This window comes from Durio zibethinus, chromosome 22 (assembly GCF_047325235.1).
Source record: "Durio zibethinus cultivar Kanyao isolate XHJ-2024 chromosome 22, ASM4732523v1, whole genome shotgun sequence".
Lineage (NCBI taxonomy): Eukaryota > Viridiplantae > Streptophyta > Magnoliopsida > Malvales > Malvaceae > Durio > Durio zibethinus.
The window spans coordinates 20,377,027-20,449,115 of NC_143183.1; the positions used below are offsets into that span (position 1 = coordinate 20,377,027).

Genomic DNA, 72,089 nt, shown 5'->3' on the forward strand with positions numbered 1-72,089 from the left:
AATAATTTTTTTATATAATATCGAGTCGGATCAGGTTTACCTAAAATTCGAACTCGACCCGACCTTGATTGTTTTATAACCTTACCTGACCTGAAACTCGAATTTCAAAAAAACAAAAATCGATCGCATAGGGTCCGGTCGGATTGGAACTTATCAGAGACGGGTTAGATTGTTGACCCTATTTATTTCTTTATCCGTTGGGCTAAATTTAATCTATGAATATTCCTTTCTAAACAAAAATAAAAAACATATGAGTTTCATGACTTTTAAATTAAACAATTAAATAAAACTAATCAAGTATAAATTGTAGTTGTAGGGAAAGAGTATTTTTAAATTCAATCTTATAAAATAAAATTAATTAACATATTCAAAAGTACATATTATAAATTTGAAATTTAAATATTAAATACATTAAAATTAATTTTTTTTTTAACTATATGAGAGTCAAAAACACTCAAATGATTTAATTTGAAAAAAATAGCTGTTAATGACACCTTACCTCAATAATAAAGAAGTTTTGAAGCTTTAAATAATAAAAATAAATAGGCTTAATGGCAAACACGTCACCATGATTGATTTGCGCCGCAATGCATTTCATAGAACAAATTTATATATATGAATTGCGGTTGATACATCACCATGTCACACCAAACCAAACCAAACCAAACCGAACATAATAAGTTTCAATTTCTTATGTATATCTAGCTAGTATTTATTTTTAGAGGAACACGTTGACAATTAGAATTTTATCTTGAAAATCATAAATTCGAATTCTAAAATAAAACAAAACGTTGATTTATGAGAAGAGATAAGATTATTTCTTGTTATGTAATCTAATATCAAACATATAAAAAAGGTAAAATCTAATTAGGCCCAGTTTAATAGTAGAGAAAACAATAAGAAATGAAAACAAAATGCTTGAATTTTATCCCTCTATGTTTAATGGCGGATTAAATAAAATTTTTTGAAAATATTTACTTATAATATATATAAACAAATTTATAAATTTTATTGACAAAATTTATCAATTTTGTTAACGGAAAGAAAATTAATGAGAAAAATTTAGTATGTTTAATGAATTTTTTCGTAAATTTCTTTATTTTTCAAATTTTGGGGTGTTCATAAAAAAAATGGAAATATTTAATTGAAATGTCCTTTCGAAATTTCATTCATAGTAACATTAAAAGTGCATCCACCTCTGTCTACTTTTTATTAAGAGGCAAATATGAAGGAAAATTTAAATAATGAAAAAACAAGGTAAAATATATTTTATAATTAATTTTCCCTCATTATCCGTAATAAAATGTGAGGAAAATTGATCGCGGCTAGAATATTAATCGAAGAAAAAAAATTAAATACCATATTTCAATTTGGTAGTGGGTTTCCGTTAAGGAATTTTGACCAATTTTCAAAACCTCTATATCTCAACTCAAATAATTTATAATATTTATTTGATTTTTGTTTCTGACAGATTTTGACTTTTAGTGGTATTTTTTTTTACGTTTAGTGACATTTATTATAAACACTACTAAAAAATTTACGACGTTTACGAAAAACATCAATCAAAATATTGGCTATACACGCATCATGAAAAATAACGACGTTTTCTATAAAACGTCGTTATATTAGTGGTATTTATATCTGAAAAATGTTGCTATATTAGCGGTATTCATATCTAAAAAACGTCATTATATTAGCGATATTTTTATCTAAAAAATATCGTTATATTAGTGATTTTTTTATCTAAAAAATACTGTTACATTAGTGGTGTTTGTATCTTTAATACGTTCCTAATTTAGTAGCATTTTTATCAAAAAAACGCTGTTACTTTGATAGTGTTTGTATCACAAAAATGTCGCTAATTTAACTCGTTTACTAGTAAGAGTGCTGCTACTTTTAGTGGTATTTTATGGTACAAATGCCACTAAATTATTCATTTAGCGACATTCTCGAACACAAATATTGAGAAATGTATTTTTTTTAAATAAAAATTTTTTGTTAATATTTATTATTTTCATAAATGATTTTTGACACTCCATTGTAAGCTTTTTTTATATTAAAAAAATATAAATATTTACTAAATATAATACCTGAGTTGGAGGACCACTGAGATTAGTTCTTGAAAATTATTGTTGCATAAAATTCATAAAATGATTGAATCGATCATGCAACTACTGAAATTTTGCACGCTCTTGCTCCATTCTAGCACGTTCTTCTTCAATTTTGACATGCTCATATTCTCTTTCTACTTCAATTTGCTGGAAACGTTATTGCATAGTTTGCAACTCTTTTCTTAATATCAAAATGTCTTGCGAAGACTAATTTTGCTGAAAATATAAATTGCTGAGAGCTACATCCATAATAGGTAGATGGTTTTTGACACAATCCAAGGTCTCGGACCCGTCCATGCCTTTCTTTTCCAGCAACTTCTATGAATATCCGATTTTTCAATTCTTGCATGTTTAAAGAACTATCAGATGTTACTTCAAACTCAGCAGCCATTTTTTCTTTCGCTTTCTCCTGTAATTAGTCATATACAACTATCAAGTTTAATGATTAATTGATAATATGTTAAAAAGAGTAAATATTTATTTTTTGTTAAAATAGATATTACAAATTACCATAATTTCTTATGTTTTGACATTCATGTAAGATTCATCTTTTTTTGTGTGTGTTAAGCGAAAAAATTTCACATCTCCAATTTGACCACTCATCTCAATCTCCTATACAAAAACATATGTTATTTGATAAGATACATATCAACTGTAACTTATTCATGCATATCATGCCTATCAATCAAGTTTAAAAATTTTGAATAATTTTAATATCATGTATTTATATTTTGGCCCTTTACAACACAATAATCTTAAACAGACACAAACAATAAAAGCATTTTGGCCTTTCACACATATCGATCATGGCAACCAAATTCAATTATTTAGACAAGTTTAATATCATGGATTGAAGCCATTCAAATTGTTGAAATTCATCCAAAAGTTTTATTTGTATTTTTACCTTTTAAAGGCAAAAATAGTCCCAAATAGACATAAACGATAACTTTTTCACCCATATCAACCGTAGAAACTAAGTTCAATAAATCAGATAAGTTTAATATCAAGTATTGAAGCTATCCAAATTGTTTCAATTGAACAATAACAAAAAATTTGTAATTTTACCTAAATAGACGTAAACAATAACTTTTTCATACATATCATCCGTCTTAACTAAGTTCAAAACTTTTGATAAGTTTAATATCATGTATTGATACTATCAAAACTATTAAAATAGTACAATAACTGTTAATTTGCATATTTACCTTTTAACAGCACAAAAAATTCATTCATTGGAATAAGTTTAAAATCATAAATTTATTATTTCTTTTTGCTTTCTTGCAAAACTTTTTGATCCACTTGTGTGGTTATATTTATGTTGCTTTTTGCTATCAATCCCAACTGTTCTCTTTCTTGTCATAAAAAATAATTGGGTATATCGTAGAAATACAAATATTACCAACTTAAAACATAAAACACTTTCATTATTTCATTCTACTATACAAAGTTATAAATTATACCTCTCATTTTCTTGAGAACCAAAATCTAACTAATTGTTCATATTGCCACCTAATCATATTATGGGGTAGATTTTTCATCGTCGCCTCTACAGTTGTATTTCTATCAAAATACTTATTCTTCAAATTATGCTTATAATCTTTTTATTTCTCTTCCAATGACTTAAGCACAAATGAAGTTGATATTTCAAGTACAAATCTTAACTGTAAGAATACAAAAAAGAAAAGTTTTAATCAATAAATCAAATTTAAAATAATTAATTTTTTTATATGTAATTAATTATACTAATACCTCAATAAAGTTTAAAGCATCGGCCTTTACTTTTGCTAGAACTTTATGCCATGTTTTATAATAAATAAGCAATTTCATTCCATTATGAGCAAGCATGCCTAGAAATCCAGCCAACAGTTGAGCTTCTTCACCAATTGGTTACCTATCAGAGTTTGTAGACACTACAATACGCTCGTTAAGAGGTAGTGCAAATAATTCCTTCAAAGTTATTCGGCCTCTGGTCTTCTATTGACCATTGTTATCAACTGTAAAAATTAAAAAAATAAATTTATAAAATGGCAATACTTTTATCATTATAATTGATTTGTAAATATGAAGTATATGATACCTGCATTCAAATTTAAAGCATAATCAATTGACGAGATACTATATAAACCCAGACCTCTTATATTGTCAGATCTAATATCAGTTGAAGGGTTAGAAGTGACTGAGTTAGATCCGATAGTACGTTCATTCTTAGCCAAAAAAGTCCATCGCCAATATCAATAAGTGCCGCAGACGGTTCTGAACTAATATCTCTGATATGCATTTCTTTCAATCTACTCCTCTATATTGTACCTTATCTTCATAATAAAAGTGAATATATAAAAGATATTAGTTTAGAACAAATATAAAGACATTGAGAAGTTAAGAAATCATAACCTATGATACAACAAAAACATATCAATTTAATTAAATCAAAAAATAATGTATGATTTATAATACAATAAATATACAATAGCGAATGCGACATTAATTACATACAATCATTTACTATATTATGTGTTAAACACTTGAATTACAAAATATAGATGATTTATTATGGTTCATAAATGTCTTCATTAACATCTTCGTGAACCCATTAAGTGTAAGTACTGGAGATATTTTCATCTAAGTTTTGTTCAACAAAAGGATAACATTCAGTTCCATGTTTAACATCATATCTTGTATCTAATCCCATATTAAATAAGTCTCTAGGTGTGTTTTGAAGAACAACAAACCAACCCAATTCTTTGGGATCTTCAGAATAAAAAACTTATTTGACTTGAGATGAAAAAATATAACGTTCATCGATGAGTTGTTGTCCAGTGTGAATTAATCGAGAAAAATTCACAAGTGTAAATCTATATTGATTTTTCTTAATACCCTTTGTACTAGTCACATAAGTCCAATCACACCGAAATAAGATAACTTTCTACATGCCATAATAATCCAATTCAATGATGTCAGTAATCATATGATAATAGTCAACATTTCTCTCTAAAAGATTTGTGTCCCTAGCACTAGCATAGCTAGTAGTTGATAAAGTAACAATAACTTTTGAATTTTGTATACTGTTAAATCTCTCATGAGATTTAGTGTGAAATTTAAATCAATTGATGATGAAACTTTTATATCATTTCACAATCCTATTTGGACATTGTGAAAGACACTTCACCTTTTCACTAACAAGCATTCCACTCTAAACCTATAAAAGTGGAATAAATAAATATATATAATTAATGTTAATTATACCATAAGCATTCTATGTAGATTTCTCATAAAGAAAAGTATGGCATTACTTACAATTGCTCTTAACCATTTGTGAAAGTTTTCGACGAACAACTTATCAAGCTCTCGAGGTTTGATCTCGATAATGTACAGGAGTTTTTAAATTATTTTTATACTCACTACAAAGCATCATGAACAGTATTAACAATAAAAAAATACAATAAATTATGGTTAATGTAATGAATAATTTCATTGCTAAAAAACTTACGTGCGAAATGATTCAATAGAGTCATAATTAAAAAGAACATATCGATGTGCTTGTGCCCAAGATTTAGCATCTAACTCCACCATTTCAACTTTGCCTATTAGTTTTCCAAAACTTTGAAAAAGATAACTGTAAGATCATGTTGCTGTATACCAACATTTCTTGATGGTCTATTAAATCTCGTTTCAACATCTTTCAAATAACAAAAATAAAATGGCATACACTCTTCTGCTAAATATCCTTTAGCAATAGAATATTTTGGATAGCGTTTGTTGCGACAATAAGACTTTAACCTTCCCAAAAACCTATATTATAAAACATTAGTCATATATCTTTTTAAATAGAGTGGCATGATCATCAATAAAACCTTAATCAATCTATTAAACAATAATACCTTTTGATACGATACATCCATCGATAATAAACTGACCCACTGACTTTTACTTTATATGAAAGGTGGATAACTAAATGCATTATAATAGTGAAAAAGTTTAGAGGAAAAATCTTTTTTAAATGGCATAAAGTAATCACGGCTCGATCTTGAAGTTTGTCAAGCTCTTCTACATTCACACATTTCTCACATAGAGATTTAAATATGTTACTTAATTCAATTATCACAGAAGTGACTTGTTTTGACATTGATGAACGTAAAGCAATTGAAAGTAAGTCTTGATTAAAATGTGATAATCATGTGACTTTAATGAAGAAAGTTTTCACTCTTTCAGATTCGCACATCTTAATATATTTGATGCATAGCCATTCGAAACTTTGACATTTTTTAAAACTTTGCAGAACACATATTTTTCAGATTTAGAAATCTCAAAACAAGTAACAGGCAATTGATATTTTTCATTATGAAGTAACTTCGGATGAAGGTCAGGGTAAACCTCATATCAACTAGGTCAAGCCGACTTTTTAAGTCATCATTTGATCTTTTATTCATATTGAGAATTATCCCGATAAAATTTTTACAAACATTCTTCTCTATGTGCATCAAATCAAGATTATGGCATAATAAATTATATTTTTAATAAGATAACTTAAAAAATATACTTCTTTTTTTTTCACAACTCAAACTCATTAGGGTCATCTTCTTCATCATCTTCTTCATCACTTTGAATATCAAGATTATTAACATCAGTATCAGTATCACCGACTTGCGTAATATGAAATCATACACCTTCAAAGATGTCCCTCACTCTTTTCTTTGATTGAGTAATTTTTCATAAGTGAAATTAATATCTTTTAACTTTGACAAGATATTAGACCCATTAATGGGTAAATGTGATCTTCTTAACTCTTCAGTTTCATCAAAGAGATATTTTTAAAATCTAAATCAATGATTATCATTTAACCATCAATGATATCCCATAAAACAGAACTTCTTATCATTAGGTAACCATTTCAATCATGTCTGTGTAGCACAACATGGACAACCATAACGACTTTTTGTATTCCAATAAGATAAATTCGCATAAGCAAAAAAATCGTTAATAGTCCATAATAAAGCAACACACATATTGAAGTTATCTTTTTTTGATGCATCATAAGTCTCAACTCCTTCCCATAATTGCTTTAACTCTTTAATAAAATGTTGTAAGTAGATCTCTATATCATTACCTGAATCTTTTTTCTCGAGAATTATCATAGATAATATAAATGACTGTTGCTTCATAGTAATTCATGGTGGCAGATTGTAAGAAATTAATACAACTGACCAAGTACTATAAGAAGTACTTATCATTTTAAACAGGTTGAATCCATTAGATGCTAGTCCAAGCATAACATTTCAAGGATCAAATACAAAGTCTGAAAACCTAAAATAAAATGATTTTCATGCCAAAAAATTTGTAGGATGCCTCCATGATCCATCATCTATCCATTTTTCATGATGCCACATTATTAAATCTGTAGTTTTGAAAGATATGAAGAGTCATTAAAGTCTTAGTATTAATGAAAAATAGCATAAAACCTTACCTTATCACCACCCTCATTCAACATTTCATCGAAGCTTTTATCCACCTAACCAGAAATACCACACACATGACAAGATTCTTGATTTTTTCTATCACTCCAATACAACATGCAATCATTGGGACAACTATAAATTTTTTCATATCTGATACCTAAATCCTTGATCATCTTTTTTAATTCTTTACAAGATTAAGAGATTTTACCAAAAGGAAATATTTCTTTCATAAACTCTAATAATAAAGTCAAAAAAATTTTCGTCTATCCACATAAGCATTTCAAGTGAAAAAGATGAACACAGAAAGATAATCTTGAATGCTTTGAGCCCTCATAAAGTTCTTCATTCATATCCTTAAGTAACCTATAAAACTTTAATGCTTTTCTTCTAGGTTATTGGTCACCTATACCTATCCCAGGTTCATCAAATTCATTTATTTTAATATTAGACTGATTAAATCCATCATTTTGGGGAGAAAGATTATGAAAATGTTAGTTATAAATGTTAAAAGCATATCATAATTCAATGTTATCTACTTTAAAATGATTATGTTGGTATTGAGGAGCCTTTGAAGTTGAAAGAACTCTAATGTAAGACTTTGACGATACAAACTCTCCATGAAAATATAAATTGATATATCTCGAGAGAAATTCAATACAAATTAAATGTTCAAAAATAACTTGACGCATTTACCAATCTATATTAGCACATTCACACATGGACATAATATCATATTATCTTCACTTGTATTCTCAAATATAAAATTAAAAAATTTTTTCACTCCATCTCTGTACTCTTGACTTAATCTTGATTTGTACATCCAACTCTTATCCATTTAATACTTGATACATTATCAGACCAAATGTATATAAATAATTTATATGAAAATGAACATGTCAAATACAAAAGTTTACTATGTTTTAAACAAAAGATAATAACAAGACCAGTACTTACAGAAAATGAGAACTCCTTGTTGTGAAGTATTTTATCGGGTACATAATATAATGAATGTTAAAATCTGCTGCTAACATAGATAGTACCCAAGAGGTTTTGTAGTTGGGGTTGAAATAAGATAAAATAGGTACAGAGAAAACCCAAAAAAAATAAAATAAAAGAGAAAAGAGAAGTGGATGATGGGTTACAAATAGGTATTGAGGAATGTGGGTTTTTAAAAAAATTGTTTAAACCAAAAAAAAAATTGCCAATTACAAAAGCTGAAGGAATAGTTAAATTAAGTAAAAATATCAATAAATAACTAATGAATAGTCAAAATAGGGTTCTAAAAGATAATGCTCGAATACTAAAAGCTAAAGGAAAGGGAAAGTAAATTGTAGTTGGTCTGAAAAGAGAAATAGTAAAATAATGAAGATGAAGCTTCAAGTTGGTGATTGGATGTGCTAAGTTTGGGGATAATTTTATTGGGTTGGATTATTGAAGGAGTTTACTAAGAAAAATGCCTTAAATAATTTCTTTCTATATATTTTTTGAATATATTATAGGCGCCATCAACAGAATTGTAGTAGAACTGTTTTGGACTATTAAAGGCATTTACACCTTAAAAATGCCTTCAGAAATTTCATCTAATTTTTATGATGTATTTATTGAAGGCATTTTTTGCATAATACGTCTTCAATTTCTTTTTTTTTTTGTGAATATCAGTGAAAGTGACTTTCTACTAAAAATGCCTTCAATATTTTTCTTTTAATTTGGGATTATTAAAGGTGTCTTATGTACAAAATGCATTTAATATTACACTTTTAAAATTTTAAGGGGTCATTGAAGGCGTTTATTCCAGAAAAACGCCTTAACTAATTTTTTTTATTGAAAGAATTTATTGAAGGTATCTTTTAGTAAAAAAACACATTCAATGTTCCATTACTCAAACTTTACGATGGTTAGTGAAGGCATTTTTTTAGAACAAACATGTTCAATAATTTTCTCTTAAAATTTTTGAGATTATTAAAAGAATCTTTCAGTAAAAAAAGCCTTTAATTTTTCACAACTCAATTTTTAAGACGGTTAGTAAAGGCGTTTATGCTAGAAAAATGCCTTCACTAATTTCTTCTAATTTATGTACATATTTATTGAAGGTATTTTTTTAGAACAAACGCCTTCAATAATTTTCTCTTAAAATTTTTAGGATTATTAAAGACGTCTTTCAGTGAAAAACATCTTCAATTTTTCACAACTCAAATTTTAAGACGTTTAGTGAAGGTATTTATTCTAGGAAAATGCCTTCGCTAATTCCTTCTAATTTATATACATAATTATTGAAGGTATTTTTTAGAAAAAAAATACCTTCAATAATTTTCTCTTAAAATTTTTGAGATTATTAAAGATGTCTTCTAATGAAAAATACCTTTAATTTTTCACAACGCAAATTTTAAGAAATTTAGTGAAGGCGTTTATTCTAGAAAAACGCCTTCACTAATTCTTTTTAATTTAAGTACATAATTATTGAAGGTATATTTTTGAAAAAAAATGCTTTCAATAATTTTTTCTTAAAATTTTTAAGATTATTAAAGGCATATTCCAGTGAAAAATGCCTTTAACTTTTCACAACTCAAATTTTAAGACATTCAGTGAAGGCGTTTATTCTAAAAAAATGCCTTCACTAATTCTTTCTAATTTACGTACATAATTATTGAAGGCATTTCAATAATTCTCTCTTAAAATTTTTGAGATTATTAAAGGCGTTTTCTAGAAAAAAAAACGCCTTTAATTTTTCACAACTCAAATTTTAAGACAGTTAATGAAGGTGTTTATTCTAGAAAAACACTTTCACTAATTCCTTCTAATTTACATACATAATTATTGAATGCATTTTTTGAGAAAAAATACCTTTAATTTTTCACAACTCAAATTTTAAGATAGTTAGTTAAGGCATTTATTTTAAAAAAATACCTTCACTAATTCCTTCTAATTGATGTACATATTTATTAAAGGCATTTTTTAAGAATAAACGCCTTCACTAATTTCTTTTAATTTTTGTACATAATTATTGAAAGCAATTTTTCTACTGAAAATACCTTCAATATATATTTTTTCAGAATTATCAAAGGCATTTTTTAAGAAAAAATGCCTTTAATAATAAATTTTATATTCATTCCCTATATTGGACATTGGAATCACAACTTGTTAGTACACAGAACGATTAAAAGCTGCGTTAATCAACCAAACCAAACCAAAGCCACCAACACAGTTGTATCAGACTTTTGATTTTTTTTCCCTATCGTCGCTATCGACCTTCAATAAATCAATGGTGCGCACCTCTCTATTTATCGATATGTCTTTATAATTTTAGTTTACTGTATTATTTCTATTATTTGATAGAGTTATTTTTTTTAATTTCTTACTATTTACATATAGATATATATTTTTATTAATTTCACCGTAAGCATAGTCGTCCAAGCACCTATCATTGCATGTATGTTATTTTTGTGTAGTTTTCTGTTAATAATGTTTTTGCTGAACCTTGTTGTGTGATATTATTTTGCTAAATGGTATTGTATGATATTGGTATACTGAATCGTATACTGAATGATTTGTTGAATGGTGTTTCTGAATGGTTTACTGAATGATGTTTCTGTACGTAGTATGGTGTTGGTTGTATTTAATTACATACAATGTTAAATTTAAACGGTCATTTTGTGTAATTCGTATAATTATAATCAAAATCACAGCTATTATGGACTTCGAACAACATGATTCTCTTTCTATTGAATATGCAAAAGACACATTTATAGGCCAAAAAAGAAAGAAAAGGGGCTCAAATAAACAAATTAAAGTGAGTGACACAAAAATTTATATTGACTTCAATCAAAATGTACAGCCTGTGTTTGAAGAAGCTGTTAAGATGGTTACTCATATTGGAGCCATCGTCCATTGTAAGATTTTAATTACATACATCGATTGACGATGAGTTCCTGATGATCTAAAAGATGATATATGACAGTCGATTGTGATATGTTTATTCAGCTATTTCATAAAATTTGTTAAATGATCATTTAATTGAAATTCAATGTGTTCTTACTAATTGTGTTAATAATTTAGGAACGGTTCGATATCCCAATTGACTGTAAAAAGATTATATTACAATCTACTAGAAAAGCATTCAGAGACTTTAAAAGTAAATTGACAACCCAATATATTTTATCGCTAGTTGATCAAGGTGTTGTATTGGCTATTCTACTTGTGGCATATGCAGAGGTGATAAATGTTAAAGATTGGATAAATTTTGTTCAATATCGATTTTTAGAAGATTTTTCAATACGTAAACCCATTACCAAAAATATTGTTTATAAGTCTTTATGCAATATAGCCTTTGATTTTCATATGTGATTGACGTAATTTTCTTTTATAGAAAATAAAAAAAAAACCAATGAAACATTCGAGCCAAACAACAATATCACCATTAGACAGCAAGAAAGGGATATGCAAAAGTGAAGTATGAGCTTGTATGTATTTGCACACTTGTTTTATACTCATTAATGAATATTTATGAATATTCATTTCATACATTTTGATTCTTTTATTGTGGTAATTTAATAGGAATTAGCGAGCTCTAGCATCGAATATTAAAGGCGTTTTGGGCAAAAAACGCCTTTAAGAATCCGTTTCAACTTTTTTGTATGGATTATTGAAGGTGTTTTAAAAAAATCACCTTTAATAATACTAACTAAAAATTAATTGAATTGATTATTAAGGGTGTTTTCCTATTGGTAACACTTTGAATAATCCCCAACAAAATGTTATTGAAGGCGTTTTTGGAAAAAACCACCTTTAACAATCAACCATTTAAATTTATCGTTTGGAATATTAAAGACGTTTTGAGCCAAAAAAGCCTTCAAGAATTTGTTTCAACTTTTATCTATGGATTATTGAAGGCGTTTTTAACAAAATCGCCTTTAATAATTCTAACTAAAAATTTATTGATTGGATTATAAAAGGCAAGTTTGGCCAAAAACACCTTCAAGAATTAGTTTTATATTTTTCCTATGGATTATTAAGGGCGTTTCTCTACAAAAAAACGCCTTTAATATTCTCCCAAAATTTTTTTAAAGCAATTGGTGAAGGCATTTTTCTCAAGAAAACGTCTAGAATAATCAATTACAAATAATCTTTGCAAAAACCCAAAAAAGTCTAGAGGGAGGGATTGAATCTACCACCTTATGATTAACATCCGTACGACCTTAAAATTTTGATATGATATTTGTCAAAAACGCATTCAATAATCCCATACATTTTTTATGAGGAGATTATTGAAGGCGTTGTCTGCCAAAAATGTCTTTAGTAATTTCCTATCAATTTTTTTAATAGGATTATTCAAGGCACTTTTTGCCAAAAACGCTTTTAGTATTTACTTAAAATTTTAAGACAGGATTATTCAAAGCATTTTAGTCAAGAAACGTCGCTAATATCAAGCTTGGGTGGCGTTTATAAGTAACAATGTTGTTATTTGAATATTTAGTGGCGTTTTGATAATAAATGCATTAAGTTTTATAAAAACACGGAAGCTAGCGACGTTTGTAAGTGAAACGCTGCTACAAAACTGTCACTAATTTTTTATTTTCTTGTAGTGTCTGACCTGCTGACATATTATAAGAGCACTGCTTAATCACCTTTTGCTGAAAATAAGTTTCATTACCTTTGAGAAAATTGAAAATATTGGACCAATATATAGTGTATATTTATAATTTGGAGCTTAAAAAAGGAAAGTAGATGAAGGGAATAGATGGAAGAAATTATTGTAGATTAGAAGGGATTGAAAAAATAAAAGAAAAATTAAAAGATAGGCTTGGTAACTTTAAATTGTAAGTTACTTTAGTATATGAAACAAAAAAAAGAAAAAATTTGTGCAGGTTGGATGATCAATGAGACTTTTCATTCCTTCATTTAAATTTTTTAATTCAATTGATATAGAGAAAAATTCTCTTGTGCCAATATTTTGAAAATAAAATTCTGAATATATCGTAAGTATGCTTTTAAAATTATCCATTCTAATGATTAGATTTAAATAAAGCTTAGCGATATTAGATTACTCTAAACTCGTTATAAAATGGTGTAGAAAGTGATTAGTCGGATAATTTTTAGGTTTTACCCATAATTAATCTTTTGGATTAATTAGAAAAAAAGATTTAGTTAACATAGAGAAAGAGTATGTATTTTGTTCCATTTGGTTTGAGAAAATATTTTTTTATTTTTTATTTTTATTTTCTAGAAAGTAATTTTTATTTTTTAAAAATTGTATTTGGTAAATGAAAATAATTTTTTTTCTAAAATATAAAAATAAATAAATAAATAAATAAAATATTTAATAATATTACTATTAATGTCATTTAATTATAAATATAATATATATTTATTAATTAATGATATCAAAAAGGATTTAAATATGATAACTTACAAAACTTAAAAAAAAAAATAACATACATATTTTGTTTTCACAATTAAAAAAATCTCTTTTTTATTTTCATAGTTCAACCCATTTTTATTTTTATTTTTTAAAATTTATTTTCATTTTCAATTGTCAAACATATTTTTAATCATATTTTTTTCTTAAAAAATAAAAATAAAAAATAACTTTGTACTCTGAAACCAAACGCTAACCTTCTATTTTTATTGCGAGTTGCAATAATTAAGTTGATTCCTTAATCAAGTATGGCGGCTAGAATATTAATTGCAAGTAGAAGGGTCCTTTGGGGTTGATAACAATGGAATTCATAGATAAAAAAAAAAAAAAAAGGACTGGGATATCTAGAGCTACACCATTGCTTTGTAGGGTCCCCTATATCATCTTTATGCCTCCTTTTTCACGATCTTGCCACGTAATATTTATCATTTTTAAGTTTTGGATTAATGGATTGGTTCAATTGTGTTGGGATTTTAACAAATCTCATTAAGTTAAAACCAATTAATTCCAATTTTGTTAATCGATTTTATTTTATTTTTCTGTTCTTTATGTTTGCTCCTCATTTTGAGTTTGCCCTAATAAAAGCTCCTCAATTTTTTAGGGTTTCTTAAACAAAACTTCATTAAAAGATGAGTAAAATTGATTATTCAAAACCTTCTCCCTCGACTATAAACCTAGCTTGAAGTGAATTTGTACCCCAACCCCCCCCAAAAAAAAAAAATCTTCGGGGAAAATAAGAGTTTAGGTAATATTTAATGATTCCTAACTGTATTTTCCGGCTTTTAATGCTCTAAAAATCAAAGTTTAGGGGAATTAGTAACATTAATACTTATTTTAATTACAAGATTTTTTATTGTTGATTATTTCTTTGATATAAAGATTATATATATATAAATAAAAATGAATTATTATTTGATGAAAATTTGTAGATTTTGCAAACTGAATTGAGTTGGAGTATATTTCACAACTCTCTATTTTGTTGAAGTGGTTGAAAAACTTATATTAGACAATTTTTGAAAAAAAATATATTTAATAAACATTAAATTAAATCACATATTGAATTTTATACTTAAAAGATTCCAAGATTTTCTCATCATCATTGGTAACAAGCCTTATTGACTTTGATCATGTAATTAAATTTAGAAAGTTAAGACACATATTTTCACAATGTTATATCTATGAGAAATTTATGAGAATTTATTAAATTTAATCTACTCTTAACTTTCGATTTTTATTTATTTAATTTATATGAAAAATATATTACGTATTTAAATTTTTTTTAAATCCGACGATCTTTAGAGTCGATCTTCAATTGTTTAAACAACAACTATAAATGAGATTCCAAGCAATCAAAATGATAAAAAAAAAATATGATTGAGTTCATGATCACCAAATATTATTTATGTTTAGGTTAAATTTTAAATCATTCAATAAATTAAAGGACAACAAGTAGGAATAATAAATCAATCAAGATTTGCTTAAGAAAAGTTTTCACAGTTTGGCAAAGCAGTTGTTGCCACCATGGAATTAAATGATGCCAGCTATCTCAAAGAGTGCTTTTTTTTTTTTTTAATTTTCAGAATTTTCTTTTCTGAGTTTGACTCAGAATAACGTGGACGAAACTTTCCTGTGATTTTGGATTGTGGATTTTGAAACCCTAAAATATTTAATGCAAAGATCATACCATCACGTTCATACCTTTTCGAAGAAAAATTAAGAATGACCCAAGCCATGTGTGAATCCAGAAGAGCCAGCACGCATATCCTTTTTGGTGTTGATGGAAATCTTTGAGGCAATAATTAATGAATGTGTTCTAAATAATAGTTGTGCAATATGTTGACAATTGGACATGACCACATTCTTTTACTACTTTAAATACCAAATAAAAAAATATTAATAATTTTAATTTTTAATAATTAATTTTAACTGTCTCGAATATATATTCAAGTCGATCCACTATCCACAAACTCAATTGTGAGGATTATCATAAAAACTTTGAGGTGATTTGATAGTATGAAATTGGAATTGAAATTAAATTTATTAATAAAAGATCAAAATTTTCAAATTGAAATATTTAAAATCATTTTTATTTATTTAAAAAGAGTTAAGCTTTTGCTTCTCTAATTAAATCGAGTCAAGAATTTATGATAACTTTTACTCGTAAATGGTACGGAGTTTTTGGATCAAAACTCATTGATTACAAGAGTTTTTTTTTTTTTTCTTTTTTATGGTTATTTTTATTAGATATTGATAAGCGTATGTATAGCATGACAAAAGAGGTCGATGAAATGTTTTAAGCAAAATTCATAAAATTTCATATAAAAAGATTAAATAAAAATTGATAAATTAAAAAATAATTGTTATATAAATTAAGAGTGTAAATTTTAAAAAATTTTGATATATTTTTATATAAAAAATTTTATTATTGAATACATATCAATCAATTTTAAATTATAAATAATATTTTCAATAATTTTTTTTTATATATTATTGATATTCACATTAAATTTCATTAATCTATCGATTTTGATTTTTTATTAAATTTTTATTAAATTATTAAAAAAAACTTTATAAATTTCATCTAAAAATTTTCATTTAAATTTTATCCATATATGATGAATCTGACCAAGAGGTAATAGATTTTGAGATATTTTAATATTTGGGGAAATTTTGATAAACTTGAAGATTGTAAACTTTGATTGTCTTCATAATTATTGGATTTAATGGAACCTCATATTGGTAAAGCCACAATTTTAGGTTTCCTTGACGCTCCTATTAATTGGGAAACCCATATCTTTCGTCAAAGGGTAGTTAAATAAGATTAATAAATTAAAATATTCGTATCTAAAATTTACAACTAATTAACCGAATTAACTTTAAGATTAAAAACATGATCATGCTTTTTATTATTGTCTTTTATATAAAAATAAATAAGAAAACAAATATAAAAATAATATATCAATGCCTAGCTTCAGGATAATAACTTTCAAAGATAAGGTCTGACCTAACAGGGAAACTGCTTCCACACGTCCACCAGCTTGCAGAAAATGCCACAAATTGCAGAGCTTTCCGATTACATTTAGGACTCTACGTTCTACACTACTGTCCGAAGAAAGAAATGGTTGGCTCTAGTGTTTCCACCCACTTTTTTTCTCTCTATTTAAATCATTTGTCTGATCTTACTATCCTCGCAATTCATCATCTATATTGGTCTCTCCATCCATAGCTCTCTTTTCTAATTTCCACAGGAATATATTATATATATAATAGCTGTAGAAATGGAGAGCCAAGACAATAACAAGGTGAGTGGTAGTGTTGATGGAATAGGTGGGAGCAAAGGGGGAGTGGGGATGTCAACAAAAGTGAGCATCTGTGACTTGATTCTGAGGGTTTTGGCACTGCTGCTAACACTTGCAGCTGCCATAGTTCTTGGGGTGGATAAGCAGACTAAGGTTGTTCCATTTCAGTTCACACCAACCTTACCTCTTGTCAATGTTGAAGCACATGCTAAGTGGCATTACTTGTCTGCCTTTGTGTAAGTTTCAAGTTTCTTCTATCATTTGATTTTATTTTTTTGTCATCTGCTTGAGTTGCTTCCACTACACTTTCACTTTCAAAATCTTACTCACATAATCAAAGCTCCTGTATATGTTCTTTTAATGATTTTTTTTATAGAATAAATCAGAAACAGTGAAACAGAACTTGAGAATATTAACTTTGTTTCTTTGCTCATTTTGTTGCTCTTTTTTTCCTCTTGCTAGGTACTCCATGGTGGCAAATATAATAGCATGCTCATATGGTGCAATTTCTTCGCTCATTTTGCTGGGAACCCTATATAGAAAGACAGGATTGGTCCAAATTATAACTGTCTTCGATCTGGTGATGGTTGGATTGCTGTTTTCTGCCAACGGAGCTGCCTTGGCCATTGGTCTTATGGGCTACAAAGGGAACTCCCACGTTCAATGGAACAAAGTTTGCAATGTTTTCGACAAATTCTGTGACCAAGTTGCAATTTCTATTGTTCTGTCTTTAGTTGGTTCATTGGTCTTCATGGCTTTGGTAGCCGTCGCTGTTCTCACCTTCCATAAGAGATTTGCAAGTAGAAATTAAATGAGTTCATGTTTTATATTTGTTAGGAAAAATAAAATTATGTGAAAAAAAACTTATTATTTATATTGATTATTACTATATGGGTTTATATTAATTATTATGGATTTGCTCTGCTAGCTCTTCTTTGTCTGGATTTTATTTTCGTTTTTATTTTAGATAATAGTGTGAACAACACAAAATAATTGCAATAAACAGAGGGCAAACTCAATCCAAAACTTGAGACTCTGATTTTTAGGTTGTGGACTGCGAGGGCGATGTCAGTGAGCAGAAACTGTCCTGCAAATGGGACCCCTCACTTCTTACCAGGTTCTTAACTGTAGTACAATATATAGTATTCATGACAATTTTAACCATCAGTATCACTTTAATAATTTATGGATATGATTACATCTGTTAATTTATATATTTATATAATATAAAATATTAAAATTTAATATTTTACGTTAAAATTACTTATTATAATTTATGTTAATATAAAAATATATTTTATTATGTTAAAATTAATTCATATATAATTATTGTTAAAATTTTAAATTATATTATATTAATATTATATTATCATATCGTAATTTAAATTATCATTTCTAATATTATTATCGATGATTATAAATATATGGGATAATAATAAAACATATAAGTAATGGACAAGAGCACAACCGAATAAAAATAGATTTAAATCTTTCACTTTTTTATTAATTTTTTAGGAAAGAAATCATGCATCAATCAAAATGAATCAAATGTTTAAATAAGAAAAATAATGTTCATCTTTAATTAAAACAATGCTTCCTAATTAATTTGATTTAAAAAAAAAAAAAGAGAGCATAATTTGAAAATAAAAAAAAAAATTGATAAACGTTGCAAATTTGAAATTTAAATTTAAGGTATATCATCTTCTAAAATAATTATATGAATTAATAAAATTAAAATTCGGTTTGATTTTTATCATAGTACTACCACTATCAAATTTCTTTAAAAAAAAAAAACAATTAAGGAGCATCTGATCTTCATATTGGCTTGCCAATCCAACGGCAGGGTTTCAATACCCTGAGCAGGAAGCAAAGATTAAAAAAAAAAAAACCAACAAAAAAACGTAACAAACAATTCCAAATAGAATCAAATCAATTATACAAGTAGCTTGAACGTACACTGTCACATTCAACAACAATCGTCTTTGGCAGGCAAAATCTGTTCCCCTGAAATCTTCAGAGCAAATATTCTGAAAACAGTTTCCTTAACAAATCAGATATCGACTTTTCTTCATCATCATCACATGCAAAACCAAATAAAGAAAGAAAAACATGGAACATCAACAAAAGAGGACAAAGAAAGAAGAGGAAGAGGGGGAAATAAATGAGCTGCTTTATAGTATTATGGATGGTTATAGTGACAAAGTGATAGCTCCATTATCACAATTTTCAGCATTAATGAAAGAGGCTGCTGGTGTTGTCGAGGCAAAGGGTTCGAGCTCGAAGAAACGTTGCAGGCCAAAGGAAGCCAATGAAGAGGTGACTGAGAGCTTGAAGAAGGAAAGAGAGAAGAGGGATAAAATGGCTGAGAATTATGATCTTCTTCTGTCTATGGTCCCTAATCTCTTCCCTAAGGTCATATTCGATCGATGCCATTTGGTTCATAGTAGTTAAAATTGATGCTCTTCATTTCATTCAGGAACCTGTTTGTTTCATGTTTCTAATGACAAACATGTCTTCGTTTCAAAACCAGTTCTTGATTTTTGAAAGCCATTTTCCTAGTTGTTACCTTTCAAATGTTGAATATCTGTTTGCCAAGAGTGATGGGTTTTTCTTCAACTCTTTATCTGATCAAATGTTTTTTTCATTCTTTTAGGCTACAAGAGAGAATATTGTAGGTGAAACAATTGCATATATTCAATCCCTAGAAAAAGAGATAAAAAGGTTGGAAGAGCTGAAGAATTCATCAGAATCAAAAGTAGCAGAAGGTTATTCAATTTCAAACAGGAATTCCTCAATCAATGTCACTGTCTCAAGCAATCTCGCCTTCTTTGGGATTCAATCACTCGTTCGACCAAGACTAGTGACAGACATTTTTATGGTATTCCATAAGCACAAGGCTGAGGTTTTGGCGGCAAATGTTGCAGTTAATGATCAAAGGCAAATAACAGTAACTGTGACAGCAGCAGTTGCCAATGGCAATGGAGATAGTACAATTGAAAAAATTAAACGAGACATACTAATTTTATAGGGCTTGAAACTTCTTAGAAGTTTTATTTCTTCATTCATATACTGCTATATATTAGCATTTATCCAAAAAGTTGTTGAAGAACATACATTTGTAGTTTTATAAATTCATTGAAACTACCTTTAGCATATGGTTTAAAGGGAAAAAAATGAACAAAAGGATCCATTGTATTTAACTACTATAGTGTTTGGAAAATGAAGAAATTTTGCTTTGTTGATGCTATTGCAATCAGCTTTAGTATTGAATGTTTCTAGTTCGAACCCTAATCGTAATTCAAAAAAAAAAAAAAAAACAAAATTAATTGATGACAACTGAAAATTTTGATGAGCTGACAATTGATATTTAAGTACTAACTAGTTCTTAACAAAATTGGGAATCTCAAAAGAGTGGATTAACCCAAATGAATGGAATCTCAAAAGAGTAACTGATAAAATAGGGTTACAACTAGATGCTTGCTTGCAATCCCTCTAGCAGTGGAGTGTGAAGTTTGTGATCATGAATGGAGTCCTCAGTTTGCGGCAATTCTTGAAATGTCTAAAATAGTTGCAGCTCTGTTGATACAAGGTGCCAACATAGCTTTGGTTCGTCATGTCCAATCTTCCTTGGCTTACGACAGAATTTCTCTTTTCGCTAAATCTTCCAAATTTACATTCCTTGCTAAGCCTATGTTTAGAAGACTCGTAACCATGGCAGGAATATCTGATTTCAAAGATGCAGCCAATGCCTAACCAAATTGATTCAATGAAGGACAACAATTAGCTTAAGATTCTTGGATACAAACTGTCAAAAGAAATGACAAGGATTTTCTTCTTTTTTTTGAGAAAAATAAAGAATTAAATAGTATACCTTCCTATCTTCCTCTTTTTGATGCTTGATAACTTCCATAGGCCACTCATTTACCAGTTTCTCAACTTCATCCGCAATACCAGGCTTCTTTGCATCAGATAGAGTCTGGCATGAAATAGTGTAATAGTTTAATCTCAGACATTATAGAATCCAAAAGCATTCAAGGGCACATAAAAGATATGTTTGATACCTCAAATACTAGTAATTTTCTTATTTACTCCACATAGCAGATTAAATATCAGTTAAGCAATCAAAAGCTGAATGTCAAGATGATGATGACACCCATCCGAATGGCAAGTTCAAAACAAATTAACTCACAGCTCAATGAGACAAGGTAAGAAAACTTCCCCAGTATTACTTGATATGATCAGCAGCAACCCATAAATAATAGTAAAAATTATCCAGAATCTAGATGTCTCATATCCATTTCCATGGGTAGAAATAGGAGTAAGTTAAAGCATAATTACTTCAGTATTTGGGAGGCATAACAATTTGATACTTTCCTTAACAAACTCACTCACTATTAATCATTTTGTACATTTATCTTCTTTTTATATTAATTCCATTTTATTCTATTCCCCTACTCCGGCATGGTCAAGAAGGTTGGAGACTAAAAAGGCCAAGGGTAATCTAAATTTGAAAACATTAAATGGCACAAATTGATATGAAACCTCATTTACCTGATTAAGGACTTGAATAAGAGCTGCAGCTTCCTCTGGCTTATGTTCAAGTAGTAAACCCTGAAAATAAAAAAATAATTAAAAATAAATAAAATGTTGATCACATGAAGAGAAACTAAACAGGTATGTATTGTTATAAAATGATAATATTATTCTTTTGTTTATTGGAATCAATTGTCTTATTCAGGCATAGAATGAAAATTACCTTTGCACATGCAAAACCAGTGGTGAGAGTGTGCTGCTTCATTGTGTCAGATCTCAATTTCTCAATATTCCATAGTGACTCAGTGTCTCCTATAAACAAGAAATGATAAATTAGCCCCAAGTTCCAAGTATGAGGAAAGAGATATTCTAGTAGTAACTCATTCATTGAGAGCGAGCTTTATCTCTGTCTCCCTCTTATCAACCACCACCACTAAGAGAGCAAGAGAGAGAGAGAGAGTTAAAAAATGTAAATCACAGAGAAAATTGGATTAGATACAGATGATAAGAACCCAGAGATTAGAGACCTCTTCGGACAGCAAATTCCATCCATGTGTCAAATGTAGTCTGTCGCAGTTTTACTCCAGCCTTGATAAACCTCTTTGAGTACTTAGAGATCAACTCCCAATTATTTGTATTGTAACAAATGCTGCAAATGTTTAATCCAAATAAAATATTAAATCAACTTAAAAGGAATCATGAAGACAAGACAAGAATCCTTGCAACGCCAGATAGGAGAACAAGTATGCTAATAAGTACCTACTTTCTACCCCACCCCCCCCACCCCCCCCCCCCCCCCCCCGCCCAAAAAAAAAAGGGAAACTCAATAAACCAATTCTAAAGATCATAACACAGAAGTTTGGGGCAGTTAATAGAATCAAAGTTCAATATTTTAGAAAGTTAGTGATATATAGCTTGTTCACTTAAAGAACAAATTTATCCAATAATGCAAAATCACATCACATTTAAACATCTCAGATTTGAATGTCCATGTGTGTTCTAGCCAGGAAATTGGACAAGGATCAAACTTGAATTGAGTTATATACATTTAAAAGAGAATAAGCCTTTCACATCCAGTCAATTTTTTTACATTTACTGCAAATTTTATTGGGAAAAGCAAAAATAATTGTTATTGAGACAGGAATTCTTAGGGCATTTAGCAAAGCAAAAGAGAAACATCCATCACAACTAAACACTTATTCACCTGAAAACGATATCTGCAGTGCCAGCTTGTAGTGGTAAGTTATTCTTTTTCAAAAGTTTCATTACCTCCACCATGAGTTTAACATCATTACAAGCCTTAGCATACGACTGCATTCCAACATTTAATTAAATGTACAAAAATACCAAACCCAAAATGAAAATTGAAAAATTTGATAGATGGGCCAATTATACCAGTAAATGATGTGCAGATGCGATACTAGGAGTCAATCCATACACATTGTGTTGCCACAAAGCCTTCTTTCCTGTGTCAGCATTCAAGCTAAATTATATTCATACAGTTACATTAAATACACCATATGGTACTTAAAAATATTTTAACTAAGCTACAAATTTCTACAAACCAAGTATTCAAGAATAGCTGTCAAACTACAGAAAATTGTTCAGGGTCTGCAAAAATAAATAGCCAAAAAAAAAAAAACCAAGTACTTAAAATATAAAAAAACAACAAGGCATACCAAAATCAATGGCACCCACACGAGCACATGCCCTGGTAACTTCTTGGCAGAGATTGCAATTAAAATTGGAATGAATCCGAAGATTTGATAATCGCTGCAACCAAAAACCAGAGATCACATCCATAAACAAACCACATTTGAATAAAACTATCAAAAAAATGCAACAAAGATAAGGAACTCACAAATCTTCGGAGATTATGCAGAACATCAAACAGAAGCTTAATATCCTCACGATTTTTGCAGTTTTCAATCATTGACCATAGAGAAGCATTCGGAGGCATAGTCCTTTTAACATTTACGGATTGAAGCATGTTATCATAGAGTTCCTTAACATCCTCTGCATTCAACAACACCAAACCAAACATTTGAAAAAAAAAAAAGCTTAAAAACAATCTGAAACTAAACTAATATAGAGCAAATCAAGTACCAGTTGGATTACTGTTTGGGGTTCCTGCTTCTGTAGAAAAAGATGTCCGTGACATCATCGAATAAATCGGATGCCGTGGCATTGGAAAATAACTGCTTCCATATATCCCTGTGAAATTTAAAAAATTATAAATTCATAAAAAAATCATACGAAATCAATAACTTTTTCTTCTTTCTCAATGAGAAGTGAACTAAAAATTATAAATTTCATTTCTCCTTCTTAGCTAATAATCCAAATAATTCGTATTAAATTGAACAGAAAAATAAAAATTAAAAGAAAACATTTTTAAAAAGTTCAAAAAATGTGGAATTTCGACGGTACCTGAGGAAGCGTCGGTGTGGAGTTGGCATTGAAGAGAAGAGAGAGGAGATGAGTTGATTTGAGTCAAAGAGGAGAGGAATCGGTGATTTGAATTGAAATGAATTGTTCGGGTTCCTAAAACCCTAGCGAGATTACGAGCGTTCGAAAGGACTCGCATTTTCTTTTCTTTTTTTTTTTTTGGGGGGGGGGGATTGAGTGGGAACTCGGAGCGAGTTTTAGAGACGAAAACTCGTTGGGTTTTAGGGGAAGGAGATTCGACCAGGATAAAAACGGCGGAGAGGGTCAGGGGAAAGAAAGGACGAAGGATGGACTTCTGTACAGTGGCGGCCCAAGGTTCTTCTATGGACCTGATGAGCTGACTTCAATTTTTTTTTTTAATTTTTTTAATGCAAAATGAAACAAATCCCAACCATTTCCAATTTAATTTTTATTTACCCACAAGAGTTTATCTAATTTTGAAATTTTGCTGCAAAAAAAACCTGTGATTTTGGAATTTTAATTGTTTGATATTATTGTGAAAAATTAAAATATCTGACATAATATTTAAAAACATAGAATAAATCATTTTATTTTATCACTAATATATTTTATTTAAAAATATAAATTAATTTATTTATAAAAAAATTACATAAATATGTAAAATAAAAATTATAAAAAAATAAAGAAATAAATTTGATTTTTATTCTTAAAAAAAATTATAGGTAAGTGAATTACTCATTTCATATTTACGGATATAAAAATAAAAATAAATTTAAAATATCTGTTAAATATTCTTTTCATCAATAGCTAGCGTTTACAACAATCAAAACAATCATTCACAGCTTCATTTTAACTCCGCCATGGGAGAAGGAATAACCTGAGAAAAGTTTATGCGAAAGACATAAAAATGCTAATGTCATTCGGATCATTATACAGTAGTACATAATCGATCCAGTAATACAAACTAAAATGTTTGAACATGCAATCAAGAATTCTCTTTTTTGCTTTATGCTTAGATGCCTTGGATCATGATCTTGTCATTGAGGGAGAACTGGAGGGGCAATTGTGCGGGTATTATATGATTTACATTGATTACATTTATGTCCTATTATGTGGAAGTAAACTTCTGTAGTGTCATTGCAGTCATTGCATAGGATCCAAACCTGCATTCAACAGTTAAATCAATTCAGATAGGCAATGGGTAGGGTATCCGCTATTTTTTAGGTATCCATTCCCGAGCCCTCTTAAATTTTATACTACTTGAACCCTGTTAAACACTCTATTGTTCCAAAATTCTCAAGCTCAGAGCTATGACTCGAACTCAACAGGGTATTAGACATGAAGAAGAATCAAAGAAAGCACCTTCCTATACCGGTAATCCTCAGGCATTACAGTTTCTTCAATCTGAGAACAAACAAGATGAGTTTTGTGTTATGAATCATGTTGAACAAATGAAGACTTGAATAGAAGACAAGGCTGTCAATCACAACCATTTACAGTTTGATGGCCTTAAAATTGAAGAAGTGTACCTCTTCATCTATCCTCTTCCAGGTTCTAGACATATCAATTACTGACTTTGAGCATATGGGACAACAATATCTGAGCAACAACATCAATTGAAATTAAGAATAAAACATAGATTTTAACTTGTGATCAACTAAAACAAGAACTCATAGTCACTCACTTGTCACGGTTTATCATCTCATGGTAACACTCATAGTGCATTGTGTGACCACATTTCATCACGGTGGTATCTTTCAACGAATCGAAAAGGTACTAGAGAAACAGAATGATGCACCATTAGCAGATGAGAATAGTTCTAGATAGAATTGAAGAGAGAAGAAGACCAACCTCATAGCATATGGGGCAGTGATGCCGCATTGAGTTCTCCACACACAAATGATTATCCTGCAGTGCAATGGAATAGCAAGACCCTGTCCAATATAGTGTTATTGTAAAAGAACAAAGAGATGCAGCATGGCATGGAAGAGATGCTTTAATAAATTGTTAGCATGGGATGGAATTCAAATGTTTAGAGGCCTTCTCAAAACTCACTTCATTCATTTTCAGGTTCACATCAAAACATAGAACATAGTTTTAAAGCAAAGTAGTGGACTCCAAACATGAAACATAGTTGATAAAGACAACATATTGGACAAGGACAGAACCTGGTTTAAAAATAACAATGATAATGAAAATGGATAACTGGGAAAGTCAGAATAGAAGGGTTGAGATAGACAAAGTACTGACCAAGACAGAATTTGAATTGGACAGTAGGCAATGCCCTACTGGCACACAGCACACCACAAATACCACCATGAAGTAAGAGAGCATTCTTACGAAGCATAACATCATTACATTCAAAAGAATAAGGTTAGCTCAGTTGATTCATACAATCATCCTTAAGAGGCCATTCATAAAATCCTACCATCTGCAATCTCTTCCCATATCACCAGACTACGATATCTTTTGTAAGAAGAGAATAGTGACAAATTTGTAATTAAAGGTGTTAACTACATACCGCACTTCTTGCAGTGAAAAAAGTTCTCTTGACCACCAACTCTGTTGCCAAAGTCATTCTATTAGGTCCCATCACTTTCGTTTTAATAATCATTAGGAAAATAATAGCCATACATAAACTTTGCAACTAACCTGCAGATCCCACAATCATGACAATGAAATTGCCCTTTCTCAGTCTGCATCGCATGTGTTTGAAAGGTAAACATCAAGGAAAAACAAGAAACAGTAGACAAAAGCAAACAAGGATCAAACACCTATTCATTCTCTCCATTTTAAGCCAACGATTAATGAATCAACAGCGGCAATAAACCAAACTTTATCACCACTATTTCACAGTTTTATTTATTTGGCTAGCTAAATCTTCAAAAAGCATATGCTTACATCATCATCAAAGAACTTGCAAATTTCACAGAAATACTCTCCCATATTGACGCCACAATTTGAACAAAGTTTAGCAACCTAGAAAAACAGAACACAACAATCAGCATCAAAACTGAACAAGAACAAAAACAAAGGTCTAGTTGTATCAAATCTGAAACACACATACCGGCTGCTCCATGTCACAAACCGAGCAAATAACCTTAAAAGAACCAAATTAGAGAAAAGACATCATTGAAATTCTTAATACAGAAAAAAAATAACATTAAATTGAAAAGCCATGATTTTCAATATCATACTTGTTTAACATCTTGTCGAACAAGCTCGTGCCTATCAAAGGGGTTGCTTAACATGCTCTGGAGAACAAATTAGTAAAGCCAAAACAATAAAAACCCAGATCAAGAAATCGCATAAAGAGTTAGAAAAATGGAAACTTTTTTTAAAACAGGGGAATCCAAACGAAATATTAAAAAAAATACCGCAGCCTCGTTATGGCAATGGCGACAAGAGAAAACCTCGTTGCAACATGGAGCTCGAATCTTACATCTCCTCCTATAATGTTGGCATCTAAAAAAATCCAAAAAAAAAAAAGTCATTGATGGAAAAGAAGCCAAAATAAAATAAGAAAAGGAAGAAGAAGAAGAATAAAGAAAGATACCCATATCCCATCTTCCCAAAATAAAGGCGTTCATTATCTGAAGAGACTTCCATGAAGAAAAAAAGGTTTTTTTTTTTGGCTTTTCTAGAGAAATCCCAGAAAGAGAATGGAGTTTCCTGATTTGGGAAGATGGGTTAGTTTTGGTGTCGCAATCCTCAAAAGAGGAAAAACCGAAGAAGATAAATGAAGCCCCCACGCCTTCAAGAAAAAGCTGTTAAAGTTATGCTAATCTAATAAATTTTTAATATCATATAATTTTATATTCATTTATATCCTTTTATTTATGGTCAATTTATTATAAATTAAATATTTAATAAAACATCAAAATCATTTTTTTTATCTTTTTAAACTTTATCATATGAAAAATTTTTCATTTTTATTTACATGTGATAAAATTTATTAAAACAAATTATTTTATATATAATAAATTTTTTATATTTTATAATCTTAAATCATTTCACTTGATCGGAAGTTGAATGCTTAAAAAAGGCCACTCATTTATATGTTTTTCATTATTACAATATAATATGTTATATTAAGAGGCAATATCTTAATAATAAAAATAACAAAGATATTGTAGTTGGACGAGGGAGGATAAGGCAGGTGGTAGAGACTACAGAGTGCTGACTTTGAGAAAATGGGTCAGTCGCCGCAACGTCAGCGAATCATGTTTCATTCTGCTAAGTTTTGTCGGTATTATACATGTGCAACGCACCATGATTTCATTACTCCCTCCCACCCTGAACCTGGAAGGTGAGACGTGTAGCCAAGATAGAAGGATAAAGACAGACATTGGTTTGCTTTGGAGGGGTTGTTTTTCTAACCCTTAAATCAACAGAAATTTGTTAATGGCTTCAACTTAGAGTTCATTAATGTTCGAGATATATATATATATATATATATTTCAATAAAAATATTAAAAATTCTTTATCCTGATGGATAATTTGGGTGATGTCACTACATCAGATCTGTAGGAGACCTTATGAAGAGTTCCTTTCTTGTACATTTTTCCAACTTTAGGTGAATTTACTTTTTTTTTTGCTTAAAACTCTTTTAAAAAAAGAAAAAGAAAAAAGCAAGTTCTAGAGCTCTGTGCATAGTTTGCAGTCCCAACTGAACTGGATCCTGAAAAAGAGGTGAGGTGCTTGCAAAGCTCAACTTGCACTTCTCTTGATATTCTTTTCTATATTTTTATGACCAGGATCTGCTAGGAGTCCAATGAGAAAGCAAGTTTATCACGAGTTACAGCAAATTATACAATTTGATAATAATTAACCAGAGTTTTAATTGATTAGTTCATATAATTACTCTTAAAAAATAATATTTAATAAATTTAAAGTTTAAATTTTAATATTGCAATCTATATCTTTGCCCCTATTCTTATCCAGATTACAACTTTCTTTATACCAAATAAAATCTTACAATTTGATAAGAGCAACAATTATTTTCAGTCATTGATTGTATGTGTGAGACTTTTAATGATTGTACAGTTTCTGAATGTAGTAATTGCGGTCTAAGGATCCAATCCCAAGAGTTAAATTCATGTTGCTTTTACCAGTCGAGCAAAATTGACCAGTATTTGCTCTAGAATCAGACTATGGATGTTATTATATGTTGCATTTGAAGTATATTTAAGCGAAATGCAAACATGTTTTCAAGCAAAGTTTCATTCATTCAATGCCTGTGTGATCATCAGCCAATGGATAAAAGGATCTGCAATTTGCGTTTGGACCTTTCGCCCTTTTGGTCAAGAAAAGCAACCAAAATTTAGGTTCAAACCAAAGGACATTTCGGACTAGCTAGATGGGTTCACTGGTGAGTGACATATCAGATGTTTTTCGTATTTCATCTTTTTCCATTTACAACATTGAGGAAGTTGAATCATGAGGATAAGATCATAACCCTGTTTATTGAATGTCCTAGTGCTTTGAAATTACTGTTTTATAAAATATTTTAATGTGCTTATATTATTACTCTCAATGAAAAAGATCCTACCTTTAGCCGAAACACAGTGGATGAAAAATAGATTACAGGATCCCAACCAATACTTAAAAAACATAATTGTCTTTTTTAAGTAATTCCAACCATGTCACACATTGTTCTATGATAATTCTAACAATTTGAAATTTAAACGTAAAACAAGTAATATAATCTAACAATCTTTTTAAAAACGTGTTGAATTTAATCAATTAGTTAATAACTATAAATATAAATGTTTCATATGTCAACAGTCACATGATCTATTGGTATAGTATTACATTCTTAATTTCTGTAATCAAGATGTAAATTCTAACAACCTCAAATAAGAAAATAAATAAATAAATAAATCCAGCTAATATCCCCATTGCATGCCAGCATAAAACCTTGCTGCACTACTATTTTGTAATTCTAAAAATAAAACTTTGTTTCTATTGATAATTCGCCAAATTGGCTAAGCTCAGCCTCAGAAAATCAACAGAAAAAAACGGTTTGTTATTAGAGCAAAAAACTGCAGGCATCAAATTACGCCCATGCAAGCTATGTCTCCAACAGAAACCAGAACAAGATTTTTCTCATTTCTAAGTCTCTCTCCAGATTAAAAAGGGGGGCAGTGCGATCCTCCTCTTTGCACTCAGAATCTACAGAGATGGGCTGTGGTGAATCCAAACATGTCGCAACAGGAAACACCATCAGCCGCAAAAATTCAAGAGCAGGATCGAAGAGCGGCAAAATCTCAGAAACCATTCAGGAAACAAGCAAACATGATAGCAAGACAAGCCTTATATTGGTGAAAGAGGAAGGCCAAAATGTCAATCAGGACTCTTATGCAGACAATTCCAGGGACGTGGCTGATGTGAAGGGCATGGCTGAAAACAAAGAATTGAAGAAAGAAGGAAATGTAGAGAATGATAAGGAGAAGAAAACTGGTGTTGTAAAAGAGAATGAGGAACCTGTTGAGGGAATTGCTTTTGAGAGGTTGTCCATTGAGAATGTGAAAGTGGCTGATGCTTTGGAGGTTAAAAAGCTGTCTGAAGAGACAAAAGAAGAAACTCTGGAGGGAAAAGAATTGGCTCAAGAGACAAAAATAGAAACTAAACAAGAAACTGTGGTGGATAAAAATTTGGCTGAAGAGACAAAAGAAGAAACTGATGAAGATATCACGGAGGATAAGAAATTGGCAAAGGTTGCAAAAGAAGAAACTCTGAAGGATCAAAAACTGCCAGAAGAGAAAAAAGGAGAAACTGCAAATGGTTTGTGACATTAACTAAGGATGCTTCAATGCCAGTAATTCTTGTTCGTTCACTAATTAATTTGATTCCATCATGTATGTTCAGGAGAAGCTGAAACTGTGAAGAAAGAGAAGTTGGTGAAAGAAACAGAAGCAGCAGAAACTACTGAAGCTAAAGTTTCAACCCCAGGTGTGAAAGAGGTATTACTTATTAAATCCAGTTTTGGTTCCTGTTTCAAGCCATTACATTTGCAAGTTTGATTTTGCTGCAGAAAAGAAAATTGCAAGTACTCACATGGGTTTTTTTGTGGTGCAGGAAGAAAAACCAGCAGTTTCACCAGCCGATGATTTGAAGACAGAGTGAAACTTTCTAAGCAGTTTTATCTGTGTTTATCAGACTGCTTTTACACTTCAGTTTCATGTATTAAGATCATATTCCTTCTCAAATCCCTCTTCAAAGAAACATGCGTAATGCTTTAAGCTATGAAAAATTATAATGATAATTGATCTTCCATGCTGAATTTTCTTGGAATGTGGACATTGCTAGCTATGACATAAATTTTATCAACTTCCCAATAGTACTAGGAATGCTTTAGGCTATGAAAATTATAATGATCTTGAAATCAAAAAGTTAAATTTTGGTCATATTGAGTAAGTTTATTGCCAGAAAATTTTATTCATTTTGATGGGCCCCTTTTGGCTCAAAAGGAGATAAATCATCCTTCAATTTGTTTATTGACACGATAAAGAGTCTGATATTCACCCATATTTATGAATCATCGACCCAAAATTTAAATTTAGTTGATTCATGCGATTATATTTAAATTTATTATATTTAGGAGTTAAGCCCGAGTACCTACAATTTTTTTTATCCCAAGATACAATCTCCTTTGTAAAAACAAAACTGATATTCAACCACAAGGGAGAGAGCTTCTTGCTTGTGATTGGTATTGTTCTAAAGGTCATGGTCATTTATGATGCGGATTTTTCGGCATTAGGACGTATTTTGGTAACAAAATTATGATTCATGTATAGCATCCATGCAAGAAATTAGCTATATTCAAGGCCATAAAGAGACTAACAGATAAACTAATCATCATTGCAACAATCTCTATCGTCAGAAAACTAGATTCAAAGTGACCCGATCTCAAGAACTGGCCCTTGGCCTAATGGATTTTGAGTTTGATCCATGCTAACAACAAAGAAGCTGTGCCCATCTCATTGTGCTCTTCCATTTGATCAGAAACCAGTTTGAACAAGAGTTTTTTTTTTTTTTTCTCCCATGTTGAGTTTATAGGGAGTTTAGTGCAGTATCTGGGGTTTAACTCTAGATCTGCAACCTTTAATGTTGAACCAAGTATGGTGTGAAGGCTTGTACACAAATTCTTTCTTTATGTCTGGCCTCGCATCTTCCAGTTCACTCTGTTATTTTGATGAAATACTTCTAAAGGCAAGATCAATTTTAAGAATGACAAAGTTGAAGCTTACAACTATGTAAAGAAACAAATTTTTAAGCTGGCATTGAAATTCAATATTCAAAAATGTAAAAAAAAAAAATGTACACTTTGGTTATTTACACAAACTCCTTTGTACCCCGAATCCGAACCCGAATCCAACCCACATCGACAACATTCATTTTCAATGGCTTTTTACATGGCTTCAATGGAAGAATGAAAAGCCAGTTATCTGAAGCGGAAAACATAGTTACCATGAGAAATTCAAATCACGTAACCGATAAATGATGTAGTAGATGTAACTTCCCCTTCATTTGACTGAGTATTCATTTTCAGAACAACTGTGGCTGGATCTCTGGACAAAATGAAATTTCCTTTGTGATCTGTTTCGCCATACTCTGAAACATGAGGATCCATCACAATACTGCATGATCTCCATTGTTGGCACATTAAATCGACACCATAATAATTCAAGTGGTCAGCGATGCTGTTCCCTGTCACTGACCTGCAATAGAATGTGAAAGAAGAAGAGTTTGTGACAGATTTCCAAAGTAATAATTCACACCCACTTCTCATTTAGAAAGAGCATTTATCCATGGCATCATTTTCCTTTTTTTACCAAGAAGATGAGGGAAATCAACACATATATAAGAGATGCCGTCATCTAACATTTTTAAAGAATTGCAGCACTGAATCAATTAATTTAATACTTCAGCAAATTAATAACTTGGAAAAGTTAAAGTTGCATAAGTAATAGATAAAGCTTGAACTGCTGATAAATTTCCATCACGATCAAAATCTACATACAGAAATAGGCTTATCTGCTACAGGTTGGATCTTCACCAGAGCCATCACAGACCCTCTCAGCTCTATAAACCAGACTTCCCAGTCCAAGGTTATACAGCAACACCAACAAACAAGAGATATAATTAACAAACTTTTCCATACAAACCTCTGTTTAATTAGGCTGCAGTCTTACAAGCATCAAACATCAGTCCAATATCAACCACACTCCTGATTCAAAAACTTTAGGCATTTAAAATGGTCAAACAACAGAGTATGTTAAATTGTTTACAGACTTAAAAACAAAGACCTTGTTTATATCTACATTCATGTAACGCCATAACCATAAGCACCGGGAGACCGTAAAAGGTAAACTAGCACCTTCAAGACCCTGTTTGGTAATGGAAAATTTAAATAATGAACAAATGAGTAAAAAAGCAACCCTGTTTGGTAATGGGATGGAGAAACAAAGAATAAGTCTCTTACAAGAACTGTTAGGAACATGCAACAACATTTCTTGGATACTGGCATTCACTGTTTTTTAAACTAAATAAATAAAATCAATAAATAATGCCTAAATAATTAAATCATTTTTTTTTTTACCTTTAATTGTCAAAATACATTAAAATAGTGATTATTGTGCTAAACCAATCTTTCTCTTTCACTCCAACATCCATAAATTGTAAAAAAATTTCTATAAGATCCATTTATATACTCTGGAACAAACCAAATATTCAAAATTTTTATAAAAATTTCGAAAACAAAAAAAATTGATTTTAACGTTTTAACATATGGATGCATAAATTATTGAAAATATAATAAAAATTATGTATCTCATATATCAAAAAATTATTAAAATATAATAAAAAATGTGTACATCCCACATGTTAAAAACCCTTTTTTTTGCAAGTTTAAAGCCTAAAAAATATAGAAATAGATTTAATATTACAAGTATAGTTAAAGAATAAATTATCTTCTAATTTATGTGATATTTGGTCTTTTTAAATTTAAAAAAATCAAATAATAATAAATTATAATAAAACCTCTAAAAATAAAAATTATATTTTAAATTTTTAAATTTAAAATGATATATGTTTAAATTATTAAAAATTTATTTTATAATATCACTATGTTTGAGATTTTTAAATTTTAAAAATATATATTTATATTATTAAGAAATCAAATTTAAAAGATAATATATTACTAAATTTGCCCTTCTTGAACAATCTTTGGCAGTGGGTTTTTGAAATATTGGGTCGCTATAGATGGGTAGTATTTAGGAATACTTGCAAAAGATAAAAACCATAAAAACAAAAAATCAAAAAGCAAAAAGCAAAAAAATAAAAAACAAGATGTCATAAAGGATGCCATACAAATACTCTTATTAAGCTTAAAATATTAATTTCATAAATTAAAATATCAAATAATTACTTTATTAATATAATATATATAAAACAAAACTAATAAAAAAATATATATACTTTAGTTGGGACAAAACATCTTACAGATATTTTTATCCTGAATTCTTTTTTTTTTAAAAATGATATGTTTCAATTTAACTCGGAATTGAAAATATTCAACACATTATCTAATCGAAATAGATCAAATTTGTTAAATATAAATTGTTATGACATTTTTATCAACTGACACAATTTATTGTAAAATTGATTTAATAAAAATTTGTAAAAATGACACAGAGCTTCATTAAATTAAGTTATTAAATCATAATTTTATTAATATATAAATAAAAATATAAAATCAAATGAATAATTAAAAATATATTTATATATTTATATATTAAGGCAAGACAAAACATTTTAAAATTAAATCTGATTTGATTCGAATTAAAAAAAAATCGATTCAATTTTAATTAAAAAATTACATCTATTGAATCCAAACAAACTAAAATCCATCAAATATGGATATTTTGTTACATACACCTACATAGATATTTTTCTTTAAAAATTGATTGATCAATTTCTTTTGTTGAGAAATGTTTATAATTAAAAAAAATGGAGGACAAAAAGAAAAACAAAAGTAGGTGCCACGTATAAACATTTTTTTTTAATAAAAAGAGAGGTTTTAAATGCACCTCACTTCTTATTTTTTTACACCTCTTATTTAAAAAAAAATTTAAATGAAATTACTTAATTATCATTTTCAAAATTTTTTAAATATTCATATTCGATAAATTTATAACTTACAATATGTTAATTTACAAAACTTTTTGAAAATCCTTTTCCAATAAATTATAAAATTTACCGAGAAAACCGATATCTTGATATAGATATCCGAAATTTTGTAAGAATGGTAATTAAGTAAGTTTATTTACAAAAAAAGTAAAAAAAAAAAAAAAGTGAATAGCAAAAATTAAGGTATATTTAGAATATCTCTTTATAAAAAATGATATAACTTTTAAAAAGATTAAAAAAAAGAAAGAAGACAAAAAATATTTTTTAAAAAAATTGAATTCACATGCAACATCAATAATGTTGGACTTTTATACAAAAATTTTATATTATGATTTAAAAAATTAAAAAAAAAATTCACATTCAAATGCGAAGCCAACACATCCACTATTATAATTTTTTTTTTAAATGACCAAATTAAAAAATTAAAAATTAAAAATCAAACGTATATTTCTAATAGTAATGTCAAGTTGCCCATATTTAAAAAGTTAAAATAGAAAAAAATTGAATAGAAAAGAAAAGAAAAGAAATAAATAATAAAATAATTTGATATATTATATATCTTTAGTATAAAGTGGTTCTAACAAAATAATTTTGATAAAAAAATATTTATCAATTATGTAAAAAAAAAAAAAAAACATATCGCGTATCCTTAATAGCAAATAAGTTTAAAATAAAATTAAAAACAATATTTTTTTTTTGAAAATTTTGAAATGAGAAGAAAAAGATAAATGAAAAATAAAAAGAAAAAAATTAATATAAGTAAGTTCCAGTTTTTTTAAATATATATTTTAAAAATATTGAATATAATTAAAAAATAAATTAAAATAAATAAATTTAAAAAATATGACCCCTTAAAGAAATTAAAAAAAAAAGGTGAGTCCCACCATTTAAAAAACAAAAAACAGAGACTCTTATTAAAAAAAAAAAAACGAAAACAAAAAACCGGTTGAATGAAAATTCGTCCCACGCCTTTGAAAACGTAAAATGATTTGGGAGCAAAACTCTAAAAAAAATTTTTAAAAATAGGTAAGGTTCACAAAATAATAAAACAAGCCACGTGATCGATACGTGGCTGCATATTTGCGTTGGTTACACGGAGGATTGAGTAGATTATATGACAATGTGAGGGGTATTTTGGAAATATTGGTTTGATGTGGATGGCTAAAAATTTTTTACTTCTTGCTCACTTCATCAATAACAAAATGGAAATATGGTAGGGTAAGAAGTAATAAAAGGTGAGGAATGAAATATTTATGCGTGATATCGTTGCTTCTAAATTTTGGTTTTATTATATGATAAATTAAATTATAAATTTATTAAATCTATTTATATTTTATAATAATTTTATTTTTTTATTTTAATTTATTAATTGAATTGACTTGTATATTAGTTTAGTCGATGTGACTATGAATCTATGGTGACCATTTATATAAGTATAATAATAATATGGACCTGGTTTTAGAGATGAAGTAAGCTATTCTAAAATTGACCAAAAAAAAATTCCATTATAATTTATAAACGCCTCCCTTCACCCTTCCTCCTCATTGCTTTCATTTTTTTGCCCGTTATTGCCATCTTACCATTCACCCTAACTTAATGCTAGGGTGTCATTGGAAAATATAAAAGTTTGAATAGAAATTTCAACGTAACACCTTTAAAATTACAAAAATTTGAAGAGAAAATTTTAATTTAATATTTAAAAAATTTTTAATGGATATTTAAAAAATTAAAAAATAATAAAAAAATTTTCATTGACACCCTAATATTTTTTATGACCATCGACTTCCATCTTTGACTATTTAGCCAAGACGCTCACCAAGTTTTGTGTATTTTTAGCTTGTAAGAATGGAGGCAAATTCGTCATCAACATTGAGTTTTACCTTCCCTGAAAGATTCAAGTTTAAGGGGAAAGGGGAAGTTGAAGAGACATTTTTAATTTAATATTTTTAAAATTTTTAATGGATATTTCAAAAATTAAAAAAATAAAAATATTGATAAAAAACTTTAATTGAACACTATTATTATTATTTTTTTTTTATGAATCTTCCATCTAGTGACAAATCCAGAATTTCAAGTTAGAAAGGTTCAAATTAAATAATAACTATCTTGTTAATATTTTATTAAAAGTTATACAGATTTTAAGTAAAATATGACATTTCATAATGTAACCATAAATAAGATATATAAAAAATTTAAATAAAAAATAAAAAATATATAACTATTTAAAATAGAAGAAACTCAAATAATTTTATTTAAAATTGTGCTAAATGTTCTTTCATTAAAAAAATTCATTAAACTAAAAAGTTTTAGCAAAAATTTTTTCAATATGGATAACAAAATTAAGATTTTCTTTTAATAAATATTGATAATGTTTTTAAATTGAAAATTAAAAATAACTTATAATTTAATGGCTTCAAAAACAGACGATAAATATATAGTGATCTTATCACGAAAGAAATTGTAATCATCTTTTGTACCATCATTATAATTGACTCTCTAAGAAAACAAAATTATGTTTTTTTTTTTTTTTTGCAATAATCATAGAATTTCGTGCTAAGTTCAAGCCTTTAAGAGATAAAACTTAGCGTTGGTTTAGGCTTTTAGGAAATAAGTTTGTGTATCTTTCTGTTCTATTAATTCCAGATTTTTTTTTATTTTTTATTAAACATCTTTGAATAGTTTTAATTTTTTAACGTGAGTTATGTTTAACAAATACATTTATTTTTTAATGAGAACTAAAATATAAATATTAATACCTTTTATGAATTAATTAGAATTTGAGAATTTAATTTTTTTATCTTAAAAGTTTTTCTTTGAAATTACAAGTACAATTTCCAATTATAATTAAATATTGCATAATTGAATAATTAAACAAATAAATTAATCAATAAGTTAGAGCATAACTAGACAAAAAATTTTAATATAAAATCTCAAAATTCTAAACATTTATAATGAGAAAAAAATTTTAATTTTTTAGGGGGGGCATTTTTAATCTAAAAAAAAACACTTATAATTATATACATTACATCCATATGTATCAGAGGACTTGAAAATTTTTTGGGGCCATGTTTTCAAGATACCAATAGGTTTTAGAATATGTATTAGAGGGCTTGAATACTTTTGGGGTGGGCCATGGTGTCAATATATCAAGACGTATTAGAATATGAATTAGAGAGCCTGAAAGGTTTTTGGTTGGGCTTTAGTGTCAATATATCAATATGTTTTAGAATATGAATTAGAGGGCTTGAAGTTTTTGGGTGGGCCAAAAAATCAATATGTGTTAAAAAATGTATTAGCAGGCTTGACAGTTGTTGGGTGGCCATGGACCCACGCTGTCGATATATATGTGTTAGAATACGTGTTAGAGAGCCTGAAAAGTTTTGAGGTGGGCCATGGTGTCGACATATCAAAATGTATTACAAATTTAGAATATGTATTAGAGAGCCTGAAAAGTTTTTGGGTGGGCCATGGTGTCGACATATCAATATGTATTAGAGAGCCTGAATAGTTTTGGGGTCAGCCATGGTTTCAAATGTATCAAAATATATTAGAATTATTACACGGCCATATATGACACTATATAAACCAAGACCGTAACCAAGTTTTGTGCACTGTTAGCTTGTAAGAATGGAGGCAAACTCATCATCATCAACATTGAATTTTACCTTCTCCGAAAGATTCAAGTTGAAGGGGAAAGGGGCAACTCTGGCTTTGCTTCTGCTTGGCATGTCAGCTCTTGCCTTAGCTGCAACCATATGCGAATGTATCGGAGGCCGTGGAAACGATACTAACATCGACGGCCGTAGAAACGATACTAAGATAATTGGATGACTAGTGATTTTAAATTATTATATTTGATACAATATTATAAATTATTATATTTGGATTATATGAAAAAAATTATGAAATATAAAATATTCAAAATAACTTTAAAAAAGAAAAAAATTTAATATTTATTAAATAAATAATTTATAAAGTAGTATTTTATAAAAAATCATAAAGTATAAATTAATTCTGATAAAAATAATTTTTAAAATAAGTATTAAATAAGTAAGTGATTGGGACAATATGTTTTGAAAGTTTTTAAATAGCAACTTACCGGAGTAACGTTAATTACATTTTTTGTCAAAGTAAATTAGTAATATATATATATATATATAAATCATTTTTTATGGTAATAACTTTTTTTTTATTTTTTTAGTTGAGAATCAAAGTATTCTCTAACACAATAATTTTATTACCATAAAGATTTAAGATGTAACGTATGATTTTTAAATTGCAATCAATAAAGTAATGTAATTATTGAATACAAATTACTATAATTTTTAAATTAATAATCTCATACAAAATGCTCTCTAATTGTATGTAAATTAATATGATTTTTTTTTAACAAAATCAATAACATTTGTTAAATGAAATGTTTATTCAAATTAGAAAAGTGGTGTGTTTTTATTTGTGAAGTGTAATTTTTAATCATTTTATTATTTTTTTAATATCATTTTATTGTTAAGTTAAAATCAAGGATATTAATTAGTATGTTAATTAAATAAATTAATAAATAAAAGTAAAATAATGGTATCTTCTTCTTCTTAGTCTAGCAGGAGAATGAGAGATTCAGCCGGTCCTTCCGAATAGGCCCAAATCTGTTGGAGTTAATAGTAGAGAGCTAAAAGATTACTGACTTTTTCCAACAGTGTATGTTATTCTTTTGAGTTTCAAGTGTGCCCTTTTCGGAAAAAAAATAATCTATTTCTAGATTCTATTAAAAAATTATTTTTAAATCGATTATTATTTAGATCAATTAGTATGTTATTAAAATAAATATTTAAAAATTATAAATTTAAAAACATTTAAATACGTCATATTTTTTAATAAAATATATAATAAGATAAAAAATTTAAAAACAGATGAAAAATTTTTAAAATTTAAAAAAAAAAGCAAAAAAATGCAAACTGCAATAAGAAAAAGGCACCCATTTTAGACTTTTCCAAAGGCACGGAGATTCCATGTTTAAATGGGAGGCCGTTATGCCAGATATCTAATCGACTTCTGCTTTTGGCATTTGGCCCCATTCGTTTCGCAAAGTACCCTAATATAAAGGATGCGGTTTGCATTTGCCCTACATTTTTTTAAAGTAGTGGATACTTAGCCACTTTTACCTTTTGCATTTATATGAGGACAGGCTTGACCAAAGATGAGGGCAGGAGAACCACGAGCAGAGAAAGAAAAAATTTTAATTTTTGTTAAAATTTTTAAATTATGTCATGCAATAACCATATTATTTTCAGGTGATAACCATCTTCTATCTGTGCTTGGGCCTGACCGTGAGTATAAATTTTTTTTTTATTTTGTCACTTTTATTTATTAATTTTTTATTATAAAACTTATTTAATTAAAAAAAAGTTGTAAGATAAAAAAAAATAAAATGGTGATAACATATAATATCTCAATCGGTCTCATATTTTTATAAAATTTATTTAATAAAAAAATTTTAAAAATAAAAAATTAGAAAAAAACAAAAACAGATTAAAACAAAAAAAAAAAAATTCACGAAGAGTATCATATGTACATCTCAATCGAATTTAAAATATTAATTTTTTAAATTAATATATAAATATAAAATTAAATTATTAATAAAATATATACTTTTATATATATCATAAATGAGTTTAACCAAATCATCTTAAACACGTTTTCGTTTAGATCTAGTTTCTCATAAAAAAACTAAATACATCCCAACTTGATTTTGTTTTTAAAAATTAAAAAAAAAAAAAATCAATTGGGTCTTTTACAATTTTTTTCAATTAAGAATAAAAAGCAAAAAAGTTAACAAAATAGAAAAAAAAAAACATAAAGTATTACATTGACCATTTAAATGCGGATCAAATAAAAGTTAAAATAAATAAAATTTATATAATTGATGGATGAATAATGTATTATATCTTAATTATTTATCAAAATATAGTATTTTTATCTTTTAAAATTGTCGTAATGGTTTTGGAGCCACCTGACGAATTTAAAAATGAAATAAAAAATAACAAAAAATGAAGTCACCATAAATCTTTTTTTACTAGATGCGATTGGTCACTTATTAAAACATATTCTTTTAATAAAATTTTAAAATTAATTAAAATTTATTAAAAAGATAATTTTACGATCTGCGAAACTGTCTGGATCTGAGAGTCAATTACACGTGAGGAAAGATTAGTACCCCACAATGTCCATTTAAAATGATACCAATTAACTACGTGTTATCTTTTGATTTTGAAAAAAAAAGTCTCATTCTCGGTGTTGAAAAAATAATTTTCTTAATTTTTTATTTATTGAAAATTAGTTTTTTTTATTGAAACTTATTTTATATTTATTATTCAAGTTTAATTCAAGAAAAATAAATTTTATCCTTTTATTGAAATAATTTTTAAAATGTTTCAGTATGTTGGTAACATTAAAAAAACTTTTTCTCACTTAAAAATTTCTTAGATATCGTTTTTCGGAATACCTTAAAATCTTATCCTCGGAGGTCCGAATTTACTTTTTTGTAAAAATTATGTCGTGCATGCAATGTAAATAATGACATGTTGATGCACACATTTTATTTTTTATTTTAATTTTTTATTAATTTTTATTAATATTTTCGTTTAAAAAATAAAAAAAAAGGAATTTTTATTATATTGAAGATTTTCTATAAATATTTCAATACATTGGTAATATTTAAAAAATATCTTCTCACCTAAAGAGTTCTTAAAGCATCTCTACTCGGAATATTTTTAGAATACTATCATTAGATAAATTTTCCTTTTTTTCTCATTTTTTATAATTTTTTCTTAATTTATTAATTAATATTTATTTATTATTTTATAACAAAAAAATTTTTTTTTTTATTATATTGAAATTTTTTTTTTATAAATACTCCAATTTTTTAAAAAATATTCTCATTTAAAGATTTAATAAGTATCACTACTCGAAATACTTTTGAATCTCATCATCGGGTAAAAATTTCTTTTTATTATTTTTTATTATTTTTATGTTTTTTTATTTAATTATATAACCTTTTTCTTACCAATTATTTTATACAGTTTATTCAAAATTATTAAAAAATTTTATTATATTTCATCATTTATTTTTATTAATTATTATTATAAAACAACAAAAATTTATTCTAGTAAACTTTAACATTTTAACATGCATAAATATTAAGAATAATAATAAAACAACAAAAATAATATATAAAAAATTAAAAAAAAAAATTTTTTAACCTAAACCAGACCGGTCAACAGGCAATTTGGTTTGACAGTTCAATTTGGCGTCAGCGGTTCGATCTGGTTAGGGCAGTTCGGTTTAGCAGTTCGGGAACGGTTTGATTCGATCTGGGTCGGTTCAGCTGAACCGATCAAAGGGTGAAGGAAAAATGGATCACCGAGTTGGGTGCGTGGATCCCGGATTAGGTCGCGGGTTGACGCACAGATCCTCAAGGCTCAAAACGATGTCGTTTTAGGGTTTTAATGAAATGGTATCGTTTTGGCTTTAAGCTTTATATAAAAGTCAAACAAAAATTTTCTCTCATTTTTCCCCCCTCTCTCTACAATCTCCCATTCCCAGAGCCTTTCTTTCTAGACCGGTCGACTGCCGTCAGTGGTATCCAACCGGTGGTAAAAAAATTCTCAGAAAACACTAAAATGCTTCCTTCGACTCCTTGAAAATCTGACATCTGTTTTACCAAAAAGAGACCCAAACAACCTAGATCTGCTTTTAAAGTTTCGATTAAACTTTTTTTTAGTATTTTGACTTTTTTTTTAAACTAACTTTGTTTTTTTTTTTTTTTGTGCAAAAGCTCTCGGTGTTGGGTTCCCCGTTCCAGGGGATTGAGTTTTATGTTTTCTTTGTTTTGTGTTTTTTTTTGGCAAATTTTTTTTCTTCATTTTTTTTGGCAGTGTCCCTTCCTCTTCTTTTTTGGGTTCGGTCGAAGCTCTATTTATAGAGCTTCGACTATGCTATGTGCTTGAATAGGTGGCATAGGGCTCGACATAAGGGTGTAAGCACGAGCTCCTCACCCTTTTTATTTCTTCTATCTTATCCGATAGTGCTAAGATATAATCGTTAGAAGTATAGGGTTTTCAGGGTATAGGTGATGGATGGGTGATCAGAGGGGTGGGTGGCTAGTGGTCCCGTGCAAGGCACCACTGCCATCAACCCCCATTTTTTTGTTTTTTTTTTTGTATTTTGTATTTTTGTTTAATTTAATAAAACAAAGAAAATAAAAGGTAAGCTGGGTTTAAAAAATAAAATAGGCTTCGGGCCCAATCGAAATTAGACTTTAGGCCCAATCGAATTGAAATCGAGTCTGAAACCCAATTGAATTGAAATCGAGCCTGAAGCCCAGTTGAATTGAAATTAGGTATCGACTCGATAGCTCGAGAATTACTAATTAAAATTTGAACAAATTTGGTGTCTATAGTTGCTCCTCTTTGCGCATTGCTGAGAATCAAAAATAGGACAAAGACAAAGACAACAAATTTGTCCAGAATCCAAAGAGATTTTTTTTTAAACATAAACTACTCAGAAAGTTTTTCTCATCAAATTGAAAATGCTCCTCTCACTTGGGGCTCGATAACTTTTGAAATTTTAAAATTTGAAAGAGACTCCTCTCAGCAAAGGCTCAACAACTTTAAAATTTTGTTTTGAAAAAGTTCTTCTAAACAGAGGCTCAACAATTTTAAAAAGTCACATCTGAAAAAAGCTCCTCTCAGCAGAGGCTCAATAACTTTAAAAATCTCATCTTAGTAGAGGCTAAACAACTTTAAATTCTATCTCGAAAAAAGCTTCTCTCAGTAGAGACTCAATAACTTTAAAAATCCTCATCTTGAAAAAGCTTCTTTCAGCAGAAGCTCAACAACTTTAAAATTTCATTTGTAAAAAGCTCTTTTTAGCAGAGGCTCAATAACTTTAAAATTCTATCTCAAAAAGGCTTCTCTCAGTAGAGGCTCAACAACTTTAAAATTTTATCTGAAAAAAGCTCATCTCAGCAGAGACTCAACAACTTTAAAAATCCTCATCTTGAAAGAGCTCATCTCAACAGAAGCTCAATAACTTTAAAATTTTATCTCGAAAAGACTCCTTTCAATAGAGGCTCAACAACTTTAAAATTTTGTCTGAAAAAAGCTCCTCTCAGCAGAGACTCAACAAGTTTAAAAATCCTCATCTTTAAAGAGCTCATCTCAACAGAAGCTTAATAACATTAAAATTTTATCTCGAAAAGGTTCCTCTCAGTAAAGGTTCAACAACTTTAAAATTTTATCTGAAAAAAGCTCATCTCAGCAGAGACTCAACAACTTTAAAATCCTCATCTTGAAAGAGCTCATCTCAACAGAAGCTCAATAACTTTAAAATTTTATCTGAAAAAAGTTTCTCTCAGCAGAGACTCAACAACTTTAAAATTTTGGCTCGAAAAAGCTCTTCTCAGTAGAGGTTCAATAACTTTAAAAATTTTTATCTTGAAAAAGCTCATCTTAGCAGATGTTCAATAACTTTAAAGTTTTTATTTTAAAAAAGGCTTCTTTCAACAGAAACTCAACAACCTTAAAAATTCTTGAAAAAAACTCCAAACTGAGTTTTCATATTTGAATAAGTAAATTTCTCTCTTTTGAAATCTTTTGTTTGATTATTATCTTCATCTGAATATTAAAATCTTATTTTTCATTAGGAAATGAAAAGTCTCTATCCTTATTATAATTGCTAATGAATGCATGTACTGAGTGCTCTACATGTAATACATGTAATGCAATCAAAATTATTTATTATAGTAAAAAAGTTCTCAAAATCTCTCACTTTTTAGCTTCTTTTATCAGAATTTTTCACAATTATCATATGACCAATCTATTTTTAACATCTGACCATTACATTTTTCCCTAACAATATTTTTTTTTCAAAAGTCTACAACATCAATGTCTTGTCATGTGTTTCTCATCCTTTTTCATCTGTCTTTATCAACTTTTAGAAAAGTAATGCTGAGATCCTTCGTGTTTGTGTTTTTTTTCGTCAATTTAAGTTCAAAACAAACAAAATGCAATCACACATTTCTTTTATTTGTACAGTGAAGAAATATCAAATGACAATAAAAGAATGGATAGGCATTATTTTCAAAGAAAAGATAGCATATTTCATTAAATTGATAATAAATGCATGACAAAGTGTTTGAGTCTAAACAAAGGTACCCAAATAATGATCATAAAATAATCATGAGCAAAATATTCCCAGATTCTTTTTCTAAAACTAAATCAGATGATTTCTTTGATCCTTCAGAATTAGTCAAACTACACTTGCCCCTGGGTTATAGGAGCTTTTTTTTATGATGCTTCTTCTTCACATCCAAGCCATCTTTTCATGTTTTCAACTTAGACATGTCATTCTTTTTCATTTTTGTTTTTTTTTCTTTTTTTTTTTTAAAGTAAAATATTTTTACAACATCTGAATTTATTGAAATAGGTAAATCACCTCCATCCATCTTTGTCAAAATTAATGCCCCACCAGAAAAAGTTTTTTTCACCATATACGGGCCCTCACAATTTGGTGTCCATGTTCTTCGATTGTCATATTGATTTGGAAGGATCTTTTTCAACACTAAGTCTTATTCCCTAAAATGACGAGGATGGATTTTCCTATCTTGTGCTCTCATTATCCTCTTTTGATATAATTGACCATGACAAAGTACTGTAAGTCTTTTCTCTTCAATGAGGTTCAATTGCTCATAACAATTTTGAACCCACTCTACTTCCTCTAACTCTACCTCCATAAGAACTTTTAGCGAGGGAATTTTTACTTCAACCGATAACACAGCTTCTATTCCATATACCAAAGAGAATGGAGTGGCCCCAATAAATGTTTGGACTAATGTTCTATAAGCATGCAAAGTAAAAGGTAACTTCTCATGCTAATCTTTGTAAGTATCAGTCATTTTCTCTAAGATTCTTTTGATATTCTTGTTTGCAGCCTCCACTAACCCATCATCTTTGAACGATCTGGTACCGAATTACGATGATGGATCTTGAATTGAGTGCACACTTCATTCATCATTTTACTATTTAAGTTTTTGACATTATAAAAAATAATCATTTATGGAAGTCGATATCTATATATTATCTCTTTTTTTATAAACTTGTATACTGCAGATCGAATCACGCTAGCATATGATATAGCTTTTACCCACTTAATGAAGTAATCAATCATCACAAAGATGAATCTATGCCTATTTGAAGCTTTTGGAGTGATGAGACCGATGACATCCATGCCCCACATTGAGAATGGCCATAGAGGAGCCAAAATGTGTAATATTGTTAGAAAAGCATGGATCTTATTAGCATAAATCTAACACTTATAGCATTTTCTAGCATAATTAATACAGTCACTCTCCATTGTCAACTTATAGTAACTGACCCTCATAATTTACTTAGCCATCATATGACCATTTGCATGTGCCTCACAAATTTCATCATGCACTTCTTCAATAATCCTCTTCACTTCAGCTGCATTCATACATCTTAAGAGCATTAGATCTCGACCTTTTTTATAGAAGACATCTTTATCTAGAAAAAAACTCATAGCCATCCTTTTGATAGTCCTCTTATGATTTTTTATTGTAAGTTCTAGGTATTGCTGGCTTTTAATGTATTGCATAATGTCATGATACCATAGCTTCTCATCAATTTCTTTTCAACACCTAAACAATATGCTGGTTCATTATTCACATTTAGCTTGATGGGTTAGATTTTAGTGTTTGCATATATTATAATCATTGCAGCTAGAGTAGCCAGTGCATTAGTAATTTGGTTCTCTTCTCTAAGTAGATGTTCAAACTAAACTTCTTTAATTATTTGACTAACTCAGAGATGTATTTATGATACCGGATCAACTTGAAATCTCTTATCTCTTATTCTTTTCTCAATTGATAGATGACTAGAGTTGAATCTCCAAACACATTTAACCATTTGATCTTTTTTTCAATCGCTACTTGTAGACCCATAACACAGGCCTCGTATTCAACTACATTATTTATGCAATTAAAATTCAACCTAGCTGTGATTGGATAGTAATGTTCATCATGAGATATTAAAATTACCCCAATACCATGGCCTAAAGCATTAATTGCTTCATCAAAATACATTATCCAAGACTTCCCAACAGGTTCATTTTCTTCAATGGCCATCACATTTTTATAAAAAAAATTCAGTTTCATTAGCTCATAACATTTAATTGTATGATCAGCAAGAAACTCGACTATCGTATTTCTTTTAATAGCCTTTTGAGTCACATAAATAATATCATATTCTAAAAGCATAACTTGCCACCATGATATTCTCTTTATTAATTAAGGTTTCTCAAAAATATATTTAATATGATCCAACTTTGCTATGAGTAAAGTAGTGTGATAAAGCATGTATTGTCGGAGCCTTCGAGCTATCCAGGTCAATGCATAATACATCTTCTCTAATAGAGAATACTTAGACTCAATCAGTGAATTTCTTGCTCAAGTAGTAAATTGCTCGTTCTTTCTTATCAACTTTATCTTTTTACCTTAGCACATATTCCATCGAATTTTTATGCACATTAAGTACAAAATCAAAAATTTTCCTAAGATTGGCGGCACCAACACAGGTGGATTTAATAAGTATTCTTTAATTTTATCAAAAGCTTTTTTACATTTATCATTCCATTCTCCTGGATCTTATTTTTTAAGAAGTTTAAAAATAGGATCGCACTTGTAGGTAAGTTGAGAGATGAAGCAAGCAATATAGTTCAATCTTTCTAAGAAACCTTACACTTTTTTTGAGGTACGAGAATGAGATAAGTTCTGGATGGCTTGTATCTTATCTTAGTCCACCTCAATTCCTCTTTCACTAATCACAAAGCCCAATAATTTTTTTGATTTGACACCAAATGTACATTTAGTATGATTTAACTTCAGCTGAAATTTTCTCAACCTATTAAATAACTTTTTAAGATTAATTGCATGATCCTCTCATTCACGAGGTTTTACGGTCATATCATTCATATATACTTTTATTTCTTTATGCATCATGTCATGAAAAAGAGTTACCATTGCTCTTTGATAAGTGGCACTAATATTTTTCAACCTAAAAGGTATGACTTTGTAACAGAATTTCCCCTACATGGTTACAAATGTAATTTTTCCATATCATCTTAAGCCATCTTAATTCGATTGTAGCCTAAGATGCCATCCATAAAGAAAAATATAGAATGCCTAGCAATATTATCCACTAAAGTATCGATGTGAGGTAAAAAAAAAGTATCCTTAGGGCTTGCCCTATTCAGATATCGATAATCAATACATATTTTCACTTTTTCATCCTTCTTAAAAACTGGCACTATATTGGCTATCCATTCAGGATATTTTACCACATTAAAAAATTTAGCTTCAAATTGTTTCTTCATTTTTTTTTTTAATTTTTAGCAGCATCTCTAGCTTTATGCGCCTTAGCTTTTGCTGTACCAACTTGTATTTCAGTTTCAAAGGTAACTTGTGCTCTATAATATCAGTGCTAAGTCTTAGCATATCCTGGTAAGATCATACAAACATATCCACATATTTTTATAGTAGCTCTTCTAGCTTTTACCTGTCAATTGGTAAAAAGGATGTACCAACTTTAACCTCTCTTTTATTTTCACCATCTCTCAAATTCACTAATTCGATAATTTTTTGATGGGTTTCAATTGGCTTATCTTTATATTTTATTAATTTTAACAAATCAATAGGCAGTGTATAGTTATCTAAATCTTTCTCATTATCAAGTTTATCAATATGAACTAAGTTTTCGAAATCAAATCCGAGATTATTGCCATGATTATCTTCATGTTCATTATTTGAGACCCTACAAAGGGTAAGATGAAGAGAATATTAGCACACAAAAATAGAATGGTAGAAAAATGATGGAAAAATAAAATGAAAAGCAAAATGAAGATGAAAACAATAGAAGAAATATGGATGCATCTTCTAAATCTTTTATTAAAATGACAAATATAAAGGCACCACAAAAAATCACCCAATGCTCATAAAAGTAATTAGAGATGTAAAGTTTCATAATACATTACTTTTTAAAAGTTTTAAAGACAACAGGCAGCTCTACGACTCTCTAGTTATTTAGCTCAAAATTTGAAGGATAAGGGTGCACAAACAGCTCTTCATCTCGCTTCATCTTTTTTTCGTCATCTACCATTTGAATGGCTAGCTCAGAAAACTCTTTCATGAATCCTGCATTTAGGGCTTTAGGCAAATCTGGGTAAATATATCATTTCAAATGAAAAAAATCATAAAGGTATGAAATGACATGGGCTCTGACTCTGGCTCATATCCCTCAAGATTAGCCATTCTCTTTTTTTTCTCACTCACTATTTTTATTCTATTCTTTCTTGTTGGCTTATATCCTAAGCCAAATCTATCTTTCTTATCATATACTGTTGGTGGCTCTATGATTCCTTGTAGGGTTTTTTCTAGTTCAGTTCCAGGTTGTCATCCCATTTCAATAAACTGCTTAATGACCATTTTAGTTATCGTAGACAGGTACGATGAATATAATTTAGATCTTTCAGCCATATAGGTTGTGTTAGCAATCTCGAAAGATTTATAAGAATATTCTAGTGCTTCATCTACTAATTTCACATAAAGAGTATTTACTGGTTGAATTACTAATAAATCTTTTAATCTTGTTACACATGTTAGCTTTTTTTTCACAATGAATTTGACTTTCTGATGTAATGAAGATGGAACAGCACCTGCCATATAAATCCATGGCCTACCCAACAAATAACTATATAAAAGAAAAATATCCATAACTTGGAATTTCATGTTTGAAAGTGCATGGGCCAATATACAATGGTATTTTTATATCTTCCAGCACTTCTCTTCAAGTCTCATCGAAGGCTCGCACTATCATATGACTAAGCTTCATGTAAGATTCATCCATAGATAATTTTGCCAAAGTAGTCATGGGCATAACATTAATGGATGAGTCATTATCAATTAAAACCTTAGCCATTATATGACTCTTGCATTTCACAGTAATGTGAAGAGCCTTGGTACTTTCTCGACCTTCAGGAGAAATCTTTTCATCACTAAAAGAGATATAATTTGAGATTATCAAATTACTAACAAGCTATTCCACATATTCAATAGAAGTATTGTGAGACACATATGCTTGATTGAGTATTTTCAGTAAAGCATTACGGTGTGACTCTGAGTTGAGCAATAATAATAATAGTAAAATTCTAGCTGACATTTTATTTAACTGTTCTATCATGCTATACTCGTTATGTTTTATTAGTTTTAAAAGTTTACAAGCTTCACTCTTAGAGACTGGCTTATGATATTCTTTTGCTGAGACTGTAACAAGATAATTTTAACTTTTTTCCTCTTCTCTGACCTTTACTTTCTTTTTTTTAGCTTTCTCCAGAGCTCCTAGAGTATAACACCTCTCACTTTAAGTCATGTCTCCTTTATCTGTTATATTTGCAGTATCTGAATTAACTACAATATCACAATCATACTTCTATGGTACACTTTGTCATTCTGATATAAAAAAGAGCTAGAAACTTTAATTGTCGCTATTGGTCGAGAGATGGGTTTTTTTTACTTCGGTGTTGACTTCTCATCATAATAAATTGTTACTGGTGTATGCACAAACTTATTCTTTGAATCAATGGTAGACACTTCAGCTTTCATCAATTTTTTCTTTCTTCGTAAAACTCCATCCGACCCATATCCATCAACTTCTGCACCTCTTGACGAAATTTATGATAACTCTCGATAGAATATCCCAAAGCACCTTTGTGATAATTATAGCTCTCAGTGGGGTTAATCGATTTAGAGCAATGCTGAGGTCCTATTGACTTTAACATATCAGCCTTAACCAAGGCTTCAAACACCTTAGCCATCTGAGTTTTGACTTTTTTTATCTTTTTTTTCGCATATGTTACTTGCCTATCAATTAAAAAATTTATTGATGATCTAGTATGGTTTGGTAGAGAGTTCTCATTAACATTTGGAGTTTTTTATTGGCTAGTTTCAAAATTTAACACCCCTTCATTGATTAATCTTTGCACTTTGAGCTTCAGGACAGTACAGTTCTCAGTAGAATGGCTCGGGTTTTCATAATGATAATCACAATGTACATTAGGGTCATACCATTTGAGAAACAGAGGTTTCAAAGGCTCAATAATAATAAGGGCTCGTAAATGTTTCTTGATAAATTAAGAGTACAGATATGTGTATATCATGGGTATGAGATTGAAAGTGATTTTTTCTTAGGTAGTTTTCAAGGCTCTTAGACCACTATTAGGAGTAAGCCTCCATTCTGGTTTGGTGGATGCAGCAGAACGGTTGTAGGTAGGTGTCCGAAATGATGACTGAAAATGGGATGAATAAATTGGTGGTTGTAGTGGCTGGTATGGTTGATATGGATGAGAGATAGATGTAAAATTATTTATGGAAGGGTAATAGGTTCAGTAAACTGGTGTAGGGTAGGGCGTGAAACCTTTGAACTATTGCCATATATAGTTCACCGCTTGAGCTTTATTTTTTTTTGGAGCTTCATCTTTTTTTACTTCACTTGTCTCTTCTGTATTAAGCTTATCATTCTTTATAATATTTTTAATTATCTCACATGATATCATCATATTTGTAAAGTTTTTGGTTGCATTGCCTATCAGTCTTTCATAATATGATACTTTCAAAGTATTTACAAAAAAGATAGTTATCTTTTTTTCGATAAGAGGAGGTTGGACTTGTGCAGCCTTATTCTCCATTGTTGTGCATACTCTTTGAAGCTTTCAGTTACTTTTTTTCCATATTCTGTAAAGATAGATAATCTAAACTAGATTTATCACATGCTGATATTATGTGAGGAATACCCTTATAAGCTCTTGCCAAGAATGAATACATGTCCTGTCTAATTGAACATACCAGTAGTTGTAGAACCTGTAAAACTATCTTGAAATATATGCATTAACAACTTTTTATTACGAATATATGCTACCATCTTTCAACAGTACATGGTGATATGGGTCATCAGGCATTTCTTACCATTATATTTTTCAAAATTAGAAACTTTAAATTTAGGCAAAATGACCACATCAGGGATCAAACAATGGTCGATTGCATCTGTGGAACCATAAAAATTCATTCCTTCCACTGTTTTAAGTCTTTCTTTCAAAAGCTTCATCTTTTCTTGGACACTAGTATCTTTCACTTTTTCAGGTATCTTTATCCCTAGCTTTTCTCTTTCTTTGGGATCATCCAAGTCAGGGATCAAGATTGGGTCGGGTGGTTTTTTCATCATAACGAGATTAACAAAGTTTTGGAATAATCCTGAAGCAGGTGTGGATGTCATTCCTAGATAAGGATTGAGATATCCACTAGGAATAGGAATTTATACTCCAGTTTCTTGAGAAAGTTAGATCGGTCTGGCTTAAACCCTAAAGGGTAAACAGGATCCACCATGTCTGGCAATTGCTCTTGAGAACTGAGATTTTCTTCCACTATTTTTTTCTTCTCAAATTTTCTAAGCATATCCATTATTGTACTGAGATCCCCTCTTAGTTCTTTTTGAGCTTTCTCGAATCTCTCAAATCGACTAGTTTGTTCTTTTTCCATAATTCTTGTCTGAGTCCTAGTGTTGTACGAATGACGAGTGGGTTGAGTCAAAATTTTTGAAAAATGAGCTATTCTTAAACCTTTATTTCCACAAAAAAAAATTTAGAAAAATCAAAATGCCATGTGTCAAAAATTTTATTTTTTATTTTTTTTGAAAAAAAATAAAAATAGTACAAATGATGCATGAATGCAAATGAGAGATATTTGCTCTTAGATAAATTTTAGCACTAGAAATTTTCATTGATTCCATACAATTTTGATTACATGGGATTTATCATCCTAGAATTATATCCATAGAAACATTTGACTTGTTCATAATAGTCCTTTGCCTCATTTAGAAAGTTCACTAGGCACTATCCATATTCTCCTGTGAGATTGACTTCTTGTTTTAATACCTCTACCTTTTCAACCATTTCCCATGCTTTCTTCACTGCCTTACAAACTTGATTAGTCAGATGTTCTATGTACTATTACCTCCCTAAGCTTTTCACTTTCTATCTCATGCGAGCATCCCTTTTTTAATCACATGTGAAGATCTAATCTTTTTCTCTTCTCTGCCACTCATCTATTATTACTAAAATATAGTTTTTATGGTCTTGCAGTTGCATCTTTAATCCTTGGATCACCTAGTGAAGTGATTCTTTTTCATTCAGTACTTCAAACTATTTTCGTCTCTCTTTTGTGAGCATGGCTTTCAACCTTTCCTTTTTTTTTGGCATTTCGCTAATCTTGTTGAGGTTGGAAAGTATAACCCCTTCCAATTCTGACATTCTTGAGAAATTCTGGTGGTTTCCTCTTGCTTTTCTTGGGCTTTGCCTTTCCATTGGTTTATTTTCTCTTAGAGTTCATCCATTTCACATTGCCGACTAAGGTAAAACTTAGTGAATTTTTTTATTTTAAATTGGACTTGTAACCTCTTATTTTTCTGATGTAGATCTTTCAAATCACTATTAGCCATATCCCATTCTTTTATGACATTTTTTAATCTGTTTCTTTGTATCTCTGTTTCATATTTCAATTGCCTACCTTCTCGCAAAGTCTTAAATTTTTTCTTCTTATTTTTTTTTCATCTTCTAATTCTTTCTTGACAAGTTCAACTTCTAATAATTGCACTTATTTTGAAAGATTAACCAATTGATCTGAGCTGTCATCAGGAGGGAGTATTATGTCTCTAAGCCACTTTGCCTTTCAAATTTGATAATCATGAGTGACTTTGTTAATGAAAGGCCCTAACCTCATTCTTCGTGTTCTCTTCCACGCTTGGATCAACTACTCCGAGGTTCTTGATGGATTTGATTCTCCATAAATGAATTCTACTTGGACCAGGCCATGAGTGGTAAGAATAAACTACTTTGTACCAAATTGCCTAAGCACTATTAATGGAGCATAACTTACAACACCCCACAGTCTTAATAACAGCATCCACGACTCGTTTCTTCCATGATACAATAAGGGCACACGAGACATCTAAGATACCATCCATTCGATTTCATCTCCAGTAAGCCTTCATAAGAAAAGGACCCATTCTTTTATAGTCTTTAATGTTGGCTATCAATTTTTACAAAACTTTTCAATTGGTGTCTTATTTCAAAGATATAACTTTGAAAAAGTACTCTTTCAGCATTTGAAATAACTTCTAACCCACATATATAATAGTAGTGCACATCTTATGAATCGTAATTTTTTATTTTATCGACAGAAATTCAATGACTTGATGGTTTCAGCTAGGACTGCTGGAGTGGGATTAATTATTTGGATTTCAATTTGTTTAAAAAAATATACTACAATTATTTCAATGTAACCCAAAGTCTTCGAAAAGATCACCATGCTATACAATGCTAGAGCAAACACAGCCATACCTTGATCATCATTTAAATGCCTCTGAATGAAGTTTCAAAAAAAGTCCCAACGGATGTCGAGATGTTCACATTTAGGTTTTGCAAAAGAATTAATGGTTTTTACTTTAATCCCCATAAGCTTGGCCAACTTTTTATGATAACCTGATTTTGGCTTTCGAATAACTACTTTATTTGGACATTGTAGTTTTATTCCAAGTAAAACTGAATACTCTTCAATAGTTGACACCAAATCCTCTTAATTAAAAGTGAAGCATCTATAGGATGGATCCCAAAACTGTATAGCTGCCTTGATCAACTGCTCATCAATCACTATCGAAATGAGAAATGTAATCTGCCCGTACTTCTTGTAAAGCTTTCTTTTCTTTCTTCATTTAACTGACCCCAAATGGTGGCTAAGTCTTCTAAATCATTCTATGTGAGATCTAAATGCACTTTCTCGGGTAATTCAGACACATAACCGATAGGCAAACAATCTTCACTCTTTTGTTAGGCTTTTTTTTATCAAATTGTACTTTATTATATGGCTCACATGAGACACTAATTGAAGATGAGCATATTTGTAATTCTATGAGATCCATGAAAACTTCTTAAGAGAAATATGTCTTAGAGCAAATATCTCGATGCAGAACTGTATGATATGATTAATGTAAAAAAAAAATGAAACAAAATTGAGTTAGTGTGAGGATGTAGTTTGAAAAAATATATATATATTTTTATAAGTTTTGATATCTTTTTTATTTTGTTTTGTATCACACACAACTTTTATTCTTAGGTATTTCCTACAAGAAAATGGAGAGGCTCTACTTAAGGTTAGTTTATTAGGCTTATTACATGCTGGGTTTGGATTAACATGTGTTTAAAGGTTTCCAAATTGTTCCTCACTGTCGTCCATGTCGGACTAGTGAGGCACCATGATCTTCACCCATTATAAGTTACGAACGAAAATGGTTCAATTTGAGTGAAAGTATTTCGCTTACCATTACGGAGGTTATCACCTTACAAAGGCATAGATACTCTACTTTTTCCTATAAAAGATAAAGCTTGGATATAGAGCTCATGCATGAGATGCACTGTGTCATTGTGTGTGCAAAGATATCCTAATTTATTGAGAGTAAAAAAAAGAAAGCATAAGAGGCATAGTAAAAAAAACATGTGTGAATTTTTTTTTATTTTGTTTATTTTTTTTAACCTTTTTGTTTTTTGTTAAAAATAAAAATCTAAGAAACCAATTAAGACTTTTTAAATCAAAATTTGAGGATAACATGTAGTTAATTTTGGCGTAACTTTTAAAAATAAAAGGTGTCCCCTACGGAGTCGTCAAGTTGTCGTAACGATTTTGGAGCCATTTGATGAATTTGGAAACAAAATAAAAAAAATAATGAAAAACGGAGTCACCACCAATCTTTTTTGGCTATGTACGATTGGCCACCTATTAAAACATATCCTTTTAATAAAGTTTTAAAATTAGTTAAAATTTATTAAAAAGATAATTTTACGATTTGCGAAACTGTCTGGGTCCGGGAGTCGGTTATGTGTGGGGAAGGATTAGCACCCTCACAGCGTCCGTTTAAAACAGTACCAATTAACTACGTTTTATCCTTTAATTTTGAAAAAAAATAATCTCATTTTCGATGTTGAAAAAATAATTTTCTTGATTTTTTTTATTTATTGAAAATTAGTATTTTTTATTTAAACTTATTTTATATTTATTATTCAAGTTTAATTCGACAAAAATAAATTTGACCCTTTGATTAAAATAATTCTTAAAATGTTCAAGTACATTGGTAATATTAGAATAACTTTTTCTCATCTAGAAATTTTTTAGGCATCGCTTCTCGGAATATCTTAGAATCTCATCTTCGGAGGTCCGAATTTACTTTTCATAAAAATTATGTCATACATGCAATGCAAATAATGACATGTTGATTCACATATCTTATTTTTTATTTTAATTTTTTATTAATTTTTATTAATATTTTCATTTAAAAAATAAAAAAAGAAATTTTTATTATATTGAAGATTTTATATAAATATTCAAATACACTGGTAATATTTAAAAAATATCTTCTCACATATGGAATTCTTAAAGCATCTTTACTCAGAATACTTTTAGAATCCCATCATTGGATAAATTTTCCTTTTTTTCTCATTTTTTTATAACTTATTATTAATTTATTAATTAATTTTTATTTATTATTTTATAACAAAAAAAATTTTTTATTTTATTGAAACTTTTTTTTATAAATCTTCAATATACTGATAGTATTTTAAAAAAATCTTTTCACCTAAAGATTTTATAGGTATTACTACTCGAAATACTTTTAAATCTCATCATCGAATAAAAATTTTTTTTATTATTTTTATTCAATTATAACCTTTTTTTACCAATTATTTTATACAGTTTATTCAAAATTATTAAAAAATTTTATTATATTTCATCATTTATTTTTATTAATTATTTTTATAGAATAATAAAAATTTATTTTAGTAAACTTTAACATTTTAACATGCATAAATATTAAGAATAATAATTAAAATAATAAAAATAATATATAAAAAATCTATAAAAAAATTCAAAAAAAAAGGTATCTTTAAGGGAATGTATCTCTTTTCCGGTACCAAAAGGAATAGTGTATGTACTCAAAAGCGGCGTGTGAAATTTACATTACATGCAACATTGAAGGGGTACTTTCGGATTTTTATCGTAAATCCTTCATTTCGGATTTTTCTTCTTTGTACTAATGCTCACTTCCTCTGCAAATACCCTGATCTTGAAGGGGTATTTTCGGATTTTTATCGTAAAGCCTGAGCTCGGATTTTTCTTCTTTGTACTAATGCTCACTTCCTCTGCAAATACCCTGATCTCATCTTTATTACACGTTCCATCTTTACACTCTAGTTTTAACAACTTGATTCTCCTACATTTCTTTAGGTTGAAAGGGTTGTGGTAGCTTGTGCTAAAATGGGGGCAAACAACAGCAGCTTATCATCATCAACGTTCAGTGTTTCCATCTCTGAAACCTTCAAGTTTAAGGGGATCAAAGGGACAACTTCGTTTCTGTTTCTGATTGTCTCTGTTCTTGTCCTAATGCGAATCATATCTAAATGTATCCGAGGCCGTCGAACTGCTGAAGTGGGTGAAGTGGGCGTCCAGGATGATGTACAGCTAGCTGATGCGGCAGGACACTCCTCTGCTTCTTCATAACAGTGTTAGTAACCCTTTTTTTAAACTTTTTTTTGTCCTTGAATATATATATTATCTATTGGCATTGCATCGTCCTGTTTATGTGTTATAATCGAATCATTTTGTTAGCTTGTGAGGTTAAATTAACATGTATAGCATAGAGGATTAACATGAAATTCCAAAGAGATGGGCAGGCAGGAAATGAGCTTTTGGCCTTCTTCAGGAGACCATGGATCTTTCTTCAACTTTTGCTCCAGCCATGTAGACTATGGTTTGTGAGAGAACATATAACGTTTAAATTAACATATATAGCATGTAGGATTACCCTGAAGTTCCAAAAAGATGGACAGGCAGGAAAACAGTTTCTCATCTTCTTCTTCAGGTGACCATGGACCTTAACTTTTTCTTCAGACAAACATACTATGGTTTGTCAGATGACATATAACAACGTTAACCCTGTTAAACTGGGCCGCTAGCTAGCTAGAGTGAACCTCTGTGCTGCTTTTGCATTGGACTGGATTGGTACTTCTTAAAACGACGACTCTGTTTCCTCTGCTTTCGATGATCAAAATGTCAAAAAATATCAATAACTGTATTACCTATAAGACATGGGAGTAAATAGTTTCGAACGCAAATTAGAATTATGAAAATGAATCATCTACTTGTCATCTGTTCTTGGTATTTGCAATGAGTTCCTCATTAACTTATTTATTCGAACTTTTTCTTTATTAATCAAACTTGGTCCTAATAATGGTTGATTTTATGGTTTCTTAATATATTTTGCAATGGGATTTCGATTAAAGGCACTCTGCTAGACTGCTACTGTGTGTTGTATCGGACTGTTATATATGAACACATTTCTTCTGAGAAATGTATACTGTATCATATCAATGGAAATGATTACTCAATGTTATGTTTATTTTCATTCCCCTATGCCAGGTTATTGTTACATGAAGCAAGGCCGGTCTGTTTTCACAGATTCTAGTGCTAAGTAATGAGTAGGTGAATTATATCAATAAGAGTCTCGTAATGTGGCTTTTCCTATGTTGTTTTTGTTTCTATTGAATAATCAGAACTCCTCCTTGTGTTGCAATTTACCTTTCTTTTTTTTTTCTTATGAGATGTTGGTATCCATGGAAATTGGAATCATCATGTGATTGCGATTCCATGGATTGGAATTTTATATTGTACTGCAGATTTCTTTTGGCTGAATTTCAATGTGTTTTGGGTGTGGTTCATTCAGACTATATAATATAATTTGGTATGTAATGAAGTTTTTACTATGATTGGTTGTTTAGGGAGTAATTAAGTTTATCTCTATTTAGATATTTGACAAGGTTTAATTGAATTTTGTATTACAAGGGTCGCGTTTAGAATGACAAGGTACTCTCTTGAGTCTCCTATTTGGAAAACAAGGGGCTAAATTGTTGTTAAAAGAATCAAATAAATCACTGTATTTTTTTATGTCTGTTGTTGTTGCTATGATCCATCAACAATTGAGAAATACTTCTAATCAATACTTTTCTTGTCACCGTTCTCCTCTCATAAAAGTGAGATTCACTCTTATTTTGTGCAGGACTCCTTTACATGGGGTTTCAAATTCATCTTTATTGGCAGGGCTGATCAATTGGAAGGTGAAAATGGAAGTATTTTTGTCAAATTTTAATGAAGGGGACCGTAATAAAACACAGGATATTGGCATAATTCTATTGTGTTTACACCTGGTAGGTTTAAGTATAACCCAAAATGAGCTGAAAAAAAGAAACAAATGCTAATTAGGTTCCATTTGGATTGGTGGTGAGATTAATTGCAGTGAAATTTAAAATAGTAATAAAAATTATTGTAACTGCGATTAAAAAAAATTAATATAGCTATGATTGAAAAATAATCTAATGAGAAATTTATGTTGACTTAATCTCACTGAAATTGATATTTAAATTTAACTGATGGTGTGATGAATTTAATTGCATCGTATCGAAAGTACAATAAAATTCAAATAGAGACTTACTCTAATAATAACATATTGGAAAGGGGGTGGGATGCTTATCAAGATGGATAAACAACTATGGGACCTAATATTAGAACAACACTTTTGCTTTTTCAAAAACTACATTCCCATTGCAAGAAAATATTGAAAAGTTATTAATAACCCTTTGATTTATATCTATTATCCTTTCATTAGTTGAAACATTGCAAAACCTCCAAGTCATATATTTTGTTAATTCCAGTCTTTTAACAAAGGCAGCAATTCAATTGGTTATATGATTCAAGATAATCGATTGCTGGAAGCACAAGGCATACAGAAAACTCTTGCAATCACTAATTCAAAATGAGATTTTAATTTACAGGAAGCTGTCAAAGTTACCAAATTGCTAATAACCACCATCACAAAGTAATTTTGTTTTTTGAAGAATGAAAAGCTTTCACAGACCAAAAGCCTAAAGCAGAATAAAGCAAAGTTGGGTGATAGGAGAAGTAACAAAGAGTCAAGAGTGCAGAAGCTGCTGACATTCCCCAACTGGCACAAATAGGAGCAATAGTAGTCCATAAATTACATGCCACAAACGATGTGCACATAGCATTTTTTCCTAATAATATTTTAGAAGTTTGCATATGCTTAGATTAGTTGGATTGTAAGATTATCCTACTCTTTTGTATCCAAAAATGTCATTAATTTTTTTTCTTTTTTTTACTTTCTTTGTTCCTACGTCAATAATAAAATAGATAAGGAATTAATAAAAGATAAGGAATTAACTGTGTGATTTCATTGTTTCTTAAATTTGAATTTATAGCTTTTTTAATGTATTTGTTAAGTTTGGTATCACGAATTCAATGACAAGTTTTCAGTTGGTTAATTTTTTAATTAATCAAATACATCTAAGAAAAGCAGAAGCTACTGAAGCTAAAGTTTCACCTGTTGGGAAAGAGGTATTAATTATTAAACCCAGTTTTGGTTCCTATTTCAAGTCATTGCATTTGCAAGTTTGATTTTGCTGCAGAAAAGAAAATTCGAAGTACTCACATGCGTTTCGTTGTGGTGCAGGAAGAAAAACCAGCAGGTTCACCAGCGGATGATATGAAGGCTGAGTGAAACTTTCCAAGCAGTTTTCTCTGTGTTTATCAGACTGTTTTTACACTTCAGTTTCATGCATTAAGATCATATTCCTGCTCAAATCCCTCTTCAAAGAAACATGTGTAATGCTTTAAGCTATGAAATGATAATTGATCTTCCATGCTGAATTTTCTTGGAATGTGGACATTGCTAGCTGTTACATAAATTTCATCAACTTCCCAATAGTACTAGGAATGCTTTAGGCTATGAAAATTATAATGATCTTGAAATCAAAAAGTTTAGTTAAATTTTGGTCATATTGGGTAAGTTTATTGCCAGAAAACTTTATTCATTTTGATCGGCCCCGTTTTTGGCTCAAAAGGAGATAAATCATGCTTTAACTTGTTTATTGACACAATAAAGAATTTGATATTCATTCATATTCATAAACATTTGACCCAAAATGTAAACTCGGTTGGTTCATGCGGCCTAGGATATATTTGAGGTTCAAGCCCCAAAATATGATCTCCTTCATTTAAAAAAAAAAAAATTGTATTCACCCATAAGGGAGAGAGCTTCTTGCTTGTGATTGGTATTGTTTTAAAGGTCGTTGTCGTTTATGATCCGAATTATTCAGCATTATGACGTATTTTAGTAATTAAATTATGATTCATGTATAGCATCCAAGCAAGAAATTAACTATATTCAAGGCGATAAAGAGACTAACAGATAAACGAATCATCATTTCAACAATCTCTATCGTCAGAAATCTAGATTCAAAGCGACCTGATCGCAAGAACTGGCCCTTGGCCTTATGGTTTTTAAGTTTGATCCAAGCTAGCAACAAAAGATGCTGCCCCCCCATCTCATTGTGTTCTTCCATTTGATCAGAAACCAGTTTGAACCAAGTTTTTCTTTTTCTTTTCTTTTTCATTTTGTCTGGAGTTTATAAAGAGTTTAGTACAGTATCTGAGGTTTAACCCTAGATCTGCAACCTATAATGCTGAACCAAGTATGGTGTGAAGGCGAGTACACAAATTTTTCCTTTATGTCTGGCCTCGTATCTTCCAGTTCACTATGTTATTTTGATGAAATACTTCTAAAGAAAAGATCATTCTTCCAAAGAACGACAAAGTTGAAACTTACAAAGATGTAAAGAAACAAATTTTTAAGCTGGCATTGAAATTCAACATTCAAAAATGTAAAAAAAAAAAAAAAAAAAAAGAGTACAATTTGGTTATTTACACAAATTCCTTGTACCCCGAATGCAACCCACATCGACAACATTCATTTTCAATGGCTTTTAAAGTGGCTTCAACGGAAGAATGAAAACGCAGTTATCTGAAGCGGAAAACATAGTTACCAGGAGAAATTCAAATCACGAAACTGATAAATTATGCAGTAGATGTAACTTCCCCTTCATTTGACTGAGTATTCATTTTCAGAACAACTGTGGCTGGATCTTTGGACAAAATGAAATTTCCTTTGTGATCTGTTTCGCCATACTCTGAAACATGAGGATCCATCACAATACTGCACGATCTCCATTGTTGGCACATTAAATCGACACCATAATAATTCAAGTGGTCTCAGCGATGCTGCTCCCTGTCACTGACCTGCAATAGAATGCGAAAATAGAAGAGTTTGTGACAGATTTCCAAAGTAATAATTCACACCCACTTCTCATTTAGAAAGAGCAATTATCCGTGACATCATTTTCCTTTTTTTACCGAGAAGATGAGGGAATTCAACACATATATAGGAGATGCCGTCATCTAACATTTTTAAAAAATTGCAGCACTGAATCAATTAATTTAATACTTCAGCAAATTAATAAATTGGAAAAGTTAAAGTTGCATAAGTAATAGATGAAGTTTGAACTGCTAATAAATTTCCATCACGATCAAAATCTACATACAGAAATAGGCTTACCTATTACAGGTTGGATCTTCACCAGAGCCATCACAGACGCTCTTAGCTCTATAATCCAGACTTCCACGTCCAAGGTTATACAGCCACACCTACAAACAAGAGATATAATTAACAAACTTATCCATACAATTCTTTGTTTAATCAGGCTGCAGTCTTTCAAGCATCAAACATTAGTCCAATATCAACCACACTACTGATTCAAAAACTTTAGGCTTTAAAAATGGTCAAACTACAGAGTATGTTAAATTGTTTACAGACTTAAAAACAAAGACCTTGTTTATATCTACATTCATGTAATGCCATAACCATAAGCACCATGAGACCCTAAAAGGTAAACTAGCACATTCAAGACCCTGTTTGGTAATGGAAAATTTAAATAATGAACAAATGAGTAAAAAGGCAACCCTGTTTGGTAATGGGATGGACAAACAAAGAATAAGTCTCTTTCAAGAACTGTTAGGAACATCCAACAACATTTCTTGGATACTGGCATTCACTGTTAGGGCTAATAAGAGTCAAGACAAGCAATGGACGTATATTGGTATTTTGGCAACAATCCAGGTTTCCTCAACAGTAGAAAAGGTATCTCAACGGAAAGTTACATAACATTAAATTTCTCAATATTCAGTTACTGATAATAATCCAATTAGCAAACTCTCAAGCCTAAGTTTGCACTTTCATTGCCAAATTAAATTGCTTGCTTAAAACCAATACCAAAAAATCATGGAGAACTTATTTTAACAAACACAGATCCTTACCTCTCTAGGAAAGTGATGGTATGTCTTTGGAGGGAAATAAGAATAGTATGGGGGCAGATGAGGTACAATATCATGGTCGTTCGTTTTTCTGATTGTGTTTGGCACAAGTTTGCCACAATAAGAAGCAAAAGCAGCATTCCCTATCCAAGGTTGTCCAAATGTAATAACTTGAACATTCTTGGCTTCATGAGTAACCTGGGAATAAAATATTTCATTTCTCATTCAACTCTGAAACAGTAGCTAGGCAATCTTCATATTTAACCAGAAATTAACTCAAAAGATTTGGAAAAACAATGATACATAATTCAACCTCATGTAGCAATCAAGAAGGTTCGCATTTACCACATTATGAAAAGAACAGCAATAATAACATATTTCCAGCTGTATCAAGAAAGACTCAAGATTACCGTCAGATCAAGTGCACAAAAGGAAGCCATAGCCCCTCCCATTGAATGCCTGTCACCATGATATCAAGGTCTCCATAAAATTCTTTTGCTTCTTTAACAGCATTTAGAATTCCAGGGCGTATGGTTGTGTTGTGGTAAGCAGCATAAAATCCATGGTGCATTTGAAATTGCAGCAAAAGGACTAACGATTAATAACAATCACTACAGCATAAATTCACAAATAGGGAGAAATTTGTTATGCATACCATAGCAACAGGCATGCCAGAGTAATTTAAATCAAGCTGTTTCCAGAATAAGTCTTCAATCCAATTCTGTATGCTGTGAATGGATAGATAAATCAATCAAACAGAAAACAATAAAGCTCATTAGATTTGCAGAAAACAGTATCTTAATTTCTGCGTGCTACAAATCTTTTGTATCATTTAAGTTTCCATGCCATTAACAGTCTTGCTTTTGAAAACATTGCTGAACAGATATTATCGAGGAAAATAGTATTAGTACCTGTGTTCCTGCGTTCCTCTAAAGGCAATAACAATGGCATTAAGATCCTTTGCCACCCCAGCAAATGCCTATCAATTCATAGTCATTTAAATGTCAATTACAAAAATAAAAAATAAAAAAGAATAACATGGGTCATGGTTCTAATAAATATTCAAATACAAAATGAGAAATGCACCTGTAAACAATTACGGCGACTGTACGGCTCCGGTTGGCTTGAGGGGGTCAATAATTGGGAAAGGGAGGGAAGGGTCGGAGAAGAGGAGGCAAAATATTAAGTGTCACGGATTTTCTTTTCTAATTTTTTTTCGGTTTTCTTTTTTTTCAATTACTTAATTGCCCTTGTTGAACTTTCTATGGCCGCGGATTTTTGAAATATTTGGTAGCCTGTGGATGGATGGTATTTGAGAATATTGGGTAGATTATGTGAGGGGTATTTTGGAAATATTGGGTTGATGTGGATAAGTATAAATTTATTACTTCTTTTTCCAAAAAATTTATTAGATTTTTAGGTTCGTTGGATCTAGGGATATAATTAAGCCGAGTCGAGTTGAATAGTGAGAAGCTCGAGCTCGAGCTCGACTCATAACTCGATGTTCGATATTCGGTTCAAACTCAATCAAATTTTATTTTTTAAGCTCGAGCTCGTTCGATTAAGCTCGATTAATATCGACTCGATAATAATCGAACCAAATTCGAATTTTCTTCGAATTAAATTCGAGTAGCTTACGAATACTAATGTATCATTTACACTCCTAATTAAATTCACTAACCTCTCTTTCTTACTTTTTTTTTTTTTTTGGGAGGAGGGCATTTTCCGTTTTCTTATTTTTATTAATGAAAAATTATTTAAGAACGATTATATTTTTTATTATATTAATTTTTTAATATCTATCTATACGATAAATTATAGTTATTCCCTCTTTAATTTTTCTTCGATATGATATCATCAATTTTACTATTTATTTTAATTTCTAAGTCAACGTTCTTCATTAATACATCAATCTTATTAGATATTATTATATTTAATTATTATATAATTTTTATCTTCAGACTCTGTCTTACGTGACAAATCTCTCTTCAGGATAAAGTTCGTTTGCCTTTAAGTTTCATCACAAGATGACAACACTTTTCTAATCCGTTAAATCAGTCGTTTCTTTTTTCCATTTGCTTTTGTCTTTGTCTGCATTTTTATACTAACTTGTCTGACTCGGAGAATCTATTTGATAGAATAATGGCATGCTTCCTTTCCTTTTCCCCTTGGCATGCTTCCTTTCCTTTTCCCCTTTCTGTCCAGCGGTTTGGTCCCATAGCACCATCATTCAGATTTGGGAATTCTTCTCCTCTAATCATTCCATCCTCACCGTTAGATCTAATAATTTGAATATTTATTCATCTAAAATATTAATAATTTATGTATTTTTATCAAATTTTAAAATAAAATAAGATTGTAATTTATGCGACGTAAGAAATAATTTTATTTATTTTATATATTTATGTACACATATAAGTAATGATATTAAATTTTAAACAATTAGTTTAAAGTTTTATTGTAAAAAATGTTCAATAAAAAAATATTTGTTTACATTCACATGATTTTATAATCAATTTCAAAAGTAAAAAATTTTGTTTTTGCTTTTACTACTTAGATTCACTTAAAAAAAAAAACAATAATACTATAAAAAATTATATTATAAAAAATTAATTTTAAATAAATACACATGAATTTACTTTTATATAATATAATTATATTACAATTAGTACTACATTTTAGTCATTTATTTTTATTTACAAATTTAAAAAAAATACCAATAAAATCAACAATTAAAAGTAAGTCTATACAATATTTTTTAAATAAATAAATAAATAAAACCAATGAATACTGCCTAAATAATTAAATCAATAAATTTTACATTCAATCATCAAAATATTTCAAAAGAGTGATTATTATGCTAAACCGATCTTTCTTTTTCACTCCAGCATTCATAAATTATGAAAAAATTTCTATAAGATTCATATATACACTCTAAAATAAACAAAATATTTAAAATTTTCATAAAAATTTCAAAAACAAAAGAGCATTAATTTTAACCTTTTAATATGCGGATACACAAATTATTAAAAATATAATAAAAATTATGTATCTCAAATATCAAAAAGTTATAAAAATACAATAAAAAAATTTGTACATCTCTCAGGTTAAAAAACCATTTCTTTGTGAGCATAAACGTTAAAAAGATATAAAAATAGAATTAATATTAAGATTATAGTTAAAGAATAAATCATCTTCTAATTTATATGATATTCAGTTTTTTTAATTTAAAAATAATCAAATAATAAAGAATTATAATAAAATCTCTAAAAATTAAACTTATATTTTAAAATTTTAAATTTAAAATGACATATATTAAAATAATTAAAAAATATATTTTATAATATGACTTTTAGATTTTAAAAATATACATTTATATTATTAGAAAACTAATTTTTAAATATAATATATATTACTATATTTGAAAATTGCCCTTGTTGAACGATTTTAAGCCGTGGATTTTTGAAATATTGGGTTGCTGTTGATGGGTGGTATTTGAGAAAACTTGCAAAAGATAAAAAAGATAAAAAAAAAATAAAAATAAGAGGAAAAAGTTAAAAATTAAAAAATAAAATATCATAGAGGTTGCCATACACACACTTTTATTAAATTTAAAATATTAATTCCATAAATTAAAGAATCAAATAATCACTTTATTAATATAATATATATAAAACAAAATTAATAATAAAAAAAATAAAAATAAAAGTGACATGTTTCAATCTAACCTGGATCGAAAAAAATTCGACTGATTTATCTAAATGAAATGGATCAAATTTGTCAAATATAAATTATTATGACATTTTTATCAATTAACACAATTTGTTGTAAAATTGATTTAATAAAAATTTTGTAAAAATGACACAGAGTTCATTAAATTAAGATATTTAATAATAATTTTATTAATATATAAATAAAAACATAAAATCAAATGAATAATTAAAAAGATATTTATATATTTGGGCAGGACAAAACACTCTAAAATCAAATCCGATTTGACTAAAATTTTTAAAAAAGAGAACTTCATTCAATTTCAGTTTAAGAAAAATATATCGATTGAATCCAAACAAATCAAAATACATAAAATACGGGTGTTTTGTCTTATACACGCACATTTATATTTTTCTTGAAAAAATTGATTGACCAATTTCTTTCGTTGAAAAATGTTTTTAATTAAAAACATTAAAAACAAAAAAAAATGAAATGCAAAAAGAAAAACAAAATTAAGTGCCATGTATACACATTCTTTTTTTTATAAAAAAAAAAGAAAAAGAAATGGATTAAAACAAGAGATGCCAAGTGAATTTTTAAAAAATAAAAATAAAAACGGATTCAAATATATAAAAAAGATATTTTTAATTAAGAAAATAAAAGATGTATATCATTTTTTGTATTTTATAAGTTATCATATTTAAATATTTTTTAATATCATTAATTAATAAATATATATTATATTTATAATTAAATGCCACTGATAATAATATCATTGAATATTTTATTTATTTATTTATTTATTTTTACATTTTAAAAATAATTTTTATTTTTTAGCCAAAGAATTAAATTATTTGGTTTCCAAATTTTTATCAAAATTAGATATAAAATAAAGATATCATTACGAATGATATTTCATAAAAATAAATATATTTTTGTATATGAGAAATGGGGTAGAGAATGGAAAGGATGGTAAATGGTGATGCAAGCATAGAGTGTATGCGTATCAAATTCGTTCTATCAAAGTTTTTATATAAAATAAACATATCATTGCAAATTATATTTATAAAAATAAATATATTTTTTATTTGAGATATGGGACAGGGGATGGAATATTCATTTCTGCATAATAATTCAAAGTACAAAATAAAAGTTCTTCATATGATTTTTTTTTTTTAAGTAATTGAAACCCACCTATTTGTTATTTCTAATTTTTTTATAATTAAAATTATCATAATTTAAATCTCAATTATTAAAGTTAAAAATTTAACTACCTTTGCATCTACATTTAATTTAATTATATGGTAAATTAAATTATAAATTTATTACATCTATTTAAATTACCCTAAAATTTTCTCACCTTCTTTTAAAAAAATTATATTTCAAGTATGATTAGTAAAATGTGCTAAGTTTGTTTGAAAATAAAGACTCATGAAAATAAATAAATAAATAAATATATCTGTTGGAGTTAATCGTAGAACATCTGACTTTTTCCCATAGTGTACTTTAGTCTTCGAACAAGCATGTGTTCCAGAATAAATCACTTTCAAAAAACTAAAAAGATGCAAACTGCAATGAGAAAAGTCCAACATTCTAGATTTTAACGGAAGGTACGATATGTTCCAAGTGGAGAAAAATGTGGCTAAGAAAAGCTGGAGTCTTTCCTTTGATTGGAGAATCAAGAGCCCCCCATAACTCCTCAATTGGGTTCCACCTTCTTTGCGTAAAGTACTATATTACATGGTTTTTCCACGTAAAAAATAGAAATTCTCCACAGATTATCTTCGAATTAATATAATACTATTATCAATGATTTTGCTCGAACCCAGCAATTTGCGCGTCTGGGTTGCTCATTTCATCAATAATAAAATGGAAATATTTTTTAATTTAACAACTGAATTGACGTGTATACTGGTTAGCGTGACACTGGTTACCGTGACTTTTGGAGCGGTGGTCACCAGGTACGCAAGTTACAGGAGTAAGAAGTTTGACAGCAGCCGTCCAATTTACATCCACTTTTCAACACGCAACTTCCAAAAACAGCATAATGAATTCCATGAAATAGTTCAGATCTTCACTTAGAATATATATATATATATATATATTTTTATGAATGAATATGTAAAATTAATTTTTTTTAAATTGAATTTTGAATTGAATAATAATATGAAATAATAGAATTAAGTTGAGGAAAGATTTTAGATAAATTCAATTCAATCTAAATTAATATATATAAAAATATATTTTTTTAATTATTTGTTTAATTATATATTTATATTTAAAAAATAATATTTTATTAATTTTAAATTAAATTGAGTCAAGTTAAATATCATTTATATAATATCAAATCAAATTTTAATATAAAAAATAAAAAAAATTTAAATTAAATCAAATTTAAATACTATATATATAAAATCGAGATAAATTTAAAATAAATAAAAATTTACCTAACTCGATTTGTTGTCATATTTAGTCCAAACCCACCAACTCGGATATTATGGTTAATGCGGCATGGAATTCAGTTCCATAATACAAAAAAAAAAACAATAATCGGACTCTAGATGCTAGCAGCAGCTGTTGACTATTGAAGAGCCACATCCAGTACTCCCACTTAAAATTAAAAGTAAAAAAATTGATAAAAAATTTTCATTGGACACTTTTTTGCGACCATCTATTGCTATATAACGACGACCTCTAGGCAAGTTTGGTGTTGCTAGCTTGTAATAATGGAGCCTAATTCCTCTCCCCCCTCATTGACTTTGAGCTTTACTTTCTCTGAAAGATTCAATTTTAAGGGCAAAGGGGCAATTACGGCTTTGCTTCTGACTGGCATATCGGCTGGCGCCTTGGCTGCTATCATATACAGATGTATCAGACGCTGTAGAAATGTCGACGCTATTGTCGACGGTCAGGGTCAGGTTGATATAGAGACTAACACTCAGAATGAAACCCCACTTTCTACCGTTGAGTAATGTCAGTAATCTTTTCTTTAACCTTTTTTTTTATTGAATATGTGGGTTTTTGTCTAACATTGCTTCTCCTTTTTTTTTTATAAGCTATAATTCCGTATCATCTTGTTGGATTTCCTGTTGCTACATGCTGACTGATTATTAAAATATTGAAAAGTTATTAAAAACCCTTTGATTTATATCTATTATCCTTTCATTAGATGAAACATTGCAAAACCTCCAAGTCATATATTTTGTTAATTCCAGTTTTTAACAAAGGCAGTAATTCAATTGGCTGTTTGCTTTAACATGGTCGATTGCTGGAAGCACAAGGCATGAAGACAACTCTTGCAATCACTAATTCAAAATGAGATTTTAATTCAGAGGAAACTGTCAAAGTTACCAAATTGCTAATAACCACCACCACAAAGTGACTTTGTTTTTTGGAGAATGAAAAGCTTTCATAGACCAAAACCCTAAAGCAAAATAAAGAAAAGTTGGGCAATAGGAGAAGTAACAAAGAGTCAGGAGTGCAGAAGTTGCTGTCATTCCCCAACTGGCATAAATAGAAGCAATAGTAGTCCATAAATTACATGCCACAAACGATGTACACATAGCATGTCTACAAGTCAATCTAATGTGTTCTATTTTTACCTAAGTGTTATAATAAAAGAAAATGTTCACTTTACTCTTCAGGTTAAGATTGCCATCATAAAGTTAATGAGTATAACATTGATTGATTAAATCAGCTGAATTCAACTTTTTTACAATATGCAAAAACACTTTTTGCTTGATTACATTGATTTGAATCTATTATTTATATCAAAATATTGTTAAAAATAACAAGAACTAATTAACTTTTAAAATCATATTTTATGTATGTAATATAATTAACGCATCAATTAAGATTTTGTATAAAAATTTGTAATTTGCTATACTTATTTTTCTTCAAAGTCATAACATTCTTTTTATTTATAAAAGAGTTAGGATAAATTGAAATCCAATTTGATTTCATTCTTTTTTATTTTTCGAATCAAATCTCATTTAGTAAGCACTTGATATTTTCTTAAACATAATTTTAAAAAAATATGAATTTAAAAAATTAAAAAGTGTTCATGAATTTGGTGGCATCCAATTGTAAACATTTTTTAATTTTAGATTTTGTTTCAAATTGACTCAAATCACTTATTCAATTTATTTTTTTATTAAAATATTAAAATTTTATAATACTAAATATATTTTAAATTTAAAATTAAATAAATTTTTAATATAATAATAGTTTGAATCCATACTTAAAAAGTTATGCATAAAATCATAAATCATACTCATAATCCAACTAACGAACATGTTTATTTCCTAATAAAGTAAAAAATTATATTTAATTAAGGTCCATTTGTGTTTTTTTTTTTTGTTGTTTGCTTGAATTTTGAAAAACATTCCTTAATCAAACATGAATATGAATTTAAAAATACATATTTTCTTAATTTATTTTAATTAGTTTAATTAAATTAAATTTATCTAACTAACTTTCTAAGATTTAATTGATATAAAATTATATATTTTTCATATGATAAATAATATT

General features: G+C 29.0%; 6 protein-coding genes across 8 annotated transcripts; 3 read left to right on the forward strand and 3 right to left on the reverse strand.

Annotated features, from left to right (window-relative positions):
- Positions 1-16,964: 16,964 nt before the first annotated feature.
- Positions 16,965-18,202, forward strand: LOC111307457 (CASP-like protein 1E1). The gene is made up of 2 exons (XM_022905476.2): positions 16,965-17,511; positions 17,738-18,202. Exons 1-2 carry the CDS (start codon positions 17,255-17,257, stop codon positions 18,084-18,086), a joined length of 606 nt encoding a protein of 201 aa, XP_022761211.2. The 5' UTR covers positions 16,965-17,254; the 3' UTR covers positions 18,087-18,202.
- On the forward strand, positions 18,199-20,453 carry LOC111306818 (transcription factor TT8-like). Of its 2 annotated transcripts, XM_089751862.1 has the most exons (3): positions 18,199-18,392; positions 19,506-19,687; positions 19,929-20,453. In XM_089751862.1, exons 1-3 carry the CDS (start codon positions 18,341-18,343, stop codon positions 20,301-20,303), a joined length of 609 nt encoding a protein of 202 aa, XP_089607988.1. In that variant the 5' UTR covers positions 18,199-18,340; the 3' UTR covers positions 20,304-20,453. The 2 variants fall into 2 exon arrangements, with proteins under 2 accessions (XP_089607988.1, XP_022760498.2); XM_022904763.2 differs by lacking the exon at positions 18,199-18,392 and having other exon boundaries at positions 19,246-19,687.
- Positions 20,454-20,601: 148 nt separating this feature from the next.
- Positions 20,602-24,586, reverse strand: LOC111306816 (uncharacterized). Its single transcript, XM_022904761.2, has 11 exons — positions 24,236-24,586; positions 23,915-24,022; positions 23,670-23,824; positions 23,488-23,581; positions 23,204-23,274; positions 23,013-23,119; positions 22,336-22,457; positions 22,032-22,120; positions 21,827-21,886; positions 21,147-21,251; positions 20,602-21,024 (listed from the first exon to the last, which is right to left on the reverse strand). Exons 1-11 carry the CDS (start codon positions 24,390-24,392, stop codon positions 20,908-20,910), a joined length of 1,185 nt encoding a protein of 394 aa, XP_022760496.2. The 5' UTR covers positions 24,393-24,586; the 3' UTR covers positions 20,602-20,907.
- Positions 24,587-24,981: 395 nt separating this feature from the next.
- On the reverse strand, positions 24,982-27,920 carry LOC111306817 (CHY-type/CTCHY-type/RING-type Zinc finger protein). The gene is made up of 12 exons (XM_022904762.2): positions 27,771-27,920; positions 27,592-27,679; positions 27,412-27,468; positions 27,282-27,314; positions 27,116-27,193; positions 26,867-26,910; positions 26,736-26,776; positions 26,066-26,148; positions 25,899-25,990; positions 25,744-25,813; positions 25,577-25,618; positions 24,982-25,377 (listed from the first exon to the last, which is right to left on the reverse strand). The coding sequence occupies exons 1-12, from the start codon at positions 27,821-27,823 to the stop codon at positions 25,252-25,254; spliced, it is 807 nt and encodes a 268-aa protein (XP_022760497.2). The 5' UTR covers positions 27,824-27,920; the 3' UTR covers positions 24,982-25,251.
- Positions 27,921-30,067: 2,147 nt separating this feature from the next.
- Positions 30,068-31,504, forward strand: LOC111307458 (uncharacterized). Its single transcript, XM_022905478.2, has 3 exons — positions 30,068-31,000; positions 31,085-31,179; positions 31,295-31,504. The coding sequence occupies exons 1-3, from the start codon at positions 30,397-30,399 to the stop codon at positions 31,340-31,342; spliced, it is 747 nt and encodes a 248-aa protein (XP_022761213.2). The 5' UTR covers positions 30,068-30,396; the 3' UTR covers positions 31,343-31,504.
- A 30,732-nt stretch (positions 31,505-62,236) lies between these two features.
- On the reverse strand, positions 62,237-65,425 carry LOC149512675 (secreted mono- and diacylglycerol lipase 1-like). Of its 2 annotated transcripts, XM_089751894.1 has the most exons (7): positions 64,935-65,425; positions 64,760-64,827; positions 64,504-64,576; positions 64,259-64,349; positions 63,852-64,046; positions 63,094-63,182; positions 62,237-62,777 (listed from the first exon to the last, which is right to left on the reverse strand). In XM_089751894.1, exons 4-7 carry the CDS (start codon positions 64,298-64,300, stop codon positions 62,741-62,743), a joined length of 363 nt encoding a protein of 120 aa, XP_089608020.1. In that variant the 5' UTR covers positions 64,301-64,349; positions 64,504-64,576; positions 64,760-64,827; positions 64,935-65,425; the 3' UTR covers positions 62,237-62,740. The 2 variants fall into 2 exon arrangements, with proteins under 2 accessions (XP_089608020.1, XP_089608019.1); XM_089751893.1 differs by lacking the exons at positions 64,504-64,576; positions 64,760-64,827; positions 64,935-65,425 and having other exon boundaries at positions 64,259-64,441.
- Positions 65,426-72,089: the final 6,664 nt, after the last annotated feature.

Coding starts and splice junctions, on each gene's coding strand:
- LOC149512675 (XM_089751894.1), bottom strand. CDS start 64,300: ATGGGAGGGGCTATGGCTTCCTTTTGTGCACTTGATCTGACG. Junction 64,047..64,258: donor TTTGTGCACTTGATCTGACG/GTAATCTTGAGT, acceptor TTTTATTCCCAG/GTTACTCATGAAGCCAAGAA. Junction 62,778..63,093: donor GAAGATCCAACCTGTAATAG/GTAAGCCTATTT, acceptor ATTCTATTGCAG/GTCAGTGACAGGGAGCAGCA.
- LOC111307457 (XM_022905476.2), top strand. CDS start 17,255: ATGGAGAGCCAAGACAATAACAAGGTGAGTGGTAGTGTTGATGGAATA. Junction 17,512..17,737: donor CATTACTTGTCTGCCTTTGT/GTAAGTTTCAAG, acceptor TCCTCTTGCTAG/GTACTCCATGGTGGCAAATA.
- LOC111307458 (XM_022905478.2), top strand. CDS start 30,397: ATGGGCTGTGGTGAATCCAAACATGTCGCAACAGGAAACACCATCAGC. Junction 31,001..31,084: donor AAAAGGAGAAACTGCAAATG/GTTTGTGACATT, acceptor ATGTATGTTCAG/GAGAAGCTGAAACTGTGAAG. Junction 31,180..31,294: donor CAACCCCAGGTGTGAAAGAG/GTATTACTTATT, acceptor TTTGTGGTGCAG/GAAGAAAAACCAGCAGTTTC.
- LOC111306818 (XM_022904763.2), top strand. CDS start 19,385: ATGGAACATCAACAAAAGAGGACAAAGAAAGAAGAGGAAGAGGGGGAA. Junction 19,688..19,928: donor TCCCTAATCTCTTCCCTAAG/GTCATATTCGAT, acceptor TCATTCTTTTAG/GCTACAAGAGAGAATATTGT.
- LOC111306816 (XM_022904761.2), bottom strand. CDS start 24,392: ATGCGAGTCCTTTCGAACGCTCGTAATCTCGCTAGGGTTTTAGGAACC. Junction 22,458..23,012: donor ACTGCAGATATCGTTTTCAG/GTGAATAAGTGT, acceptor AAACATTTGCAG/CATTTGTTACAATACAAATA. Junction 21,025..21,146: donor AAAAAGAGGAAGATAGGAAG/GTATACTATTTA, acceptor CAATTTGGTTAG/GCATTGGCTGCATCTTTGAA.
- LOC111306817 (XM_022904762.2), bottom strand. CDS start 27,823: ATGGAAGTCTCTTCAGATAATGAACGCCTTTATTTTGGGAAGATGGGA. Junction 25,814..25,898: donor GAGATGATAAACCGTGACAA/GTGAGTGACTAT, acceptor GTTGTTGCTCAG/ATATTGTTGTCCCATATGCT. Junction 25,619..25,743: donor GGAAGAGGATAGATGAAGAG/GTACACTTCTTC, acceptor GTTTGTTCTCAG/ATTGAAGAAACTGTAATGCC.